Source organism: Erpetoichthys calabaricus, chromosome 12, assembly GCF_900747795.2.
Source record: "Erpetoichthys calabaricus chromosome 12, fErpCal1.3, whole genome shotgun sequence".
Lineage (NCBI taxonomy): Eukaryota > Metazoa > Chordata > Cladistia > Polypteriformes > Polypteridae > Erpetoichthys > Erpetoichthys calabaricus.
This window is the reverse complement of record NC_041405.2, coordinates 127,797,480-127,858,686: the sequence shown is the minus strand read 5'-3', so window position 1 is coordinate 127,858,686 and position 61,207 is coordinate 127,797,480. Positions and strand designations below refer to the sequence as shown.

Sequence of the window (61,207 nt, the reverse complement as noted above, 5' to 3'; positions counted from 1 at the left end):
TCAATAAACAAAAGGGAAAATTCATAACTATGCAACGGCGCTGGACAGGTTACAACAGCCAGGAATAAGTCACCAAAAGAATGAGCTGGCGTTACACCATCTATAGCAAGAAAACATAAAAACGGCAACGTCGCACAGTCGCAGGTATTTTTTTCCAATTAGTGGGGCAAAAGGTAAGAAGTCCTTAAAAGGCTAACCAGCCATCTCAAAGAGTCATGTAAGGAGCTGAGCATCCATCCGTTGTGACGCTCGGCGCCGACGCTAGAATATTATGAACGCATTGCTGAATCTAACAAGCAAGGATATGTTATGATGGCTTTAGAAACTTGGTAAAAGAATTTCCTCATCTGCAAAAATCAAAAACACGGTAATTAGCATGACACCCCCGCCAGTGTATTATTGATACACAACACATTCAAGCGTATAAACAAAGCAAAAAGCAAGATGATATAATACTCGTCATACAATGCATAGTAATCCTGAAGGGTTCGAGACATTCTCCTCTGCAGTTTACAACGTCTCTGTCCTGGCAGACAAGTAATGAATACTAAGTCACTTAGAGTTTAGCCTTTGTAACATAGCCTAGCATCTTATCATTTGCTCTACCCTGTGTTTTATTTAGAGTCAAAAAGTCTTGACAACAGAATAATTAAATTTTCTGGTATCCTTTAAATTGTAATAGGACGTGACGTCATAAAAAAGCGCCAGCGAATTGCTGAAGACGGATATAACGTAACAGGGCCCCGCCCCTTCGCCTGCGTGTCGCTCGGTGCCAATTGCGTTCACTCTCCGCGAACATGGCCGCGCCGGCTCGGCCCGCTGTCCGGGAGTGGGTTCGCATTGCTCTGCTTTGTCTCTGTTGGTACGCAGTAAGCTCCGGAGGAAATGTCGTCAACAAGGTCATTTTGAACGGTTTCCCTCACCCGGTTACCGTGTCTCTTTTCCACATCCTATCAATTGTGCTTTTCCTTCCTCCGCTGCTCCGGGCCTGGGGGGTCCCCCACAGCGAACTCTCGGGTCGTTACTATCGCTGCTACATTCTGCCGCTGGCCTTCGGCAAATACTTCGCTTCAGTGTCTGCGCACTTCAGCATCTGGAAAGTCCCGGTGTCCTACGCGCATACTGGTGAGTGAACGGTTTGTTCGTGTCGAAGGAAATGTGTTTTGATGTGATGTGAGGTGAGTTGGCTGGTATGGGGCCGGGGAGAAATCCGGATATGCATCCTTATTTGTCAGGAAGATGACCGTGTGAACGTGAAGTATGGCCTTGGTCAATGCGAAGCACGTACTCTGACACACCTTTTAATAGTGAGGACTACATGCCTATTCAGAGTCCGACAGACGCACCTGCCACGTAGATCCTACGAGTATCGCAGTTTACATCGCTGTGGCAGTACTCCCTGTTCACCGAACGTCAAGCAGTCAGAGTTGTAATTACTCTCTCATATTGCACACTCGCAATGTGTACCAGCATTTGTTTCAAAAGCCCGCTCAGGCAGAATTTCCATTGTGTAACTCGCAAAAGTCACAGGAAGGTTTCGAATTTTAGCCTCAAAGCCAAGTGTAACCAATTGCTGCGTTAACCCCATTCAGCTCCTTTTATAGGAGATTGTTTTTGGAGTCAAAATAACCTACTACTTAATTAAATATTCTGACCTCTTCCCTTTAAAAAACATTTTGGGACTGAGAAGGATTAGATCTCTTTAATGCTTAACCCTATTTTTGCCAGGGCATATTTTAACATTTTAAAGAAATTCAATTTGATTTCATTTCTTACCTCCGCCTCACTGTGTGATAGAGGTTTTAAGAAAGTCACCCAATCTGCCTTTGCTGTGCTATAATTTAAAGAAATAAGTATGACTTTTTGTTACACATCTTTATAATATCTGTCTCTGGATAAAGATGGTTAGAGTTAGACTGTTATTTTTAACGTTAAAAATAAAAACCATTTAAAGTATTAATGAACTGGAATGGGTTAGAAACCTTTTTGAAATACAAATTCCAAGTAGCTTCTGAATTTTCTCCTGTGTGAAAAGTCATGGCAGGAATAGAATTGTACTACAGGAATTAATTTATAAGTTGACAATCACAGAACTGAGGTTAGCTATCAAATTAAAAAGGATTTTCAGTTAACAACAAGGATAATTTTCACATAGAGTTGTACTCCTGGATAGTAGATTCTCATTATATGGCACCATTTGTTTAAATATACATTTGCCATGCGAAATTTGTTTTCTAAATTTAACTGTTTTGTAAAAATTAAAAAAAGATCTTGCCCAAGCTGGTGCTTTACAATAGAGACAAAGGGGCACATGATATGCATGTTGTACTGTTGTTTAGAAAAAAAGTATTCAGATATAAATTAATATATTACGTACAAAGGGGCACATGATATGCATGTTGTACTGTTGTTTAGAAAAAAAGTATTCAGATATAAATTAATAAGTACAATGTGGTTAAGGAAGTGTGTTTTATACAAGAGTAAATAGGGTGGCGTAGTAATGCAGATGTTAGTTCTGTCACTTTTCAGGTCTGGAGTGTTGTGTTTAATTCCTAGTACAGTGTCTGTGTTGTTTTCATGTTTTTTCACAGGTCTCTGTGTACTTTGGCTTCCTCATCCACCTCAAATGTGTGTTGAATTTCCATTAAAACATATGAGATTACTTGTATTGCATTATTCATATGTCAGGTGAATAGTTGAGTGCTTGTAATGTCTAAAACATGGTGGGCAGTGTGGTGTATTGAAGACGTTGGATTTTGGACTTCAAACCCTGTGGTTCTGGGTTTAAATCCCTCTAATGTGGCCATGAGAGAGTCACTTCAGCTGCCTGTGCTCCAACTGGTACATCAAAATGAAATGTAGCCAAGTGTATTCCAAATATTGCACATCGACTGAGATATAGGCATCACTCAGATAATACTGTAAGTCACAATAATAATGACAATACTATTGAATAAGCCACTGTTGGAAAATTCTCTCATTTCTTTCACTAAATTGGCCTGGCAAGAGTTAGTTTGGTGATATGCATGAGAGTGCCCTTCAAAGAACTTGTGCACCATCTGTGACTATTTCTGGCTTTTCCCCAGTGATGGGATGCTCTGTGGCTCTCCTTTAATGGATTAAGCAGATTTAAAAATACAGTAAATATTAATGAGTCTTTCAGTGATCATCTTACTTTTGCTTCAGCCCAATCATGGATAACAGCAGTGGTAAAAGTAAACTTCTTATCTGTTTGTCCATGACTTTTTACTTGATATCACTGTGCAATTAATTTTCATTTTGATTTGCTTAACACTAGAATCCCTGAAGCTTACAATTTGTTTCGTTGCCCCTGACCTCCTTACATTTTCCTGACAAACACCTACAAGCCCATAGGTCCTTATCACTGAGCTAAAAGCCTGCCTCTGTTTTGCAAATGTGAGGATTAGCAGAACGCAGCCTGTTACAACCACCACCCCATTCAGTCAGATGAAGGCATCACCTACCTGCAGTCCTCACAGTTCAAGCCAGTGTTTATCTAGCGATGCGTTTGTAGTAAATTATGTAGGCAATGAAATATTGTAATTTGAAATACATACATTTTATACATACGAGGTCTTCGAAGTACTCCCCCCACCGACCCACAACGTCCCGAGTCGAGGTCAGCAGTGCACCATCCCCACCATATACAGTGTTGACACTGCACTGCTTCCCCCTTCTAAAACGCCGGACGGTGGACCTGAATCTCCTCGAAGCCGTCCGAAAGTCGTTTTCCATGGCCTCCCCAAACTCTTCCCACGCCTGAGTTTTTGCCTCGGCAACCACCAAAGTTGCATTCCGCTTGGCCTGCCAGCACCTTGCCTCCAGAGTCCCACAGGACAAAAAGGACCTGTAGGACTCCTTCTTCAGCTTGACGGCATCCCTCACCGCCGGTGTCCACCAACGGGTTCGGGGATTGCCGCCACGACAGGCACCGACCACCTTACGGCCACAGCTCCAGTCAGCCGCCTCAACAATAGAGGCACGGAACATGGCCCATTCGGACTCAATGTCCCCCACCTTCCTCAGGATGTGGTCGAAGTTCTGCCGGAGGTGGGAGTTGAAGCTACTTCTGACAGGGGGCTCTGCCAGATGTTCCCAGCAGACCCTCACAATATGTTTGGGCCTACCAGGCCTGACCGGCAAAATCCCCCACCATCGAAGCCAACTCACCACCAGGTGGTGATCAGTTGACAGCTCCGCCTTTCTCTTCACCCGAGTGTCCAAGACATGTGGCCGCAAGTCCGATGACACAACCACAAAGTCGATCATCGAACTGAGGCCTAGGGTGTCCTGGTGCCAAGTGCACATATGAACACCCCTATGCTTGAACATGGTGTTCGTTCTGGACAATCCGTGACGAGCACAGAAGTCCAATAACAAAACACCACTCGGGTTCAGATCAGGGGGGCCATTCCTCCCCATCACGCCCTTCCAGGTCTCACTGTCATTGCCCACGTGTGCATTGAAGTCTCCCAGCAGTACAAGGGAGTCCCCAGAAGGTATGCCCTCTAGCACCCCCTCCAGGGACTCCAAAAAGGGTGGGTACTCCAAACTGCTGTTCGGTGCGTATGCTCAAACAACAGTTAGGACCCGTCCTCCCACCCGTAGGCGGAGGGAGGCTACCCTCTCGTCCACTGGGGTAAACCACAATGAACAGGCTCCAAGTCGGGGGGCAATAAGTATACCCACACCCGCTCGGCGCCTCTCACCGTGGGCAACACCAGAGTGGTAGAGAGTCCAGCCCCGCTCAAGGAGATTGGTTCCAGAGTCCAAGCTGTGCGTCTAGGTGAGTCTGACTATATCTAGCCGGAACCTCTCGACCTCGCGCACTAGCTCAAGCTCCTTCCCCTTCAGAGAGGTGACATTCCATGTCCCAAGAGCCAGCTTCTGTAGTCGAGGATCGGACCGCCAAGGTCCCCGCCTTCGGCCACTACCCAACTCGCACTGCACCCGACCTCCTTGGCCCCGCCCATAGGTGGTGAGCCCATGTGTCAACACTGTATATGGTGGGGATGGTGCACTGCTGACCTCGACTCGGGACGTTGTGGGTCGGTGGGGGGAGTACTTCGAAGACCTCCTCAATCCCACTAACATGCCTTCCAATGAGGAAGCACAGCCTGGGGACTCGGAGGTGGGCTCCCCGATCTCTGGGACTGAGGTCACCGAGGTGGTCAAAAAACTCCTTGGTGGCAGGGCCCCCGGGGGTGGATGAGATACGCCCGGAGTTCCTCAAGGCTCTGGATGTTGTAGGGCTGTCTTGGTTGACACGTCTCTGCAACATCGCATGGACATCAGGGGCAGTGCCTCTGGATTGGCAGACTGGGGTGGTGGTCCCCCTCTTTAAGAAAGGGGACTGGAGGGTGTGGTCCAACTACAGAGGGATCACACTCCTCAGCCTCCCTGGAAATGTCTATTCGGGGGTTGTGGAGAGGAGGGTTCGTCTGATAGTCGAGCCTCGGAGGAACAGTGTGGTTTTCATTCTGGTCGCGGAACAGTGGAGCAGCTCTACACCCTTAGCAGAGTCCTGGAGGGTGCTTGGGAGTTCGCCTAACCAGTCTACATGTGTTTTGTGGACTTGGAAAAGGCATTTGACCGTGTCCCTCGGGGAATCCTGTGGGGGGTACTCCGGGAGTATGGGGTACCGGACACCCTGATAAGGGCTGTTCGGTCCCTGTACAACCGGTGTCAGAGCTTGGTCCGCATTGCCGGCAGTAAGTCGAAACTGTTTCCAGTGAGAGTTGGACTCTGCCAGGGCTTCCCTTTGTCACCAATTCTGTTCATAACTTTTATGGACAGAATTTCTAGGTGCAGCCAGGGTGTTGAGGGGGTCTGGTTTGGTGGACTCAGGATTGGGTCACTGCTTTTTGCAGATGTTGTTGTCCTGTTTGCTTCATCAGGCCGTGATCTTCAGCTCTCTCTGGATCGGTTCGCAGCTGAGTGTGAAGCGGCTGGATGGGAATCAGCACCTCCAAATCCACGACCATGGTCCTCAGCCAGAAAAGGGTGGAGTGCCCTCTCAGGGTTGGTAGCGAGATCCTGTCCCAAGTGGAGGAGTTCAAGTATCTCGGGACCTTGTTCACGAGTGAGGGAAGAATGGAGCGTGAGATCGACAGGCAGATCGGTGCGGCATCCACAGTAATGCGGGCTGTGCATTGGCCTGTCGTGGTGAAAAAGGAGCTGAGCCGCAAGGTGAAGCGCTCAATTTACCAGCCGATCTATGTTCCTACCCTCACCTATGGTCATGAGCAATGGGTAGTGACCAAAAGAACGAGATCGCGAATACAAGCTGCTGAAATGAGTTTCCTCCGTAGGGTGTCTGGGCTTTCCCTTAAAGATAGGGTGAGAAGCTCAGTCATCTGGGAGGGGCTCAGAGTAGAGCCGCTGCTCCTCTGCATCGAGAGGAGTCAGATGAGGTGGCTCTGGCATCTGATCAGGATGTCTCCTGGATGCCTCCCTAGTGAGGTGTTCCGGGCACGTCTAACCGGGAGAAGGCCCAGGGGAAGACCCAGGACACGCTGGAGGGACTATGTCTCTCGGCTGGCCTGGGAACGCCTTGGGATTCCCCCGGAAGAGCTAGTAGTGGCCGGGGAGAGGGAAGTCTGGGTATCTCTGCTCAAGCTGCTGCCCCCACGACCCGACCTCGAATAAGCGGAAGAGAATGGATGGATGGACATTTTATGTGTATCCCATATCTATAACGATATGTGTAAAGAAATGCTGAACAAGAAAAAAAAATTGTAAGCTTCAGGAATTCTAGTGTTTAAAACATTGTTCATTATTTTGGTTAAAATGGAAATGCTCATCTTGTAATTCCATCCATCCTTTTTCCAACCCGCTGAATCCGAACACAGGGTCACAGGGGTCTGCTGGAGCCAATCCCAGCCAACACAGGGCACAAGGCAGGAAACAATCCCGGGCAGGGTGCCAACCCACCGCAGGACACACACAAACACACCCACACACCAAGCACACACTAGGGCCAATTTAGAATCGCCAATCCACCTAACCTGCATGTCTTTGGACTGTGAGAGAAAACCGGAGTGCCCAGAGGAAACCCACGCAGACATGGGGAGAACATGCAAACTTCACGCAGACAGGACCCGGGAAGCGAACCCAGGTCCCCAGGTCTCCCAACTCTGAGGCAGCAACGCTACACACTGCGCCACCGTGCCGCCCTCATCTTGTAATTGCTGGATCCTTTTGCTAACACATTAATGAATGTTTGGGAGAATTTATCACTTGGGTCACTCTCTGATGTCTTCCAGACATGCATTAAAACACCTGTTTTTTGATCTCTTGATTGGTATTGATGAATGGCATTCTTTCCTAAAATGGCTTTAATGGCTGCAGATTTCTACTGCAAACGGTGCATCGAAGCGAGATAATTACTCTCTTGCATTTATTTTAATTACACTCCATTCACACTAGCACAGCATGCTCGCTTAAACTTGCTGTTTCATTGATGATATAAAGTGTTTCTTAGCACAGAGGACCATAAATACATACTGTACAGCATGTTTTCATGTAGTAGATGAGAAGCTCTGCAGGCTCATTGAATTTCCATCCCATCCGTGTTGAAAAAGTGCTGAAGAAAACATGAGCTATGCTGGTCTGAATAATCTTGTCAAAACTTTTCGTTTATTCTTATGAAAGCAGTTGCAGTCTTTTTACTGTGCATTCTCCAAAAGACACAGAAACCTGCCGAATATACACACACATGCAAACTTTGGATGTTTAATCACCTGATTCTTTTGCCTTGTTTTTTTGTACTACTTCTTTTTGTGTGTTTGTAGTAAATGTTAATTTAACTAAAAACGAAACTTAGGCTAGTGAGTGTCCATATGTGTACAGAAAATAAATACTTGGGACTAAGCTGTCTATTCCATGTGCCCCTCATATACTTTTTTTCAGTGTCACTAAGTGCTTTTATAATACAAGGAATTACAGCCCAGACTGGAGTTGAAATCTTGATACCTCTTTAAAATGTGCCCTGATAATTGTATGGATTTAAATATGTCAGATGTTTTTTTCTGATCACTGATGTGTGTTTTTCCATAGAAGAGTGCACATTGCTTATGTGTCTTGAATGTGTATTGTCTGTATGACTCATTTTATTCTTCTGCTCAAAGACACACAGTTAAAGTTAAGTTTGCCCTGTTGTCCTGATGCTTCAAAACATTCAGATATATTATTGCACCCACATCTGTGCTTGACTGTTGACATGAGTACCTTAAAATAGAATGCAGTGTTAATTTTTCTCTAAAATTAACAGTACCCATGTCTGCTGAAAAGGTCTATTTTGACTTGTATGCCCATAGAATATTTCAGAACTGTTGAGGGTCATTGAGTTGCAGTGTGGCATATTTGTGGAAATTGCCTTATTCATTGCCTTATTAATGAGTGGTGGTTCTTGACTACTTGTTATAGCTTTTGGTCTTTCTCGTGGAACAGTCATGAACACTTGTCTTAGCTAAGACAAAAGAGCACTGCATATCAATAGATATCATTCAAGGTTTATTTGTAATGTTTTAAGAATATTGTGGCTCTGTTTTTTCTTTTTTTTGGGTTTGGTACTTTATTTGGCCTTATACAAATTCTTGCATTAGGAATTTGTTTGTTTTCACTTACCCCTTGGGGTTAGAGCGCCCCTGGAACAATTGGAGGTTAAGGGCCTTGTTCAAGGGCCCAGCAGAGTAGGATCTCTTTTGGCAGTAACAGGGATTCGATGCAGCAACCTTCTGGATACCAGCGCAGATCCTTTGCCTCAGACCCACCACTCCACCCCAAAATGTACCCTGGAGAATGCGAGCATTGATCCTGCTACATCTCGCATGCAATAAGCGAGTGCTCTACAATTTGACCTAATTCCCCACACAACTGTGGTTCTAGTTGGTTTTACATCCCTTTGCAAGCTGATGAACATTACTTTTTTGTAGTGGTTTTTAGCAGTTTTTGATTGTGAATGATGAGCCTGTAGTGCATATACCATGTTTCTCCGAAAATAAGCCCTAGCATGATTTTCAGGCTGCTCTGTAATATAAGCCCTACCCCAAAAATAAGCCCTAGTCAAGATCGTCAGCTGAAAAGTAAGGCGACTAAGGCCAGGTTTATACTTCACGCGATGCAATGCGTGTGCCCAAAACATCCATTAAATTCCGAGGACACCTTGCCACAATGTCTCTGAAAAGGATGTTTAATGATTGCAACCATCGATTTGTGGATGCGCCCAGTCTAGCAGCATCGGCGCAAGGTGAACACAAACACTCACATACACTGTCATTGTAGCTTCACCAAATCCCCAATCCTTCATGTCCTTGGATGGAAAACTGAGCCCACTGTGGAACCCCACCAGGAAAAACATGCAAACACCAGGCAGGGAACAAAAGGGACGTGACTCACTGCAAGACAGCAGCTCTACCTCTCTGCCACTGTGCCACCCCATATGTGTAACTATTAACAGTATTCATTATTTAAACAAAGTTGACGATTTATCTATAAAATGTAACATCCATATGTTAATGTATTTCAAGTATAAATCTAAGAATTCTAAATGTACAGAGAGCTGGAATATCATAAATGCAATGTGTTCTGTGGGGCGATTGCTGCTGTCAGTTCAGGAGGAAGCCCCAGAAGCGTGTAGCGATTTAACAACTGAGTCGGTTTTAAGATGACATTTACGACGGTCTGCTTTAATGATAAAGTAAACTTTGAGGCTAAAGCCAAAATTTTTACTTTAATCACGAAATAGACATTTTCGTTATGCCCTTATTTTTTTTTTTTCTCTGTGGCTCAAATATGCCGCCGTACATTCTGATGGTATTGTAAAGGTGCAAAAAAAAAAAAAAAAAAGACTGCACAGAAGATGGCATGCGAGACTTTTAAAATGTATTGTCATTACTTTTGGGAAATGCGATGCTTGAATATAAAAGCACCACGAATGCATTTGTATGTCGGCATTTTGCTTCACCACATCGAACCATTCATCAAACGCACAGTGATCCTGGAGGATCCTAAAATCGGCTGGAGTAGCAAGAAATTCAGGCTGGAATTCACGGTTTGAATGTGGAGAGTTATGATGATGATCCAGAAGAAGACATGACTGTACTTGGATAAATGTAAATTGTTGTACATGAATAAATATAAGACATCTCCTGAAAATAAGCCCTAGTGGATCTTTTGGAGCAAAAATTAATATAAGACCCTGTCTTATTTTTGGGGAAACACGGTAGAATATTCTGACAATTAAATTGCAATGGTTAAGGCAAAGTTAGTGCAGGATAGACATTTACCTAAAGTGTTTAAACAGTTGACCTATCTGTCCTTCCAGATGGGTTGAGCTGATGTTTTTGGGGATTGGGTGGTGTTTGGCACAATTTTTTCACAGCTAAGGACTGCATGTTTGACTAGACTGCATATCAAACAAATGTAAGAACCACTAAAATTTAATGTATTTTTTCTTTCAGGCTTCCCTTTATATATTAATTCATAATAAGATCTATAAAAAGGAAGCATCATCAGCAGCTGTCTTATCTTCAGTCTAGTACTGATGGCTGGGTACACAAGACTGTGTTAATGTACAAGCTATGAAAGATGCTTAAATTGTTATGTCAATACATTACTATTAACTTTATTTTAATTCATAGTGTGTTTGTAAAGCATGAAGCATTCATGACTCATGCACTGTTACATGAATCGTCCAACCATCAAACAAAAGTGAGACTTCAAAACATATCCCTTTACACAAACATAATTTTCTATGTGTGCAAAGTGACTTACTCAAAACAAAAACAGAACTAGATAAATAAAGTAAGCACCACAGAATAAAGGAAGAAACAAAGAAAAGTTTGCACAGCCATAATCTAACTCCGTGTTGAAAATATAGTATCTCACAAAAGTGAGCACACCCCTCACATTTTTGTAAATATTTTATTATATGTTTTCATGGGACAACACTGAAGATATGACACTTTAATACAAGTGATATAATTTGGACATTTTTCAGTTAGGGGTGTACTCACTTTTGTTGCCAGCGGTTTAGACATTAATGGCTGTGTTGAGTTATTTTGAGGGGACAGCAAATTTACACTGTTATACAAGCTGTACACTGACTACTTTACATTGTATCATAGTGTCATATCTTTCTTCAGTGTTGTCCCATGAAGAGATATAATAAAATATTTACAAAAATGTGAGGGGTGTGTACTCACTTTTGTGAGTTACTGGCATGGAAAATAGGATAAAGAACAAACTTGCCAAATGCAAAACTAAAACCTGCACATGAAGAAAAAAAGAAATGGGAACAATTAGTTCGAAAAATAACCTTTTTAAAGCCAAGTGTATTGCATCCTGGGATTTTGAAGAACTCCTAAAAAGCGTGAGTAGGTGATCTGGTCACCACACAAAGTAGAGTAGAAGCAGCAGTCCAGTCACAGGTCAGAATTTTGAAGGCAAAGCAAGGTATATCTGTTTATACCTGCATTAATGTGCATTATGATTAGTAACCGCATGACCACTATAAGAAAACAGTCTACGATAAAACGTTGGGGCACCACCCTGGTGACTCCATATAACTGAACTTTGAAAAGACAAAGAAAACCCACAATAGATAAATAGATACTTTATTAATCCCCAAGGGGAAATTCACCTACTCCAGCAGCAGCATACTGATAAAAACAATATTAATTAAAGAGTGATAAGTATGCAGGTATAACAGACAGTAACTTTGAATAATTTTAACGTTTACTCCCCTGGGTGGAATTGAAGTGTCGAATAGTGTGGGGGAGGAACGATCTCCTCAGTCTGTCAGTGGAGCAGGACAGTGACGGCAGTCTGTCGCTGAAGCTGCTCCTCTGCCTGGTGATGATACTGTTCAGTATCAGCACCTGTTGCTCTGCCACAGATGTAGGCATGGAGCTGGACAGTTTGACAATAGAGCCTGTTTTCCTCACCAGTTTGTCCAGGCATGAGGTGTCCCTCTTCTTTATGCTGCCTCCCCAGCAAACCACCGAGTAGAAGAGGGCGCTTGCCACAACCGTCTGATGGAACATCTGCAGCATCTTATTGCAGATGTTGAAGGATGTCAGCCTTCTAAGAAAGTATAGTCGGCTCTGTCCTTTCTTGCACAGAGCACCAGTATTGGCAGTCCAGTCCAATTGATCATCCAACTGCACTCCCAGGTATTTATAGGTCTGCACCCTCTGCACACGGTCACCGCTGATGATCACGGGGTCCATGAGGGGCCTGGGCCTCCTAAAATCTACCACCAGCTTCTTGGTTTTGCTGGTGTTCAGTTGTAGGTGGTTTGAGTCGCACCATTTAACAAAGTCATTGATTAGGTTCCTATACTCCTCCTCCTGCCCACTCCTGATGCAGCCCACGAGAGTGTCGTCAGCGAACCTTTGCATATGGCAGGACTCCAAGTTGTATTTTAAGTCCGATGTATATAGGCTGAACAGGACCGGAGAAAGTACAGTCCCCTGCGGCGCTCCTGTGCTGCTGACCACAATGTCAGACCTGCAGTTCCCGAGACACACATACTGTGGTCTGTCTGTAAGACAGTCCACGATCCATGCCACCAGGTATGAATCTACTCCCATCTCTGTCAGCTTGTCCCTAAGGAGCAGAGGTTGGATGGTGTTGTAATAATTGTGGAGAAAGCTGTCCAGACATGAGTTCACAATTGAACTGCCTCTAACTGGGCATATCTTATTGTCTTACTAATCTTACAGATGGCTGGGTGCCGGAAGTGGTGTCAGTGGGATTATAGCCATCAGTCTTCCGATCTGCAGAGGGTAGAAGTGGAAAGGCATTAGGGCATAGCTCTGACCCCTGGAGCAATGGGGAATTACAATCATTATTTTGTTCACTTCCTTTACTGAAGAAGCGAACATTTTACTGATGTCACCAAAACGATTTTTTATTCCACATGCTTCAATACGGCTGACCTAGTCTCCCAAACTGCCTTACAGCTACCCATCTATAACTTGTTGTAAACCTACCTCCACTACTGACATCTAGTGGTCATTATAAATGTGACAACACTTTAAAAAAACAGGTTTAAATGTGCTGGTCATACATTACATACATTATTCGCAGCTTTGCTCATTGGCTGATGGGTGCCCATGAGGTGACACTCCTCTGGTCATGGGTGACTTCAGTGCAACCACTGGTACTGACAGGGCTGGCTAGGGGGATTGTCTCGGTCCCCATGGGTCTGGTGACCGTGGTGAAAGTGGCTCCATGTTCTTTGACTTTGCAAAAGGTCAGGGGCTGCGAATTGCTGGATCATGGTTCCAGCGCCCAGAACCGCATCGTTGAACTTGGTATTCCAATACTGATGGTGTGGTGAAGGAGATAGATCACATCCTCGTGGGCAGATGCTGAAGGCTTTTGCAAAACTGCAGGGTCTACTGAAGTGCCCAGTTTGTGAATTCTGACCTACAGACTTATTGTTGCTACTCTTAGGATCCAGCTTAGGTCCAGTAGGTTTCCACCTACTAGGAAAATGAGCCTGGACTTGGCCAGACTCCAAGACCAGGCTGTTTCCAATGAGTTTGCACGCAGTTTGTATGAGGAACTTGCAGATTTGGCTACGACTACTGATCCTAATGTGATGTGGGAGACCTTCCGTGACAAGACCCTGAAGGTTTCTGAGGGTTGTGTTGGTGTTACCGGTGTTCCCAGAAGGAGGTGTTTCATCTTGCAGGGCACCCTGGGTTTTCATCAAGAGGAGTTGCAGCGTACGACTCAATGGCAACTCTGGTCTGTACCAGGAACTGAGAAGGACAGCTCTGAGGGCAGATAAAGAGGTGTTTGTTAGAGGAATCTGTGAGCAAGTGACACACCATCTATGGTCTAGCGACCCATGTCCTGCTTACAGAGGAATCGAAGCCTTACGCACATCTGAATCTGTTTCCCAGAGAGTCTCAATCACTGTGGCTGATGGAAGGGTCCTTACGGATGACCCTGCAGTTGTGACCTTCTGGGCTAGCTACTTTGAGCAATTGTTCAAAGCTGATACTCCGTCTAGGACGTTGGATATCTCTGGGTCCACGGTTCTTGAGGTTGATCCTCCAGTTAGCTGTGAACCACCCAATCTCACTGAGATTGCACAGGTGGTGAACCGGGGGTGGGGTGGGGGGGCTGCAGGGATCTGTGGTATCCGGGGTAAACTTCTTCAGGCTGGTGGTAAGGCTGTCGTCCTGGCATTGCAAGCAATCTTTGCTTCCATTTGGGAGACTGCATCATTCCAACTGACTGGAAAACCGGACTTGTCGTCCCTATCTGGAAAGGGAAGGGTGATCGCCTGGATTGCAGCAACTACAGGGGATAACAATGCTGTCTGTGCCGGGTAAGGTCCTTGCTAGGGTCATCCTCAATAGGATCCGTGATCACTTGCTCACCTACCAATGACCGTAACAGTCTGGTTTTACACCTAAGAAGTCTACCATCAACCACATCCTGGCACTGAGGGTTCTCATGGAGCGCAAACCCGAATAATGGCAGAGTTTCTTTACAGCCTTTGTTGATTTTCGTAAAGCATTCGACTCAGTTAATCGAGCTGCCCTGTGGGACATTTTGAGGGTTTGCGGGGATCCCCTTGAGATTGCTGGATATCATGGCCGGCGGCCTGTACACTGGTACTGTGAGTGCTGTGCAGAGGGGAGGCAGAACCTCTCATGTTTTTCCCAGTTGATTCTGGGGTTTGTCAGGGGTGTGTTCTTGCTCCTACTCTGTTCAATGCTTGTATGGACTGGGTGTTGGGCAAGGTTGTGGGGTCCAGCGGATTCACAGATCTTGACTTTTCTGATGATGCTGTGATCTTCGCGGAGTTAATGGGGGCTCTGGCTCTCGAGAGACTGAGAGAGGAGTCTGAGTGTCTGGGCTTGCGAGTGTCCCTAATAAAAACCAAGATCCAGGCCTTTAATGACCTCTTGGGCACAGCCATCAGCTGTGTGTCTGTTTGCGGACAAAGTGTCGACCTTGTTGAGTGATTTACTTACCTTGGCAGTGACTTTCATGTCTCTGGTGACTCTTGGGAGAGTATGTCGGGTTGGGGGTCATGAGGTCGCTGGAGAGGGGTGTGTGGCACTCCCGATATCTATGCAAAACGATGAAGGTCCAAGTCTTTAGAGTCCTGGTGCTTCCTGTCTTGCTATATGGTTGCGAGACATGCATGCTATCTAGTGACCTGAGACGAAGACTGGACTCCTTTGGTACTATGTTTCTCCAGAAAATCCTTGGGTACTGTTGGTTCGACATAGTGTCGAATGAGCGGTTGCTCATGGAGTCCCGAATGAGGCAGATTACCTGCATTGTTAGGGAGTGTCAGTTACGGTACTTTGGCCATGTGGTGTGTTTCCCAGAGGGTGATCTGGTTCGTAAGATCCTCATTGTTGGGGACCCGAGTCGCTGGACCAGGCCAAGGGGTTTCCCACTTAACACCTGGCTGCGGCAGATAGAGGGTCATTTCCAGAGGGTGGTACTGGACCGCGTGTCTGCCTGTTTGATGCCATCCCGTGTTGTTTTTGTCGTGTAGTGGGTGTGGCAATGCACTGTACCAGTGCAAGCTCCCCAACTTGACTTGTCATACAGTAGATCACACAAACCACATTTGGAGATAATCAGAAACAGTGATCACATTTAAACAAGCATGGAAAGGCAAATTTGTGTCGATCTGGATTTCCTTTGAGACATGGAATATTTGGATCATACTAAAACATTAAAGATATTTATAACTTTGTGGCATGCCACCTTTTCACTTATTTATTTATTTTTGTTCAGTCAGTTTCTATTTTAAGTTCATGTTAGTCACTGCAGTGCACTTTGCTACACAGGTGTATTTTATAAATTTCTTGTATTTTAATGGCTGGTGTAAATTGGTATATAGATATAATCTTATTGTGAAAAAAAGTTAAACGGGGTCTTTGAGAAAGGTAACCGTCATTGTGTAATGTATATAACATGTTTTGAATATTGATAAAGCAGGTCATATAAAAAGGTCTGGCCCATGCTCCTTGAGTTTTACACCCCTGTTTTAGTGAATTTCTGAAATATTGATGCTTGTATCTTTTATTCAAATAAAATAGACAATTCCTGGTAAAATCTATTGATGTTGAATTTTAATTACATTATGGTACTTAAAGAAGTAAAAAAAAAAAAAAAAAACTTTTAAAATAATGTTGCTTTCACTTGTATGTAATGAATATTTTTGTAAATCAGTATAGGCTGTTGTGTGATATAATCTTAAATGCTTTATCAAACTTGTAGCACCAAATGTCTTCACTTTAGTTCCATTGTGGCTAACTTTTTCATGCACATGTTGCAGTTAGCACATCTTTCATCTTCACACACTTCAGTTTACTTCCATACTGCAGGCATGTTTAGCAGTGGCCGCAGGTTCCTTTGTGATTTTTAAGCCTTTGATGTTCATCTCCCAGCTGGATTCCAACTAAGGTTGCTCTGATTTACAAAATGGACATTACCCAAGTGGTAATGCAGAAAAGCAGACTTTTAACACTCCTGTTATGTGCACAGCTAGCTCACAATATTTATGGGTCTTGAAATGATGCATCATGCACACTTCCAGGTATGCCAATACAAATTTCGGCAATTAAGCACTAGTTGACAAGCACCTGAAGAGCAGACTCCCATCCTTTATGGTTAATATAATTGCGGTAATCATAATTTGGGTGGGAAAAATGCATATGTGTTCCATTGAGCAAATTGAGCCTTTATTGCATAAGGTGTGCCAGAGAGTTGGATATGCCATCTTGTTTGCTTCTGCAACATTTGAGAGGTTAATGTACCTGAGCATCATTCTCTCCTGAATTGCTTGCATTCAACATAAAAACAACAGCGGCCAGTGGTCATACTAACCCCAAATGTCTTAAACAGCTCTATACTTGATGCAAGTGACTAATTTATAAAAAGCTGTGGAAGTGCACCTTCAGGTTGGAAATGGTGATCACTGATTACTTAATCTTGACATTCTTAAATATTATAGTCAGAGGCTTTCAGTAAAATGGTTCTCAACTACCACCTCCCAGATCTTCCATATGTTTTTCCTCTCCATACATTTAGCCTAAAGCATTTTAATAGAGCATTTTGTAGTAGGCGTATTATATAAGAAATTGCTTCATTTTAGCGCCGTCATTATTGGATGTTAACTATGGTGGTTAACCATCCATCCATCCATCCATCCATTACCCAACCCACAATATCCTAACACAGGGTCACGGGGTCTGCTGGAGCCAGTCCCAGCCAACACAGGGCGCAAAGCAGGAACAAACCTCAGGCAGGGTGCCAGCCCACCACAGGGCATACATACATACACACACACACCAAGCAAACACTAGGGACAATTTAGGATCACCGCTGCACCTAACCTGCATGTCTTTGGACCGTGGGAGGAAACCGGAGCACCCGGAGGAAAACCACGTTCCACCGTGCCGCCCGGTGGGTAACTAAGGCATAATAATTATTAGAAATTAGGCAGTATTAATCATGGTGTGTGCATATCCTGCTTCTTTAGCTTTTTTCACCCTATTGGGAGGGTAATGAAAGGTCAGGGAAGCCTGAAGTACATAGTTTCATATAGTAAAGTAGTAGAGTATTTGAAAATGTGAATGGAAATATGTCAAACAACCTTTTTCCCCCTTTCCTCTCATAAAACAAAATTTGTATTACAGCAGTTTTGTTTTTCAGGAAATGACAATAATCATTTTAATAATTGTTATAGTTAAAGTCAGTCTCATGTAAACAGCCTTCCAAGAACAAACTTTGCAAAGAGTGACTTAATTTTATTGCGTCAAAAATGCACATTGTCTATTGAAGACATACTTTAATATCATCCCATAACTACACCTGTGTAGCTATTCAAATTACCAATATCGCTTGTTTATTTTTCTTTTAATTAAAGTGTAGACATATGAAAATGCTATTGACAGGACTCTTCAACTGCTATTAATAATAGAGTTACAGCTTTATGGCCATAACAGACAAAGCTGATAACTAATGTATTGGAACACATGCATCAGATAGGATTCTCATGCCACGCAGTGTCTGAGTATCTGTGCACATCTTTTTGTAGTTGCCATAGTTCATAACTCTGCTTGGCACTTCTGTTTTCCAGTGGTTCCTCTTTAATGGAAATGTTTTTGTTTTTTCATTACAGTTAAAGCCACTATGCCAATATGGGTTGTGTTGCTGTCCAGAATCATCATGAAAGAAAAACAGACCATGAAGGTTAGCATGGGGGAGTGAGTGGGAGTGTCTGTCCAGTTCTGTGCAGTGCTTTAGTTTTCATCAACGATACTGATTTGCCATGTCTTTTTCTACTGATGTTTTTACTGGTAATTCTTTAGATGATTTTTTTAAACCTTGTGCACTACACAGGTATCACAATTTTATATAGCCCCATTTATATATTTTGTGACATTTGTGAATTACATTATTTCTTTTCATTAATGTTTTTAATTCTTTATACTGCACTCCTCATATTCTAGGTCTATTTGTCCCTGGTTCCTATTATTGGTGGAGTTCTGCTGGCTACTGTAACAGAGCTCTCCTTCGACATCCAGGGTCTTATCAGTGCTCTTGCTGCAACTTTGTGCTTCTCACTGCAAAATATCTTCTCTAAAAAGGTAAGATGGACTTGATATTTAACACAATTAAGAAAGCAACAGAGTATCTAGTGTGATAAGATTGGGGTGCTGTTGAGCATTTCAAATTAGAACATACCTAAGACAGACCAGGTTTCAAGACCAGGTTACAAAAATAGACTGGTTCATAGTCTTATCAGCAAAAATGCTTCTTCTGTAGCTCTGTTGTGTTCAGGCAGCTTTCCTCTTCTCTGGCCTCCTGTTCCTCTGTCTGAAGAATGAGCTGTGCTTTAAAGCCAGACCTAAAAGTACTTCTGGTGTACCTGTGTCCCCTGCTGAGGGCTACCTGTTCAGACTCAAACCCTCAGGTAAACATGCAAATCCAATCCAGGGCTGCCTTTTGAGGGGAATATATTGGCTCTACTCTCCCCTTCCAGCTGTACTTCCTTTTCACTGACCTTCCAACCGGTAAAGGCAGGTTTCATCAACTGTCCTAGATCGGTTACCAGACATAGCACAAACTCTAATCCTATTACACCAGGTACAAATAATTACAACATACGTAAGTAAGATCTGATTAGATTGTCCTAAAAATGTTTGAGTTCAACATTAAGGAAGTAAAATTGTTGAATATTGAGCTCTAGATAGATAGATAGATAGATACTTTATTAATCCCAATGGGAAATTCACATTCTTCAGCAGCAGCATACTGATACAATAAATAATATTAAATTAAAGAATGATAATAATACAGGTGAAAAAAACAGACAATAACTATGTATAATGTTAAATATTAACGTTTACCCCCCCTGGTGGAATTAAAGAGTCGCATAGTTTGGGGGAGGAACGATCTCCTCAATCTGTCTGTGGAGCAGGACAGTGACAGCAGTCTGTCGCTGAAGCTGCTCTTCTGTCTGGAGATGATACTATTAAGTGGATGCAGTGGATTCTCCATAATTGATAGGAGCCTTCTGAGCGCCCTTCGCTCTGCAACAGATGTTAAACTGTCCAGCTCCATGCCAACAATAGAGCCTGCCTTCCTCACCAGTTTGTCCAGGCGTGAGGCGTCTTTCCTCTTAATGCTGCCTCCCCAGCACACCACTGCGTAGAAGAGGGCGCTCGCCACAACTGTTTGATAGAACATCTGCAGCATCTTATTGCAGATGTTGAAGGAAGCCAGCCTTCTAAGGAAGTATAACCGGCTTTGTCCTTTCTTGCACAGCGCATCAGTATTGGCAGTCCAGTCTAATTTATCATCCAGCTGCACTCCCAGATATTTATAGGTCTGCACCATCTGCACACAGTCACCTTTGATGATCACTGGGTCTATGAGGGGTCTGGGCCTCCTAAAATCCACCACCAGCTCCTTGGTTTTGCTGGTGTTCAGGTGTAGGTGGTTTGAGTCGGACCATTTAACAAAGTCATTGATTAGGTCCCTATACTCCTCCTCCAGCCCATTCCTGATACAGCCCACGATAGCAGTGTCATCAGCGAAGTTTTGCACATGGCAGGACTCCGAGTTGTATTGGAAGTCCGATGTATATAGGCTGAACAGGACCGGAGAAAGTACAGTCCCTTGTGGCGCTCCTGTGTTGCTGACCACAATGTCAGACGTGCAGTTCCCAAGACGCACATACTGAGGTCTGTCTTTAAGATAGTCCACGATCCATGCCACTAGGTATGAATCTAATCCCATCTCTGTCAGCTTGTCCCTAAGGAGCAGAGGTTGGATTGTGTTGAAGGTGCTAGAGAAGTCTAGAAACATAATTCTTACAGCACCACTGCCTCTGTCCAAGTGAGAGAGGGATCGGTGTAGCATATAGATGATGGCATCTTCCGCTCCCACCTGCTCCTGATATGCAAACTGCAGAGGGTCAAGGGCGTGTTGAACCTGTGGCCTAAGGTGGTGAAGCAGCAGCCTCTCCATGGTCTTCATCACATGTGATGTCAGAGCAACAGGCCGAAAGTCATTCAGCTCACTAGGACGTGATACCTTTGGGACTGGGGTGATACAAGATGTTTTCCAAAGCCTCGGGACTCTCCCCTGTTCCAGGCTCAGGTTGAAGATGCGCTGTAGAGGACCCCCCAGCTCCGATGCACAGACCTTCAGCAGTCGTGGCGATACTCCATCTGGACCCGCTGCTTTGCTGGCACGAAGTCTCCTCAGCTCTCTGCTCACTTGCGCTGTTGTTATTATGGGTGGGGATGTTTTTCCTATGCTGGTATCAGCAGAAGGATGTGTGGAGGGTGCAGTACTCCGAGGTGAGAGTGAGAGTGGGTTAGGGTGGTCAAACCTGTTAAAAAAGTTGTTCATTTGGTTTGCTCTCTTCACGTCTCTCTCAATGGTGGTACCCCGCTTCGAGCTGCAGCCAGTGATGATCTTCATCCCATCCCACACTTCCTTCATGCTGTTATTCTGCAACTTCTGCTCCAGCTTTCTCCTGTACTGCTCCATCGCCGCCCTGAGTTGGACTCGGAGTTCCTTCTGCACGCGCTTGAGCTCATGCTGATCACCGTCTTTAAAAGCCCTTTTCTTCTGATTCAAAAGGCCCTTGATGTTACTTGTAATCCATGGCTTGTTGTTAGCATAGCAGCGTACTGTTCTTACAGGAACTACAATGTCCATACAGAAGTTGATGTAGTCAGTAGTGCAGTCAACAACTTCCTCAATGTTCTCATTATGAGATCCCTGCAGGATATCCCAGTCTGTAGTTCCAAAAAGTTCTCTGAGTATTCTCAGCCTCCAGGGTCCACTTCCTGAATGATCGTGTGGTTACAGGTAGGACTCTAACTTTTGGTTTATAGTGAGGCTGAAGCTGAACCAGGTTATGATCTCCTTTCCCAAGCGCAGGCAGCGGGGTGGCGCTGTATGCGTCTTTAACGTTTGCATACAGTAAATCAATAGTCTTATTTCCCCGGGTGTTACAGTCCACATACTGGGAGAATGCAGGTAATGTTTTGTCCAGCGTCACATGGTTAAAGTCTCCAGCGATTAGCACAAGCGCCTCAGGGTGCTGCGTTTGTAACTTAGCAACAGCGGAATGGATGATGTCACTCGCTGACTCCACGTCTGCCCGAGGAGGAATGTATACAATAACAACAATGACATGTCCAAACTCTCTGGGCAAATAGTAGGGACGTAAACTTACGGCCAACAGTTCGATATCCCTGCAGCAAGTGGAGATTTTGACGTTAACATGTCCAGAGTGACACCACCGTGTATTAACATAGAGAGCGAGTCCTCCTCCTTTGTGCTTACCACAGGTACTTGCATCTCTGTCCGCTCTAACTGTGCTAAACCCGGGTAGCTCCACGTTGGCATCTGGGATGGTGTTATTTAGCCACGTTTCGCAGAAACACAACAAACTGCATTCTCTGTAGGTCCTTACATTTTTCACCAGCGCAGCCAGTTCGTCGATCTTATTTGAGATTGAGTTTACATTCCCCAGAATCACAGAAGGCACCGAAGGCTTGAAACGCCACTTTCTCGCAAGTCGCTTCTTTTTTAGCTTAGTGCCGGCTCTGCTGCCACGATACCGCCTTCTTACCTCGTCGGGTAAATATGGAACCACACCGGCACTGGCATTTGTTCTCAGCGCCCAAAGTTGAGTACTTGAATAGGCGAGTCTCGGCGTGTTAACATCCATGCCCACGTTGTAAAAGTAAGTGTGTCCAGGGAAGGAATCCACATAAAATGAAGTGGTAGGAGTGATCAATAAATAAAAATAGAAAAATAAAAGTAGAAAAGTACACATACATATACAGTCATACACGGAGCTGCTGAAAAGGCTGCCACTCACGGCGGCGCCGGATGCATCAATAGTAGGCTAGAGTAAAGGTGTTTTACATGAGCACACTTTCAATACAATGCAAGGTCAGTTATTCTAAAATGTAAGCAAACCTTTATTTCTCTATCAATAATAAGTTTCATTCATTAACATCACAATTGTAAATATGGTCAATTTAGGAATGTATACAATAACAACAATGACATGTCCAAACTCTCTGGGCAAATAGTAGGGACGTAAACTTACGGCCAACAGTTCGATATCCCTGCAGCAAGTGGAGATTTTGACGTTAACATGTCCAGAGTGACACCACCGTGTATTAACATAGAGAGCGAGTCCTCCTCCTTTGTGCTTACCACAGGTACTTGCATCTCTGTCCGCTCTAACTGTGCTAAACCCGGGTAGCTCCACGTTGGCATCTGGGATGGTGTTATTTAGCCACGTTTCGCAGAAACACAACAAACTGCATTCTCTGTAGGTCCTTACATTTTTCACCAGCGCAGCCAGTTCGTCGATCTTATTTGAGATTGAGTTTACATTACCCAGAATCACAGAAGGCACCGAAGGCTTGAAACGCCACTTTCTCGCAAGTCGCTTCTTTTTTAGCTTAGTGCCGGCTCTGCTGCCACGATACCGCCTTCTTACCTCGTCGGGTAAATATGGAACCACACCGGCACTGGCATTTGTTCTCAGCGCCCAAAGTTGAGTACTTGAATAGGCGAGTCTCGGCGTGTTAAAATCCATGCCCACGTTGTAAAAGTAAGTGTGTCCAGGGAAGGAATCCACATAAAATGAAGTGGTAGGAGTGATCAATAAATAAAAATAGAAAAATAAAAGTAGAAAAGTACACATACATATACAGTCATACACGGAGCTGCTGAAAAGGCTGCCACTCACGGCGGCGCCGGATGCATCAATAGTAGGCTAGAGTAAAGGTGTTTTACATGAGCACACTTTCAATACAATGCAAGGTCAGTTATTCTAAAATGTAAGCAAACCTTTATTTCTCTATCAATAATAAGTTTCATTCATTAACATCACAATTGTAAATATGGTCAATTTAGTCAAAGATGTAGATAAAAGGACGTAATGGTGTTTGATTCTATTATCACATGTGACTGGTGTCTGTGCCAGCTTGCACACTGCACAGCTCCCTGCTTGTAGCAAAGAAAGTTATCAGCAGGATACATTTTTAACCTACTTACCCAATTCAGAGTAGCAGATAACTATTATCTATTCTGAGTAGCACTGGTTGCAAGATGAGAACCAACTCTAGATGGAGTGATAATCTACCTAATCTTGGTACACACAGAAGGGCTGGAGCTGAGTTTGTTTTTTTTTTGTCAATGCCTATCCAACAGTTTTGTGTTTCACTTTCACAAACTCTGGGTGAGCCTTGCAGTAAATTAACTCCCAAGAAGTGCAGCTGTAGGTTCAAAGAACATTCCTTGAAATTCTGTATAACACTAAAACAAAGAAGCATTTATAACTTTATAACTGTTTGTCTCAAAAATAGTACACATTCAGAGTAATATTCCACAACTTCCACTCCAGTTTTCAGTGGTGTAAATGGGTGTTTGGCATTCTGTAGCACTTTTAAGTTGAAAACCCTAAAACTGGTAATATATTAACCAGCAAAACTAATAATTAATGTTATTTACATAGTGCCTTTCCCATGCTCAAGGTAAACAGCAGGTATATGTAACATTGGATACAGATGTTTCTAGAATAGAACATTAAAACACATACAGGATATACAAAGAAACTAAATAGAATAAACCAGAGTAAAATATTAAATTCAATACTAAAAGTAAGCCTAACAAATAACATAATTTGTAATATAGCACACACATTATACTGAGCATCTGGGCAGATAGGAAGACTGAAAAAGGAGGCAGAATGTTAGGTGAAGTTAAAAGCCTTCCTGAACCGATGAGTTTTAAGTTGTTTTTTAAAAGAATGAATCGAGTCAGCTGATCTAATTAATTTAGGGAGGTCATTCCAAAGTCTGGGTTCTGTACTCCTAAAGGTCCTATCATCCATAGAGTGCAGGTTAGTATGGGGTACAATAAGATTGCCAGAATCAGAGGACCTAAGTTGGTGATCAGGAGCATAGTGATGGAGAAAGTCACTGATTTAGTCTGGTGGGAGGCCATTTAAATCTTTTTTGGTTAATAATATAATTTTATATTCAATTCTGTAAGACACAGGGAGCCAGTGAGGGCAAAGCAGGATGGGTGTTATATGCTCGCTGTTGCTGGTTCGTGTTAGGAATCTTGCAGCAGAGATTTGAATCAACTAGAGCTGTGATATAAGATCAGATGGGGCACCTGCCAGTAGAGAGTTACAGTAATCGATGTAAGATGTGATAAATGCATCGATAAGTTTCTCAGGAAAGGAATGAGTGAACACGGGGTATATTACTGAGGTGAAAGTAGGAAAGTTTCTTAATGTGGTTTATGTGTAAGGAATCAAAAATGACACCAAGATTCCTTACATTAGGAGAAGGTCTGATGAGATTAACATCAAGAGTGAGGAGTTAATTTTCTTAAGTTTCACTTTAGTGATAATTTGCAGGAGTTCAGTTTTCTTGCAATTTAATTTTAAAGAGTTCTGCTAAGTCCAGGTTTTAATTTCACTGAGGCAAGTTTTCAGCTGAGAAAGCCCTGATGAAGTTTCACCTTTAACATTGAAATAGAGTTGAGTATCATCAGCATAAAAATGATAACCCAGTCCATGGCTACAAATGATATGGCCAAGTGGAAGCATATTGATACAGAAGAGCAAAGGGCCAAGGACAGAGCCCTGTGTGACTGGCGCTGAGCTGGATCTGCTGTTGTCATGACTAACAAACTCTTGCCTGTTAGTCAGATAGGACTTAAACCACTGGAGGGCAATGCCACTGATACCCAACATGTTCTCCATTCTGAACAGTAGAATGTCATTTCTGACAGTGTCAAATGCTGCACTAAGATCTAAAACAATTAATATGCTGGTTTGTCCAGAGTCTGCTGCCATAAGCAAATCATTAGTTACCCGAAGCAGACCAGTTTTATAGTTGTACAGCTTCCTGAATCCAGACTGAAAGGCTTCCATCAGATTATTAGAAGTTAAGTAATTGGTGATCTAGGAGGCTACAACACACTCAAGAACTTTTGAGAGAAAAGGAAAGCAAGAAATAGGCCAAAAATTGTTAATATTGGCAGCATCAAGGCCAGACTTCAACAGTGGGGTTACAGAAGTGATTTTAAAAGTGGCTGGCACAAAGCCAGTGTCAAGGGATGTATTTATTATTGTTGTAAAAGTCGGAATTGTGGCATGAAGGCAGGATTTAAGAAGTGTGGTGGGGATGGGGTTGAGTACAGAGATAGCGGCCTCATCTTACAAAGCAGGTCATTTACAAATGCAGATATGACTGGTGAAAATATAGAAAAAGCTGGATGGAGTGAGAATACAGGGAAAGATGTAAATGGAAGATGAATTTGTTAGTTGAATTATTTAGATCTTTAATTTTATTGCAGAAAAAGTGTAGGATTTTTTCACAGACTTTGGTAGAAGAGGTAATTTGGCCAGATGCAGGTTGAAGTAACTAAGTACAGAGAACAATACCCTTGGGTTATCCTGGTCACTTTCTATTTAGGGTTCTCTATGGAACTAGCAAGGAAAGAAGGACAGATATTTTTAAGGTTTCTGAAAGACATTTGACATTTACAGGTATGAGGGAGAGGTAATGAGACAGTGAAAAGACTGTCTGAGAATCACAAATCACTTCCATAAGTTTTGCCAATAGAGAAGTCAGATCTGCAGATCAAGTCCAATATATAACCACCATAATGAGTAGGAAAATTAACATGTTGCACCAAGTCAAAACAGTCTAGTAAGGATAGGAGTTCATTTCGCAGCTTACATGTAGTAATGTCAGTATGGAAGAAGAATGACTGTCTGTGAAAGGGAATGTAAATGGGTTAATAATTCAGTCCGCTAGTTAATAAGTGGCATTAAACATGTATCTGTAATCCGTTAAGTCTGAAAACTCCTTCTAGGGGTATGTGTTTATTGTTTTAGAAGTGTTCACTTAGAAATTGCTTTACCATTTTGTGTCAACTGTTTTTCTATTTGTCATTGGAAACATTCAAAACCTGAATTAGAATCCCAGCTCAGTTGTATTCTCTGTGGACTTGGACTTTTTACATTACTCATGCACTGATACAGGGTTTGCTCTGGTTTTCTATCAGGTGCCAGAGATTAGCACCTTAATTTAGTGGTTACAAAATTGCCCAATGTGCACATCGGCGAGAGTGTGCCTAGCAATGGACAACCATCCTATCTGGAACTAGTTCTCACCCTTCTGCATTTGAAAGTTATTCTTTGTACTTGGAGTGTGACTAAGTCACTTCATTCTTAAGTGTCTTTTCTTAGACTTGGAGGTTTTCTTTTCTACTTTTTATTGTATGTGTTAAGTTACTGGAATCTAGTAAGTGAAAACATAACTGCCTATGCTTTATATTATTAAATGTGTTTTTGCAATTGGTGTAATAGATATTATGTGATAAAACTCCTAAAATGTCAGTGGGTAAGTCTTTCGCAAACATTTACTTTCAACCCTGTCAGGGCGGAGTGGTGGCTCTGAGGCTTAAGGATCTGCGCTGGCATCCCAAAGGTTGCTGGTTCAAATCCCCGTCACTACCAAAAGAGATGCTACTCTGCTGGGCCCTTGAGCAAGACCCTTAACCTTCAATTGCTCCAGGGGAGCTGTACAATGGCTGACCCTGCACTCTGACCCCAAGGGGTATGCGAAAAAGATGCATTTCACCGTGTGTTCTCCTGTATAACTATGTATGTGACAAATAAATAAAGAATTATTAATGATTTAGTTAAATATGCAATACAATTTTTTTCCTAAAAAGCTATTAAAATCTCCACCTTAGAGACATGATTAATTGTGGCTTCACATTGATAAAGCTGTTTAGCTAGTTTAACAGCTCACCTTTGTGTGTTATTTTCATATTTGAGAGGAACCCTCTGTCTTTTTTTCACCAGGTGCTGCGAGACACTCGGATACATCACTTACGCTTGCTTAATGTGCTTGGATTTCATGCTGTCCTCTTTACACTTCCAACCTGGGTGCTCGTTGACCTGTCTTCTTTCCTGGTGGATGGTGATGTGGTGAGTGTAAGGAACCAAGATGCTGATCCAAGTTTTTCTGATTAAATGGGCTATCATCCACTGGTTTAACTTTTAGTTTTAGTTCCAAGAGTGAGTTTATGGTTAAAGACGTTATCAGATAGTAGGGAATTAAGGCATTATGTATGTGATGGTTAAGATCAGATTTCAAATGTTATGAGATTTATCTTCATCAGATTAGTGCAAGTCTTAAACTTTTCCAAAATGTTTGGTAGAAATATCAGTCTTCATTGGATAGTTTTCACTTTATTTTGGGTGTGACTAAATATCAGCCCATTATGATTTAGTCTGTAGTTTTTGGTCCCCACTGATGCCCTGAATTAGTTTAGGCAGTTTCAACACTGAATATGTAAATTGGTTAGTTAGGCTCATCCATTCAACTGAAGGGACTAAATGGCCTGTGTAAATACTTATTTACTCCTGAAACATCTTATCTTGGTTGTTTTGTACCAAACAGATTTTAAAAAAATGTTTATATATTTATTTTTAATATGTGGAATGGGCATATTGGCACAATGATTGGACTAGTGCTTCACAGAATTTTAATCTTGCCCTCAGACATCATCTTTGTGGAATCTGCATTTTCTTTTCATGTCTGCATGCTGTCTAAAAGGGTCTTGAGAAGTGTCAAGAAAACCTCTCATCTTTATTTGGTGATAAGTTTATATAGGCACACAACAATTGGAGGGTTCCTACAATAATCAGATCAGACGTCATAACATTTTTCATTTTATGTACTTTATTTTTAGATACTTCTGCATATGACACTAAATTAGGTAGATGTATATATATAGTATCTTAAAACAGGGGTTCTCAATCTTTTGTTTTGGAATACTACACTCAAAAATTGAAATGTTCTGAAGTACCACCATTTAATGTTGGTCTTAAATTGTTAAATGCTGAATTGTTCTTAGGAAAAGCTAAAGGTGACACTGCTGTATGCTGCCAAAAATATTGTAATGGGGAATTGGGGTTTTAACAAGGTATTATTTATATATATATATATATATATATATATATATATATATATATATATATATATAATAATAGTATTTGAATGTCTGTGAAAGAAGACGAAAGGAAAAAGGAAAATATAAAAATAACATTAGGCAATATTAAGTAACAAAGAATAAAGTAAGGTCTGATGGCCAGGAGGACAGAAAAAGCAAAACAAAAAAAAAAAAAAACAACTTGAGGAGCTGGTGGAAAAAAAACAATCTGCAGGGGTTTTGAGGTCACGAGACCCCTTAGCTCCCACTGGGCATACTACTTAACATAAATGATCTAAATCAATCGTCATGGTTTTCAGGCTTCATGTGTAAGAATTAGATGATGATGGTCATGTGGACATCTGGCCTTCAATCCATCAATGTAGAGACTGCATGGTGCCTTGAACAGGTGGTGGTGGCGCAGATCGCAGCCACATAAAACCAGAAAAAGAACATCAGTTAAAGTAGGGGTTAGTACAGAATGCTGAGCCATGATAAAAACAATAATTAAATGCATATACAGTGCCCTGTGTTGGCTGGGATTGGCTCCAGCAGACCCCCGTGACCCTGTGTTCGGATTCAGCGGGTTGGAAAATGGATGGATGGATGGATGAATATCAGGGTTACACTTAAATGAAGCTATGAGAAAGCCATGTTAAAATAATGGGTTTTTAGCAGTTTTTGAAAGTGCTCCGCCGTATTAGCCTGGTGAATTTCTATCGGCAAGCTATTCCAGATTTTAGGTGCAATAACAGCAGAAGGCCGCCTCACCACTTTTTTTAAGTTTAGCTCTTGGAAATATAAGCAGACATGGTTTGGAGTGTAAGGTGAGAGGTATTCCGAAATATAGAATGGATTATTTAAAGTTTTGTAAACCATAAGGATTATTTTAAAGTCAATTGTTAAGTGGCGCAGGTAACCAATATAGTAACATCAAAACTGAAGAAATGTACTTGGATTTTCTTTTTCTAGTTAAGATTCTAGCAGCTGCATTCTGCACTAGTTGCAATCAATTGATGTCTTTTTTGGGTAGTTCTGAGAGGAGTGCATTACAGTAATCTAGTCGACTAAAAACAAAAGTGTGAACTAATTTTTCAGCATCTACAACAACAACATCATTTATTTATATAGCATATTTTCATACATATAATGTAGCTCAAAGTGCTTTACATGATGAAGAAAAGAAAAAAAAGACAAAGTAAGAATTAAAATAAGACAACACTAATTAACATAGAATAAGAGTAAGGTCCGATGGCCAGAGAGGACAGAAAAAACATAAAAACTCCAGACTGGAGAAAGAAAATAAAATCTGCAGGGGTTCCAGACCATGAGACCGCCCAGCCCCCCTCTGGGCATTCTACCTAACATAAATGATCAGTCCTCTTTGTATTTAGGGTTCTCATGTAATCTAGCAAAGCATCTGTCGAGCATCTAGCAAAGTTATAAGGGCTCTAACTTAGGCAATATTTCTTAAGTGAAAAAATGATGTCCTAGTAATCTGATTAATACCTTATTTAAAATTTAGGTCAGAGTCAATAATCACCCCTAAATTCTTTACCTCTGTTTTGACTTTTAAGCCTAATGAATCAAGTTTATTTCTAATACCCTCATTATATCAATTTTTGCCACTCACTAAAATGTCTGTTTTCTCTTTACTCATTCACTCAGAAACACAAGTAAAGCATTGGGTCAGTGAGTCAAGAGAGTCAGGGTCATCAGGTGCTAATGATAAATACAGTTGTGTGTTGTCAACATAGCTGTGGTATTTCATGTTATGCCTTGAGATAATCTGACCTAATGGAGTCATGTAGATCGAAAAGAGCAATAGACCCAGGATAGATCCTTGTGGAACACCATATAGAATATCCTGTTTCTTTGAAGTATAATTACCACAACTAACAAAAGAATTTTCGGTAACACTTTACATTAAGTGTCCATAATTACACTGTAACTGCTATGTTTGACCTATATATGTATAGTGTAACTATGAGTTATTACTCCGTACTTTCTATGTAATATACAAAGTAACACTATAGTTAATTACTCAGTTGTTATTGTTATTCCACAGTGTATATAATCACAATGTAACAATTTATCACTGATCCAAAAACAAACGTACTTACATAGTTACATTGTATCTATACTTTCAAAATGTAATAAAAACATCAGGGTATGTAACTACAACTATGTAACAGATATTCCATGGTCTAGGCAGTTGTAATGGAGAATTGAATTGAATTATTATACCCATCCCTAACATAACACTGCCAAAATGGCATCATTCAATCAAGGTACACAGGGTTGCAGAGCCATTCCAAGCATCACCGGGCACAAGGCAGGAAACAGCCCAGGATGGGGTGTCATCCCATTGCAGGGCCCACTGACGAACATACCAGCACTCACGCTTTCACACACATGGCCACGTAATCAAACCTACATGTCCATGGGATGTGGCAGTAAAACCCATGAAGAAGACATAGGGAGACATGGGTAGAACGAACAAATTTTACACAAATATCTCCAGACAGAATTCCATCTCAAGATAATGGTGCTGTGAAGCAAAAGTGTTAACCATTTTGCAAAGGTGTTTTCACCATTTAAAAAATCTTGAAATATCCTCAAAAACCTATGCAGTTATTACTGCAATTCTCCATTACAATTGCCCAGACCATGGAACATCTGTTACATAGTTGTAGTTTCATACCCTGATGTTTTTATTACATTTTGAATGTATAGATACAATGTAACTATGTAAGTACACTTGTTTTTGGATCAGTGATAAATTGTTACATTGTAATTATATAAACTGTGGAATAACAATGACAACTGAGTAATTAACTATAGTGTTACTTTGTATTACACAGTAAGTATGGAGTAATAACTCATAGTTACACTGTACTTGTACAGGTAATTACATAGTAGTTACAGTGTAATTATGGACACTTAATGTAAAGTGTTACCGAATTTTCTACCTGTTAATTAAGACTCAAACCAATTTAAGACATTGCCAGAGAGGCCCACCCACTGACAAAGGTGAATTATAAGAATACAGTAATCCCTCCTCGATTGCGGGGGTTGCGTTCCGGAACCACCCGCGAAAGGTGAAAATCCGCGAAGTAGAAACCATATGTTTATATGGTTATTTTTATATTGTCATGCTTGGGTCACAGATTTGCACAGAAACACAGGAGGTTGTAGAGAGACAGGAACGTTATTCAAACACTGCAAACAAACATTTGTCCTCTTTTTCAAAAGTTTAAACTGTGCTCCATGACAAGACAGAGATGACAGTTCCGTCTCACAATTAAAAGAATGCAAACATATCTTCCTCTTTAAAGGAGTGTGCGTCAGAGAGAGAGAGGCAAACAATCAATAAATCAATAGGGCTGTTTGGCTTTTAAGTATGCGAAGCACCGCTGGACAAAGCAGCTGCAAGGAAGAGAGCAATGTGAAGGTAGTCTTTCAGCATTCATTTCAGCGTCCGTATCCTCTAGGCCAGTGTGCGAACAGCCCCTCTGCGAACAGCCCCTCCGTCAGGAGCAGAGAATGTCAGAGAGAGTGAGAGAGACAGAGAAAAACAAACAATCAAAAATCAATACGTGCTGTTTGATCTTTTAAATATGCAAAGCACCGTGCGGAAAGCATATCGCTTGACAAAGCAGCTGCACAGAATGTGAAGATAATCTTTCAGCATTTTTAGATGAGTGTCCGTATCGTCTAGGGGTGTGAACAGCCCCCGTGCTCACAATATATTTGAGGAGTTTTATTTAATACGTAATACACGCTCTGGTTGGGTAGCTTCTCAGCCATCTGCCAATAGCGTCCCTTTTATGAAATCAACTGGGCAAACCAACTGAAGAAGCATGTACCAGGAATTAAAAGACCCATTGTTCACAGAAATCCGCGAACCAGCAAAAAGTCAGTGATATATATTTAAATATGCTTACATATAAAATCCACGATAGAGTGAAGCTTCAAAAGTCGAAGCGCGATATAGCGAGGGATTACTGTATTGTGATCAATGGTATCAAATGTGGCACTAAGATCTATGAGGATGAGAACCGATAAATGGCCTCTGTCTGCATTTGCCCGCAAGTTTCTGTACTGTGATTTGTTCTAAAACCTGACTGAAACTTGTCAAGAACAGAATTTTTATTTAAGTGATCATTTAGTTGCATAATGACTGCCTTTTCTAGGGTTTTACAGTGATCTCCCGCCTGTCACAAAAGTTACTTTTCAGACCCATCAGTGATATAGAAAGACCATATAAATAAACATTTTTTTTTATAGTTTAAGCCTTATTATACCCCTCCCACACACTTTAAACACGTAAACTTGTAATGGCGAGCAATGTCTGCGTAACACTTTCCTTCCCGAAGCATATCCTGGAGTTTTACCTTTTCCTGAGTACAATACAATACAATACAATACAATACAATTTATTTTTGTATAGCCCAAAATCACACAAGAAGTGCCGTAGTGGGCTTTAACAGACCTTGCCTCTTGACAGCCCCCCAGCCTTGACTCTCTAAGACGACAAGGAAAAACTCCCAAAAAAATAAACCTTTTAGGAAAAAAATGGAAGAAACCTTGGGATGATCAAGGTCTTCCTCTGGCACTTAGGCTCACTACTACCAGAAGGCTTAGAAGATGCTGGACGCTTGGGAGCCATCATAGGGCTTAAAACAAAACGAAAAGTTCACAAAAGTTTGCTCACAACAATCGGACCGCAAGCAAGGTATGCGATATGCAGAGAACTGAAATGCATCGAGGACACACGCTCGCTGTTCTTGCAAGATTACACCATGTTAGCAGCAGCCAATCAGATCCCAAGAGAATGAAAATCCCACTGTGATTGGTTGAGTCTCCTCTTTCAGCTATAAACGGGCCTTGTAAGAAATCATCTGGGTACTGTAACGCGAAACTTTGTCTACCGTAGTGTACAATGTACATATATTTAATGATTTTCTGTACTGTATTGCTTAAATGTTCATTATTTTATATACATATTGACGTTTTACTGCATTTTAGTTTATTTACAGTTGTTATCCATCCATCCATCCTCTTCCGCTTATACGAGGTCGGGTCGCGGGGGCAGCAGCTTGAGCAGAGATACCCAGACTTCCCTCTCCCCGGCCACTTCTTCTAGCTCTTCCTGGAGAATCCTGAGGCGTTCCCAGGCCAGCCAGGAGACATAGTCCCTCCAGCGTGTCCTGGGTCTTCCGGGCACGTCCAACCGGGAGGAGGCCCCGGGGAACACCTCACCAGGGAGGCGTCCAGGAGGCATCCTGATCAGATGCCCGAGCCACCTCATCTGACTCCTCTCGATGCGGAGGAGCACCGGCTCTACTCTGAGCCCCTCCCGGATGACTGAGCTTCTCACCCTATCTTTAAGGGAGAGCCCAGACGCCCTGCGGAGGAAACTCATTTCAGCCGTTTGTATTCGCGATCTCGTTCTTTCGGTCACTACCCATAGCTCATGACCATAGGTGAGGGTAGGAACATAGATCGACTGGTAAATTGAGAGCTTTGCCTTACAGCTCAGCTCCTTTTTCCCCACGACAGACCGATGCAGAGGCTGCATCACTGCGGACGCCGCACCAATCCGCCTGTCGATCTCACGCTCCATTCTTCCCTCACTCGTGAACAAGACCTCGAGATACTTGAACTCTTCCACTTGAGGCAGGATCTCGCTACCAACCCTGAGAGGGCACTCCACCCTTTTCCGGCTGAGGACCATGGTCTCGGATTTGGAGGAGCTGATTCCCATCCCAGCCGTTTCACACTCAGCTGCGAACCGATCCAGAGAGAGCTGAAGATCACGGCCTGATGAAGCAAACAGGACAACATCATCTGCAAAAAGCAGTGACCCAATCCTGAGTCCACCAAACCGGACCCCCCTCAACACCCTGGCTGCACCTAGAAATTCTGTCCATAAAAGTTATGAACAGAATCGGTGACAAAGGGCAGCCCTGGCGGAGTCCAACTCTCAATGGAAACGGGTTCGACTTACTGCCGGCAATGCGGACCAAGCTCTGACACTGGTTGTACAGGGACCGAACAGCCCTTATCAGGGGGTCCGGTACCCCATACTCCCGGAGCACCCCCCACAGGATTCCCCGAGGGACACAGTCGAATGCCTTTTCCAAGTCCACAAAACACATGTAGACTGTTGTTATAGTTGTTATAGTTATTATAAATTATAATATGTATTGTTCTAACAAATTCTTGTCTAGCATGTGTAGTGACAAATGAAAAGCGTATGTACATTTCGTTATGAATTGCGACTCTGTCTACGTATTCCTGTACGTAGCAGTACGTTTTATGATTTACTAGTGTATTTCTTAAATGTTATGTATACATTAGTTATTATAAATTCTTCTAACAAACTTTTGTCTAGCACACATAGTGACTGCTGAAAACCGTATGCGTTATGAATTGGCTGCAAAGTACACTACAGATAGGATGTACTGTACTTATTGAATTTTTACTCCATTTTTATTTATATACACTACAGGTATATATATGTTATAATTACAGTAATACATTCTTGTTATTAATAGTTTAGCATAGAAAAATGGTTATTTCAATGTAAACAGTTGTCAAAAGCCCATAAACGATCACTATAAAACTGCAGATTTCCACGATAGAAAATTAGATATGTTCCACAGAAAAATCTGCGATATAGCAGGGGCACGATAGCAGAACCGCGATATAGCGGGGGATCACTCTTTACTTAAGAAAGGCAAGTTAGAAATAAGTCTAAAATTTTCAAAAACAGAGGAGTCTAGATTATTTTTCTTGAGCAGGGGTTTATCAGCAGCAGTCTTAAGACAGTCAGGGAAGATCCCCATTTCTAATGATGAGCTGACTATATCAAGAACATTATCAATTCGCACACTGGATACTTCTTTGAAAAAACTTGTTGGAATTGGGTCAAGGGTGCAGGTGGAGGGTCTCAGTTGAGATATTATTCTATATAAATCTGGTAAATCTATCCTGGTGAAAGAATTCAGTTCGCTAAAAATGGAATACCAGGGTTTAATGGAACCTGTACTGGGGGTAATGTACTATATTATTTCTAATAATATTAATTTTGTGATTACAAAATATAGCAAAAGCAGCACAAGTTTCACTTGACGTTTCTGGAGGTATTCCATTGATTGAGTAAGCGAATAGTAGAGTTTTAGTTTTTACTAATTTCTTCTAAATTGATTAAATATTAATGTATGAACAATGGAATGGTTTGATATGAAATAGCCTTAAATTCAATACTTTTAACTTACAAAAATTATACAGCTCAGAGATTGAATTTCATGCATAATGGTTGTGGGGGGGGGGGGGGGGGGGTGTATGGGGAAATCCCTGCAGAGTAACAAAAAACAGGGGCATTACATTGATCTTTGAAGGATTTTAGCAGGGTGTTTATAAAGAATGATATAATCATTGTGAGATACCTGATTGGCTTTACCATGTGCACCTTTTAAATGTATTAATTTAGAAAAAACAATGTGGCTTAAAACTGTTACTTAAAAAATTCCTCATATTACATGACTTAGTAAATATCAAAATAAATCAGAATATCTTCATTTACACAAACTCTTTAAAGCTGGTTTAATAAGAACTCTCTTTTCTAATCAGGTTTGACAAAAAATGTCTGTCAGAATTGTGACGTTTGCAGTTATTACATTACATGAATGTATGGACATTAGCTGGTTCCTCATACAACAGGCTGAGCAGCACATCCCTTATGACGGTCTAGGACAGATTTAATATCTGGCCTAGCAAAAGACTATTAATTTTAATGTAAATGCATGTATGTTTTTACATAAGGGATGAAAAAAGCTTATGTTGCAATTACAAAATAATGATTTAAGACTAGAAAATACATTTTATAAAAAAAAAGTTTAAAGTTTTAGTGTGTGCAGTGAAAGTTAAATTAATATAAGTTTAGCATGGTTATGCTTATTATATAATGAATAATGTTTATAGAGTCTTTCACAGAGATTCATATATGGTCATACTGGGAATGTTGTGTACAATATTAGACTCTAGATCAAAAGGTTGACCGTGTTAGAGATGGTCCATAGGAAAGCTGTTACAGATTTGGAGAGTTTGAGATATAAAGAAAGATTGCTAGAGTTGTTTCATTTCTGCTTAGGGAAACTGAGACTAAGAAAAGAAATGAAGTTTTCCTCATGAGTTTTTAAAACATCATGAAGTAAACTGATACCAGCTGTTTGTTTTAAAAGTAGTATTTGAGCTTAAACACACTGAAGTTGGTTGAGTACATTTCATTACGTATTGCAAGACACCTTTCACGAAGAAAAATTAAATATTTAGATCTAATTTGAGAACATTTTGGGAACTTCTTATTTCTTCATTTGATTTCCCCCCAAACACCCCCTGGACAAATACGTGGTTGAAAATTAATTTTAATGAGGTTCTTTATAAATGTAACTTCCAGCAAGCAGATGATCTGATATATAAGTTAGTTAACACTAGAATTACCAGAGTCTACGAAAAAACTCGTAGATCCGGCCCACCTTAAAACTGTTCTCACCTCTCTTTTGTCTTCTAAATGTGCCGATTAAGAGGAGCAGCAAGCAGCCGGCTATTCCATCCCCCACCGTCGCAGAACGTTCACTAAGTTTTCCCAGCTCATGCCTTGTTTGATTATCTGGGAGTGAATGAACTGCTGGAGTTTTAGAATGGAAATAATAGATCGCTATTTGGAATACATGCATTTCATGCGTGTTCCGTTTCTACAGTAATCTGTGTACACACATTGCTAAAACAGAAACTTTTTCATATTTTAGTAATGTTACAAAATGTAGGCATAAACTATAGAATCTGTGAAGCCTGAAGTCCAAACATCAAATAAACACTTTCACAAAAGGTTCAAGAATGATACAACAGCTTCCGTGGCTTAACGCTACGGTTTGCAGACTTGGAGCACAGTTACCCTACCGTGCTACCGAGACGTGAGTTCGATTCCCAGCTTTGAAGAAAGTGTTTTTTTTTTTCCTCAAACGGACATTGAATTTATAAATTGGTATGCACTGTAAATCGTTAACTTTAAAATGTCAATCGCAGTTATTTCTGTTGATTAATTCATGCTTTTTTACTTAGAGTCAGAACAGGAGCTTTTTCAGCTTATTCAGCTTCTGATCTGACTCAAACAGTGCCAGTATAACTTCACACCCGATCTGACGCTGTTCGTTTTCAAATAATATTGCATTACTTCGACGATGTTTTCTGATTGGTACTATTCGCGTCATAAAATGATTTCTTCAAAACGTCTTTCTTTTTTTAAAATGTGCGTTGTAGCACTCAGCAACTGGCCACCTGCATGTTCTTGCGCACACTGAATAAGACAGCGCTATATGCAATCATCAGATTCAAATGTTAACAGTTATATAGCACGGAATGGAAATCAACAGTTCTTAGCATTGCACCACGCAAGCTGTCATATCAACCTCCTACTGTAACTTGCTTTCTTTTTTCTTCGGTTATAGTCTTGAATAAAAGTGCACTTGTTTTGTTATACTTTTACATCAACATATGTTCCTGTGTTTGAGCTACATGGGCAAGCTCAAAAAATACACGTATAATGCCACGAAAAGTGCAGGCAGACACTTCAGTTCGCAAGCATTGGTACGACAATGCAGTCACAAGTACACTGCAGAGCTATAGTGCGTCTTTATGTGAAAACAGCATCAGATGGGGAGTGTCTAATGATTGCATATAGCGCTGAAGTTACTGCTCTTTACTATGCTTTCCTCTGCATGTCCTGGAGTACAAAAGAAACGGCATACAGCAACATGTGGGGACTGGCAATATTGGGGGGGGGAAACACCGCGGTCGTATGTATCGTGATACACTGCAGAACTATAGCGCGTCTTTATGTGAAAACAGCAGTGTCAGGTGGGGGGGCGGTAGGGAAGGATCTTGAACGCGACTGAGACAATGAAAAGTGAATTTTAAAAAAAAATAAAGCTAACCTTTACAAATATCATAAATTACACCGGCTGTTACAGACTGAAATCAAATGTATCTTTTTATTCTAAAATAGTGAAAATAAGAACACTTCTCAAAATGGAGTTGTGCAGGATCGAACTCATGACCTTCGGACTCCCAACCAGCGACTGATACTGTTGCGCCACGGAAGCAGTGATAGCTAATGCGTGTCAATGTCATACACTAAGGCGGCTTTTTTTGGCGGTGGCTTTTTTTTTTTTTTGTACCTTTGTGAAAGTGTTTCTTTGATATTTGGACTTCAGGCTTCATACATTATATAGTTTACTAGGGGGCTCCGCCCCCTGCTCGCTTCGCTTGCCAACCCCTGGTGTTGGGAATGACAAAGAGCGTGATGTATGAATGAGATATAGAATAGTGTGAAGGCGTAGATGATGCAAATAGAAAGCAAACAATAAAGTGTGTGGCACAGTGTAAAGGTTTATTGGAAAATTTCTTTGTACACGCCGTTTAAGTGTAAAAGGTAATTCCAGGTCAGAACTTGTAAGGTCAATGAAGATGGTTATTGTCGCGATCAGAGTCAAGTTTGTCAGAGCTTAGAAAGAGTTGTGTCTCTCCAGGAAGTAATGCAATGACTTGGGTATTTATGTTTTCCACATTAATATTTTTTTGGACATAATATAGTGCGTTTGTGTTAAAAGGGGCATTTGGTCTAATGAGATTGCTGTTCCAAATCTGTCTGTAACTAAGTCGTCGCAGATAAAGGCTTGAGGAATTGTAATAATATCTGGGTGAAGTCTATCTGTATTGGTGAGTGTACCATCTCCCAGTTGTAATAACCAATTGTTATGATCTGGATCTGGACATCGCATGTTTTGTACTAACTGTATCTTTTGAAAGCAATGCCAATTGTCTGCGTATTTTAAGGTGCACTGAACAATAGCTGAGCGCATGGAATGTGGAACAATAGCTAAGCACTGTCTAAAATCTCCTCCTAATAAAAGTACCTTTCCTCCAAAGGGAATATTATTATTCATAAATGTTTGTAGAAGTTTATGAATGGTGTTGAGTAAGTGAGTGGATGCCATTGTACATTCATCAATAATTAACAGTTTTGCAAGACGGATGTCATGTGCAGTGCCACTGTTAATGTTCATAGTGGATACCGATTTGTAGGATCTAATGCAGTTCATAAAGATTTCACTTTCAGGTACATCGTTAGTTAGAAGCTTCTGTAGATATTCAGGATATGAATGTAAAGGAGGCAGTCTAATTTGACCCTTTTGATAACAACGTGTAAATTCATTACTTGTATTGCCAGTTGTTTCTTCAGGGAAGTTAAGTGAATGACAATGATTGCAAATGACATTCATTAATCCCAATTAATTTTCCTGAATAGTGGACTCATTATTGAACGCGTTGTCAGCTAACTGGCGCAAGCGTTTAGCAGGTGTCTGTCGTTGATGTTTGTGACATGTATCTTTTGCTTGTGCCGTTTGAGAGTCGCGTCGTTGTATGTACATTATTTGGGACGTGTTGTTTTGGAGGTGTAATCGATTTGCCTGTGCTGTGTGAGAAGCCCGTTGTAGTTTACGGCGTGTATTGTTTGTATTGAGCCTTGCCCGTTTTTGTATGTCGGTCAGTTGAGCTTTCTCTTTTTGGAGCCTTGCGTGCTTGTTTTCCGGCAGTCCAGATGCGTGGTGTAGACGTCTGCGTTTATTTATTTTGTCCCTTCGCTGCCGTTTCTGTATGTCTGAGACGGGAGGTGTTTCCTTTTGAACCCGTGCCTGTTTCGATGCAGTACTGTGAGACGCGCGCTGCATGCGTCCACGTTCAGTGTGTCTGTCCATTTGGGTTCGTTTCTGTAAACTGTGTAGTTGAGCTTTGCGTTTTTGGAGCCGAGACGTTTTTTCTTCCAGAGTTTCAGAAGCGCGTTGGAGCCGACGTGTATTGTTTTTTTTTCATGCGGGTTCGTGTGTTTGGTCCCGTTACTCGAGCCGTATCGTTTTGTACCCCGTGATCGTGAATTCATGAATTGTTTGTTCTTCAGCGTTAGAAATATGGATAAGTAATAAGGAGGATCGCACTCCACTGTTAATATGGAGCCTTTTCTGCAGTTGAATGGTTAATAGTGCCTCATTGTAATGAGATCCACCTATGCTGCATAGTGTGAATTGTGTTTGGTCCCGTTATCCGAACCGTATTGTTTTGTACCCGTGATCGTGAATTCATGAATTGTTTGTTCTTGAGCGTGATAAATATGTATAAGTAATAAGGAGGATCGCACTCACTGTTATATGGAGCCTTTTCTGCGGTTGAAGGGTTAATAGTGCCTTATTGTAATGAGATCCACCTATGCTGCATAGTGTGAACGTGTTGAATGACGTATGTTTAATACGGACGGTTCATTTAGAAATGGGGCTTTGTGTGTCATTTGTTATGTATGTTACTGTGGTCGAGGGTCTGAATCGTCGTATTTGTGTACGTTTCGTGTGCTATGGCCGTAGTCTGTCCCAGTTCGTGTCCAATGGGCTTTGTGTGGTGCTCGCGGCTTCTTTTTTTTTGTGTGCTAGGGGCTTGTTGAATCCTCCTCTTTCTGTGTACCGTTTCGTGTGCAACGGCGTCTGACTCCTTTTTTCTGTGGTCTGACTCCTTTTTTGTGTGCGCGATGCCTCATTTCTTATTTTACGTTGCATTCCATCTGGTTCCCGTTGCTTGCGGGGGGGGTGGGGGGTATTTGTGGGGCGCCTGCGCAGTACGTCTTTTGCGGCCACGGCCCATTGCCGGATGTCCCCTGCGTCCATCCGGTTTACCATTCTCGGTTAGTAATGTGGATGCCTACATTTTGTCATTTGCTACTAGAATATTGTAAAACGTTTCTGTTTTAAACAATTGTGTTTACACAGATTACTGTAGAGATGCAAACACATATGAAATGCGTGTGTTCCAAATAACAATCTATTATTTCTACTCTAAAACTCCACTTCACTTCCAGATAATCAATCAAGGCATGAGCTGGGAAAAGCTTGTTTTACGTTCTAAGTCGTATGGGGGGATGGAATAGCCGGCTGCTGGCAGCTTGTCTTTATCAGTACATTTAGATGACAAAAGACGCTGGCGGAGAGGTGAGAACCGGTTTTAAGAAAGCGATTTAAGGTGGGCTGGATCTACAAGTTTTTTTCGTAGGCTCTGGTAATTCTAGTGTTAAAGAGCTTTTCGGACCTCCAGGTTTTCACACATTTACATCTCTCTATTATAATAAAGAAAATCCTGGGACGAGACAAGACTTTTTAGCCTGGGAGAGATACTTTCACGTCCAGCTCTTTGAGACTTTGTGCCAAGAGATTTAACCACGCCTAGGGCTGGAAATAAAAGACAAACAGTAGATGACAAAGTAGAACGTCATAAAGAATTCAAAAACGTTGGCACGATACACATGCAGAGCAGTTTAAAGATAATGAAAGTACTAAAATTCGAAAGTCTCAAAAAAAAAAAAAAAAAAAAAAAGATAGTTAAAGATCACATTTACCGCAAACAAACAGAAATTATTACTCCGTGAAATAATGGAACAGCGAAAAGAGATCGAATATATTGTTTGGATTTAAACTTTTAAGTCGGAGACTTGTAGATCGTCTAATTTGTGTTGCCATCAGGTAAAAGTAGTGTTCCTTCCCAATAAAGAGGCATATCCGTGAGAGTTAAAAGATCTTGAGAAAGCTACTCATGCTTTTATCTTTTCTCGCCTTGATTACTGCAACTCGCTGTATTTTGTGGGATTAGCAAATCCCTGATACACAGATAGATAGATAGATAGATACTTTATTAATCCCAAGGGGAAATTCACCACAGGTTACAGTTGGTCCAGAATGCTGCCGCTCGATTCCTGGTTGGGGCAAGAAAGTATGGTTCTGTTTATCCAATATTAGCTTCTTTACACTGGCTGTCTGTCAGTTTTTGAATTGATTTTAAAATCTTGTTGCTAGTTTTTAAATCTTTACATGGGCTTGCTCCTGCCTATTTATCCGAATTGTGTGTTTTACATCAGCCATCTAGAGTGCTTAGATCTTCTGGTCAGTTGTCTCTTGTTGTCCCTCGTTCCAAGTGTAAAACTAAGGGGGACAGACAGGGCTTGTGCAGCTGCTGCTCCTCGCCTCTGGAACTCTTTATCTCATTACATAAAGGAGTCGTCTACAATTGGACTGTTCAAAACAAGATTAAAGACTCATTTCTATTCACTTGCATTCTATGACCTTCAGTAATACTGATGGTTTCCTCATTGTGATTATGTAACATTACTTCTATTTATTATTTATTTTATTTGTTCATTCATTGTATTTTTATTAATTTGTTAATTGTATGTTTTTTCTTTTATTCTATTATTGTAAAGCACGTTGGCCACAGCATTCCTATGTTGTTTTAAATGTGCCATTTAAATAAATTTGAAATTGACATTGACATTTGTTGTTTGGTGAAAGTGAAATCCACATACGCGAACGGCAGAGACACGTGGGGTTGGCGAGCAGGGGGCGAAGCCCCCTAGTGTTCTTAAATGCAAACTCCAAGCATTCCCCTGCCTAACCAATTAACATCTTTCTTTTATGTGCTCATAGCTGCAGTTTGTCTATTTTTATATATAAATATGGAATATCTCAGTATATTAAATCAATATTTCAGTTGGTAGACACTTCAGTAGGCTACTAATTTTGAGTGTTGCTTTTGCAGAACTGGTTTTATTCTAAGATACCAGTAGTCCACCTGCTGCCATTTTAAATACTTCATCAATCTTACATACGTCTCCTTATTTTCCACTTTTCAGGGTGGCACTTCTAACTGGTACTTTACGCTGATTCTGCTTGTAATCAGTGGCTTTTGCAACTTTGCCCAGAATGTGATTGCTTTCAGCGTATTAAACCTGATCAGTCCTCTTAGCTACTCAGTAGCTAATGCCACAAAACGTATAATGGTCATCACTGTGTCTCTGCTGATGTTGAAGAATCCAGTGACTTCTACTAATGTGTTGGGCATGATGACAGCCATTCTAGGTGTTTTCCTGTACAATAAGGTAAGACAATGATGAATAAATCAAATATGCATTTTTTAAATGTGGATTGTTTTTGCTGTGCATACACATTTGTTTTACTAAAATGTTGATAAATAAACCACTTCCAAAAAATGTTGTGAACTAAAATGGGATATGCTCAAACATGTCCAAGCATTTTGTATTGCAGACCCATCTCCCGACCAATTCACTGGTCACAGGTCCATCCCATTTTCAGAATATCCATTGTATAAAGCTGTACTTCTTCTGACAACAGTGAAAAGTTAGTTGAAAGATGTATAATTAAAGATCAGAAGTTTAAAAAAAAAAAAAGCAAGTCAAAACATTAACAGAAAGAGAATATGCCACGAATATATTCAAATGCAAGGTGCTTCAACAACTATAAAGTTAATGCACATGGACAAACATCCCAAACATCTAGGGTCTACAATTCAAGTGCATCTTTGTGTCTGAGCACATTCCATTTCCATTCACAAGAGCATTTTATGGAAGTGGTTAACTTTACAGTATTTTAGTAAAAACTCATGTTTTTGGGATGTTGTCAAGTCATCCGAGCATTTGCTCACAAGTGGATTATGTGTCACGAGTGATGCAGGATTTTTTTTAATGGACGGTTTTGATATTGCTTCTTGTCCATGATTAGCCAACATAGCTACTCCATTTTGCATAATGAGATAAAAAAAATGTCTTTAGCCATCTCTAAAAACTTAATGGGGTAAGTGACATCTGGGAAAAAAAAAAAAAGTATTTTCAGATGGAGTAACATTTTCCAGTTCTTGAAAGTGTACAAGACTTCACAGTTGTAGATGAACACTATGTAATTATTTGGTTTAAATGTTGCTAATTGCAGTTCAGCAACATATTTTCATTTGGTCACTTTCAAACGCAAATATATTTGTGAAGTAATGTACTGTTGTTTTTCATGATCACCAATAGGAAATTAGTAGAGAATTGTCTTGGGGGCGATGGAGTGAGGCAAAAGAAGTCTTTCCATGATAAGTGTGTAAGCTCCTAAAAGTGTCCAGTCTTAGAATTTTAGTTTAAAAATGCCTAACTATAGAACTCATGTCCAGTGTTGTTATAGTTGTGGTAGAGGTGATTCTAACGTTTTTGAGAATGTTGTGGGACATGAAATGCAAGCCTTTATCACTTTACAAATTTTTATTTTGCATTAAATCTAAAATACACATTTATGCTACATTACACTTCTTGTGTGTTATGAGTAATAAACATTTTTCCTATTTTTATATTTATAGTTTCTCACTATGTTTACAGATTTTTGATCAAGGATCAGCATAAATATGTCACTGCTACGTCTGTATATTTTCCTGTAGCCTGTTCAGTTAGTCATTTATGTATGTGGTGGATTGCCAAGGTCTTCTTTGTAAATGGTATATTTCTCATAAGAGCCATTAAAGAGAATACATTTTTGTACCTTTTATTATATTATTGTTATTCAGTATTTTTCATGTTTTATAGAAACAGATCAGCTGATTAATCTCAGCTGGCATTTCCTAATTCTCTAGAGCAGCTTGTTATCTCCATATGCCTGGCAGGTGTTGCATAATTTTGTTGTGTTTTAATTTAACTCTGAAGACCTCATAAATAACTTTTATAAAGAAATGTTGTAGTACAAGTAATAAAGTTATACTTCATCTATTATAACCAAAGTGCACTTGCATGATTGGAAATAGTAAATAACTTACTAAGAACTAAATTAACCAAAAGTCACATAAACACAAGCGTAAAAAAGTTAGTGCTAATTCATCACCTTTTCAAAAATTGTACTGATCTTGCTTAACTGGAAGCAATGGCTACATGCTGTTAATATATACACACACACAGACACATGAAGGCTATTGTAAAACCACCGATAACAAAAACAATGTTTAGTGTGGCTTCAATAGTGAGTTACTTAAAGTGGCTGCTCTGAGAAATGGCTTTGTCCCCAATTACATCTCTTCACTTGTGGTTGGTGAATTCAAGAATGACATGACAATTTGATAGGTAAAGAAGTATTTTATTCTTAACAGTGTGACAGACTGACTTCTTTTTCCCTTTTTTTTTTCTTTCTTTATGAAGGCTAAGTATGATGCTAACCAGGAAGCAAAGAAGACATTACTTCCCGTTTCAAAGGATGACCTGGTATCATTTGAGGCCAGTGGTAACAGTTCAGTACTGGACAAACTTCAGGCCAATGGAACAGTGACTTTCCCTTATGGCAGGAACAACGTACTGACAGATCATTTCCAGTATGGCAGGCAGTCTGGCAGTGCAGGGTACATGTCCAGCCAGTATGACGTGTAAAATTGCACTATGCTAGAGCATCTGACTCTCATCAAAATCCTGACCCCAATTTCTCAGTTATTTTTTTTGTTAAATTGCCTTCTTTAAAGGAGATAGAAGACTTTGAAAGATAACAAGCTACTTGCCACTTTGGGGAAATGGGAGACAAAAAAAATCAAAGTTTTCAACATCAAGAAAGTTTTGCGTTTTCATTCAGAAGCAGCGACGCTGATCATCCTGTTTGTACATTTTAGCACCGTGACCAGTCTGGTCAGGTATATTGATAAATGATTATTTATTAATGCCTTGCACAAACTCTTTGAGCCAAAACACAAAGGATCATTAGACATTATTCATTTTTCTTCTTGGTCAAATATTTCACTCGAGCTGCTAGGCTTCATCGAAAGTGAAATGAAAAACATCTAAATGCTCCTGCAATAGTTTTATTTGTGGACTTCCTCTGGGCATAAGTAAAATGTATTTATGTGTGTGTGTGTGCGTGTGAGCATACGAGCAGTTTTGTTTATTGTGGGAAATATAGAATATCCCACCTGAGCTTTGCTACGAGATGGCAGTCAGAGTAGTATTCCAAAAATCCAATAACTTTCTTTTCCCAGACTGTTAACAAGATGGCAAGATTTAAAGGTACTGGAAAATGGGCAGTTTTTGGGTTTGAGAGAGTCTGTATTTGAAGTAGTAGATCTTGAAAAGATGGGTGCGAACCTGTCTTAGTCTTAGATTTACACTCATTTTGAGTGTTGCAAATAAGTACTTTTTTAATCTGTCATAACAGAATGTAATATGGAATCTTGGGGGATGTTGTGGCTGTAAATGCTGTGATGCTTGTTTGGTTTCAGTTCATTATTGATTATTGTGCTTTTTATTTTTTGTATTTTTTTTGGCTTTCCCAGAAAAAAAAAGTAAACTGTTGGTTTACTAGTTATGTAAAGAAAGGACTACAGCTTTACAAACACATGCACATTTGCCAAGTGGCTCAGAAATGTGTTTTTTTTTTCTTTTTTTTTTTAATAAAACTAATGTATCATGGAAAATAGAATTTTAGACTTGAATTATTTATATTTTTTGTAGGTAGTTTTGGTCATCTTGGCAATTCATAATTTTAATGAACAATAGCACAAAATTTTGTAAAATCTGGCAGTTTTTTTAGTTTGAATTTTATTATTACTTTTTTTTTTTTTTTTTTACTTTTTTTGCAAAGGATGTTTTATTTTGTTGTTCTCATAGCAAAATTGTCATTTGGTCGAAAAAGTATCTTGAAACACCGTCTTACCCACAGCCCCCGCCCCACCTCCACCCCCACCCCCGATGATTGTTTTTTATTTTCCATAAAACAGGAACTCCTATCATTTATGTGTTAAGAGTTTTGATGTCTGCATGACACATTTATTTGTTTAGGTTAAATTAGATGGATTGTCCTCATTGGTGAAGAAATTCTGAACAAATACCAGAACCATTGTGGCTTTTATGGCCTTCATGGTGTTCTGTAAGTTAGCTTTTTTAATCGAGCAAGAATTTTAAACTTTAGTTCAGTGCTGCCAATGAAAGATGGCATTATTCTTTCATGTAGGAAATTATTGAATGTGTATTTCTTGGTAACAAAATAAATCCTGCTGTAATTATTTCATTTTATAAATCAGTTAAAATCTATATTACAATTTATAAGACAAAAGCACGCGTTTTAAGGTGACACATCTGTCTTTTAGATAATTTCCTTCATTGGCATTTGTTTAGGTTGTGGACCTTCATTTATCCTTGGGTGTCTTTATCTTCTTCTGGACCTTATTGTTTGTGATTTATTAAGTTTGATGCTGCTTTATTCTTCATTTTTAATTTATTACTTTTTTTTTTGAGTAAAATGTCAATCAGTTGTTAGTAATTGGAAATCTCTGACTTAAAAATAAAGGGGTGTAACAGTATTTTTTTTGTAGAAAGGTTTTGTAATTTACAGAAATGGTTTGGTGAAAATACTGTATTTTTTCTTTTTTCCACATGATTTATCCGTTTTCAAAATATTAAACATTGGAGTATTAGTCAACAAGAATCTGCAATGTATGTGTTATAATTTTGAACAGAGTAAATATTCAGCAGTTTAAAAAATCCAGGTTCTAAAGAAGGGGGGAGAGCTGGATGGCAGGTTTCATAATTAATTCTTGTACTTTTTTTGGTTCTTTATGTGTGATCATTGTCTGGGTACATTTTGCTATTAATATTTTTTTGATTGTTGATGGCATTGTTTCTTTTACACCATTTAATTAACTATTCTCTTACATCATGAGAATTTGTATCGAAAATTGTTAATGCAATATGTGTATGTATAATATACGTGTGTATATATGTATGTACACTGTAAATATCTTAACAAATGTTCATATTGGAATGACCCTACTGTTTAAAGAAATGTAATGTCTTGAGCACTTAGTACAAACGAGTCAAAAAAATATCTATATCCAAAAAAATAAAACCACCCTGTCGATGTCTGCTGTTTAGGGGACGCAGCACCCTAAATCGTGCCTAAACATTACACAGATTAAATTGAGGGATGAAGGCAAAATTTTACCTTGTAATTCTATGTCTTTGGTCCTGAAGGCATTTGTTAGTTGATTTTGGTTTCTGTAAAGTTACCCATTCTCAGAGAGATTCTTTAAAACCAGGTTTAGATGCCTGCTGTCCGCTACCATCGGACATAATGTAGAGTTTCAGATATGCTTGTAAGGGACTTGTGATGGTCTGGCATCCTTATTCAGTTTTGTCTTGTGCCTGATGTTGCCAGGACAGGTGCTGACCCTCATGATGCCAAACTGGATCAAGCAGGTCCAGCAAATAAATGGACAGATTTAAAAAATGTAATCCCTCCACTGACATCTTTATTTCCTTTCTGTGTTATCAGAAAGGTGGAGATAGTTAAAAGGTGTTGTTTGCATGAAGAAATTGACACCATCATATTTCCAATATTGCATGGTGAGAGTTAATTTAGAATATGTGAGGTTAAAGTTTGAAAAGAACAAAATGGTTGATTAAGTGAAAACTGAACTGAAAAATCTGCTGGCACTCAGGCTCTGCGGGGCTGTCTAAACTTGAGCATCTTGCTTGGGTTTAAATTGAAATATGAAAAGTTTCAAGAGTCATTCATTTCTACAGAAATGAGAACCTTGATAGCTTTAAATTAACTTAATTTGTAGCTGTATGAATAATAGAAACAAATTGTTAATCAAATGGGCATGTGTCTCTGTATATTATAAATGAACCCTTCTTGAAAATGATTCATTAAACATACATTGATATTAAGATGCAGTACTAATAGCGTTACTTATAATGCTGTAGAACGGGGTTCCTGATACTTGGGTTTTCCCCCAACAAACATGGTTTGGGTTAATCTAGGTTACCAAATTGGCCTGTGTCGGTATGGGGATAAGTGGGCCCATTGGTAAAGGGCCGCCAGAAAAAGCTGTTGGTGCCTCGTGGCCTTGAATCGAATTAAACATGTTTGAGAATGTTAAATTGTTGTTCGATGTTAAATTGCTGGTGAGAACAAATGAATATTAAAATACTTAAAACCAGAAGTGCGATTCACGCTGCAATATCAGCATTAGCCACAGAGTGGCAGCAAAACAATGTTTGAATTTGAGTGTAAAGCTGAAAGTCCCATGTTATCGAAATTTTATCAGAAAGGGAATTTATGTGGAACCGACACAGGTGTCTTCACTTACTCTTTATAATGGTATGAGTTTTATCGGCGTTTTGTTTGCTCTTTTACGTGGTTTTATAATGTAAACTCACTGTCGAGGAAGGTTTGGAGGTTCTGCCAGCACTATAACGTCATATAATTTATCCTATGTGCCGTTATGAAGTATACCATTAAGGTTAATAATGCGAAGTTGCTTCACAGCCTAAGAGGATATAGCACTCATTTAAAAAAAGAAAAGAAATTTGAACCTAAATTGCATGATTTTGGGCTTGTGTGAAAAGTGACATACGAACGGCTATACACAAAACCTAACATGACAGCGTTCTACATTCCCAAACTAAAAGGGAGACGTCCTTTTCTGGACTAGCAGCAATGGCCTAATGCTCGCTCACTCGTTTTTTGGGTTTTTCAGTATAAGATTAATAGGCAAGTGATAACAAATCCATAAAGACCTAGTGTGTAAACCATAAACACAAAGCGGACATCCAGAGTGAGGTTAACATGTTCTTAAAGGCCCTCAGAAGGGTGCTGCACAAAGGTCTGTGCAGTTCCATGTGAACAAAACATACAAATCTGGACGAGAACAGGCGATTAAGCCCAACAAAACTCGCCAGTCCTATCCTCTTAACCCCTCCAAAATAACGTCAAATCCAGTTTTGAAGGTCTCTAAAGTTCTGCTGTCTGTCAGACTACTTGGTAGCTTATTCCAGGTCTCTGTGGTTAAAAAAAAAAAAAAAAAAAAAACCCATCCTGATGTTAGTGGGAAATGTACCTTTAACAAATGTCGCCGTGTTCTTGCTGAACTCATTTACTAATTCCCTCGTAATTTGAATGATTTAAGTCGCCACCTCTTAATCATCAGAGTTAATCACAGTTTACAGTATGCCATTTGTGACGTCATGCCCTACCATGTAAGGATATGTCATGGCGTTTTACATGGTAGCGACAATGCACTTTGTAAAAAGGTGAGGCCAAAGAATTTAGGAGCATTTATTCATGTGTAGCCTACAGATGTTTTATAAAAATATGTACGGTCAAATTTACCGTAATGCTGTGTTCGTTTCATACATCATAATGCTGGATTCGAAACGTTGTTAAAAGGAATGCTGTTTCGCTCCGCTGTGATGCGTATACTGGGGTAACTGGCACGCTGTGCGGATGTGGTCTCCAGTGTGGAAAAGTAAATATTTACATTTTCACCAAACTAAAAATATTTTGTGTCGTGTCATTCTGACCAGGCATTACTTTTAATACATAAAGCGCTACATGGGTCGGAGCGTATCCTGGCAGTCTTTGACGCAACGCTGGCTAATACACTGACGTCAGTAGAGCGTTTGAAAGCTTAGGTGGGTTTTAACAACTTTGTTTTTTCAGTACTTAAAGTCTGTGGTGTTCATGTTTTAGTTAATTTAATTTTTCTTAAAGAATGTTTAACTTTATTAAGCGCACGTTTTGGGCTAAAGGGAGTAAGTCGTTTTGTAATGAACGAGTACGAGCGACGTGGTGTGCTTGGCAATCTGAAACCGAGGAGCTCCTGTTTTAAGGTAAGGTGCAGGAGACGTTGTCATCCTCGCTGGGTAACGGTTTTCATTGTACGTATAAAGATCCTCCTTTCTGTTCAGTTTTATAGACTGGGAAACGGGAAAGAAAACGATCGTGGTTATGAAGTGGATTCAGGAAGTATTCAGACCCCTTCACTTTCTGCACACTTTATTGTGTTTGAGATATAATCGCAAATGGATATCTTTGACATTTTTGCTCATCAGTCTACACACGGTTGACCCATAGTGACACAGAGAAAACGTTTTCAGAAAGGTTTGCAAATGTATTCAAAATGAGTTCCGCGATGCTGCAGGAGTTATAGCCTACGGCTCAACGTGTTTCTACCATTGATCAAGCACTCCGGAAAATGGGTCGATGTATAAATAACCGACATGACAGCCTTTCACGAGTGTCCATTTAATGAAGTGCGCTTCAGCTTGCTCATTCAATGTCAGCGGATTCAGGAAGGCATGACGGAAGTTATCAAAGTGAATCAGAAAAACGGATTGCTTGTGTCGGGTATCTTTCCGTCCATCCGTACACGCTTTGTCTATCAGCGTTACGTTTTTAAATTCGAAAACGTCTCATGCCTTGAGGAAAATGGCATTAACAACATCCTAATCGTGCCGCGAACTAGTTAATTCCACACAATTATTTCTTATTGATCGTAAATGTAGCATTCACTCCGTAGTTGTGCCTTAAGCGCTTTTTTTTAATATAGTTTATCGAGCTGACATTATGATGTCCCATTTCCAACTGGGCCGTTTATCATCAGTGATTTGATGAGCTAGAACTCAAGCTAATGCGCACAAATCCCAAGAGCTTTGTCGAGAGGTGCGCACACTGAACTGAAGTGCTATTCATTAAGTGGAGGAATGTCAATGGCTGTCTTTTCTTTTTGTTTCACAACGATCTGTTTACTGGGGCGTTTGATCAATGAGAGGGCACGAGGAGTGTCGAGCGCACTTTAGGAGCTTTTGTCTCCGAGCTGTGAGGCGGTGGCGCTAACCGCAGAGCTGACGTGCAGCAGTTAACAAAAATCGCTCACAATGCCGGCAGTTTTCTGAATCATAAATAAGTACATTTTGGAATCGGCCACATGCAGATTTAAAACTGAGACTAAATGTGATTATTCTTTACAGATGAAGTGTTTTATTCAGTGTGGTACTCTGTTGAGTGTATTGTAACGACCCGGGGGTGCGAGTGCCGATTATGGCGAGTTGCCCTTAAAGGACCGTTGGCATCTTCAGGCTGTTTCAGTTATTCTGCAGTGCCAAGCGCTCCTGGTCTGTTTATCCATTTGCCCCTTCCTGCTCGCCACCCAGCTCCACCTCAGCTGCGGTCAGAGGCAACCCGTTTATCACACTATTCCTCTGGTTTTCTGCGAGCAGACCCAAGCCCAGGGTGCAACCCGCGGCTTGCCGGCGACGACAGATCCTAGCCGATGGGCTGCAGCAGCTAAGAAACACGTCCGATCCAAGTGCTGGGTCCGTGCCCCCCATTTATCTGTTGCTCACGGGCTGCTTTATAGCCCGCTTCTCCAGGAGTTCCCGCCTCCTCGGACCTGAGGCGCACGCCTCTCTGAGGTGCGGACCCTGAGCCCGCTACTGTATTGAGCATTTGTTCTGTTTTGTGTGTTGTGTTTACCCCATTTTTTTGACACCCATTGGACGCCCTATTTACCTGGAAGGGTGACTCTCTCCGAATTACATTTCCCGAGATTTATTCGATTTTTTCCCCTACAAAGGACTTTTTTGGTGGAGTGTTTTCTTGTTAGGGAGTATGGCTGGTTTTAAAACAACAGGTCCTGCTAAAGCCCATTGAGGCATAAACTTGTGTGACTACATTTCAGTCGCCTGGGAAAGCTACCAGAGCTCAAAAAAATAACAATGCTTGAACCAACTTATCAGGAAAGTCTTCTCGATCACAGGACAAACACAGTATCCTATCCTATCCTATCCATCCATCTATCCATCTATCTATCTATCTATCTATCTATCTATCTATCTATCTATCTATCTATCTATCTATCTATCTATCTATCTATCTATCTATCTATCTATCTATCTATCTATCTATCCTTGTTTTTAATGTTTCTGCTGCTGTGTGTATCTGAATTTCCCCTTGGGATTAATTAATTTAATAAAATTCAAAAAAGCTTAGCAGTCACGAAGTGTTATTCAACAAACGGAATGACCGAGTTTGTAAATGTTATGGAAATATTGCCTCGTGTTTTACCTGTCTTTTCTCAAGCACGCTTAATATCAAGGCCCACTGTTGTAAAATTACTACATTACCTTTAGCTCTCCTGAAAATATACCTGTAAATGTTTTTTTTTTTTTTAAATGACCACATTTACATAGTCATTGAGTCATATTGTTTAGCCTTGCAATGCTATTGGATAGTAAATATGTATATGTGCCTGGCCATTTGGTCATGAACTCATTCAACCTGCAACCGCTCCTTGAAGCTCATCCCTTTGTTTTACTGGACTGGATATAACAAAATTCAAGTAAGTAAAAAGCCTGAAATATTTTTTATGTGTTTATTACAATGTCTAGGAGCACGTAGATACTGCGTTACTGTGGAATATTTTAATCAAATTAGATTTTGAGTTTATTATGTCCATGTTGTAATTCTACAACATTGGGTGAGGTTGGTAGTCAAAGTAGGATATGCACCTTACATATTGCATGGGGACTTTACACTTCATATTCACATATGCAAATAAAAAAAAACTAGAATAGAATAATAGATATGCAATGTCTATGGTGATTCCAAAGTTCTGCATGTAATTTCTTTGTTATAATTTGGAGTTTTGACCTGTCTGGCTGGAGTTTTGGACTTTTGAATTACATAAAGGAATGCGTTACTTCTAGTTGCATGAAGCTCTTTCTGTAGCAGTATTTAAAACTCTATCTTATTTTAAAAAATTTTGATCCTGGGATTTTTTCTGGACTTGTTTGTTTGCCCAAACAGCTACTTGTTGCATTAGGCAGAAACAAGTTGTGAATATTCAGGAATGGTTGGGGGTGGGGTGGGTTGGCTCCTGCATTGCTCAGGGACAGGTGATAATGTTCTTGAATTGGGGGATGTAAGTGGTCTGGGGGTTGCATGCTGTTTTGTCTTGGTAGAGTAATATATATTGCTCTACTTTCCCCTATTGTATTATTAATATGTAGCCTTAGAATGCCTAATCTCACAGACTTACCACTGTTTATAAGGTACTATTGTATATAACTTATCCCCACCTTCCCTTCTATATCTATAATCTCAGGCAATTAGATGCAGTAAAAGACAAGCAGAAGTTAAGTTACAGTTTAAACAATGTATTAGTATTATTGATAATATTCATAAATAATAACAAAATGCAAAGTACATTTGAATATTGGCAACCATACAACCTGATTAAATGGTGATATGTAGTTCAGGCGGCACAGACTTGTAGTTACTTAAATGTCTCTAGTTAAGGCATCATTGGTGCTCAGCTTTCAGCCACATGTCTGTTCAAAATGGCTACTGAGCTGTTTTCTTTATTGTGTGGTCTTCATCATCAGGTTAGCAAGAGAGATGCTTCTTCATCATATGTTGGTTGGTAAGAAAGAGAGTGTGAGGTTAAACACATACATTTATAGATGTGCTGTCCAAACCCCTCGAGCCAATAGGACATCATGGTACTTAATGGCCTCTAAGACAAGCCAATTCCAAACAGCCATACTTCAGACCAATGGGGGAAATAGAACATCTTAACACCTGCCCCCAAACCATATGTTAAAGTACACCTTAGCCCATTTGCGGGGGTAGAAATGACTTTCGCAAAGAAACACTTGCCACACTGGTTTAAAACATCCATCCCCCAAATCCTGTCATAAAATTCAAAGAGGCTCAGCTGTAAAAAGGGGGGGCAAACACGAATGCCTCTCACCAAAGTAACACTAAATTACATTGCTTTGCCTAAAAATCAAATAAAGACATACAAAAATATTCATCAAATTATATGTAAAATCTCACATCACAACACATGCAATCCTTTTAGAATGGTAAGTAGTGATCATAATAGGTTAGCCAGACAGTACTGTGTGTCCTCAATGTAATGTGTAAATAAGATTAGGATTATTTACATTGAAATTATATACCCTGTGTACTATACTCTATACTTACTATTTTTTCCATTTCAGAATGCCACTAGCAAAGAAAGGTCTTGTATACAGTGTGCAGGATGTGATTGCTGCCGTCCAAAATGGAGAGAGTGACTTCGAGATGGAATCAGATGACATTGATGCAAGTGATGAAGAGGCAGATGAAGATGCCAGTGAAGTGGACAAAGAAAATCAACATCCCACTGACTGATGCTGCTGTTTCCCTTCACACACCACTGGAGTACTTCCAGAGGTTTGTCTCAGAAGACATGATTCTGACTCTGGCAAAAAACACGAATGAGTACAGCTTTCAAAAGACTGGAACATCTATAAACACCAACACAAAGGAAATTGAGCAGGTGATTGGCATGTACTTGAAGATGGGCCTAGTGCAAATGTCTGGAGTCCGAAAGTATTGGGAGGCAGACACGCGGTACACCCCGGTTTCCGATGTGATGTCAACAGAGATTGAAATCTGTTGCGTGACATCATTACATTTCACAAACAACTTGACAGTGTCGGAGGCAGGAAAAAAAGATAAACTCTGGAAACTGAGACCATGGCTTGATTCATTCAGAGAGAATGCCTGCAGGTGGTACCAGAAGAGCACAACTCTGTGGATGAGATGATGATTCCTTTCAAGGGGAAATTCAGCTGCATCAAGCAATATATGCGAGGCAAGCCCCACCCATGGGGGGTTCAAACTGTGGGTAAGAACTGGCATCTCTGGCATGCTTTGTGACTTCGATGTGTACCAAGGCAGTGTTGATGGGATACGAGCCAAATCTGAACTTGGATTGTCAGGTGATGTTGTGATGAAGCTTGCCTCCACACTCCCAAAAGGTCAGAACTACAAGATCTTCGCAGACAACTACTTCACCTCTGTCCCATTGGTAGCTAAGCTCCTTGATTGTGGAATTCATTATTAACAGCCAGGCAAGTACGCCTACCCAACTGTAACCTTGAAGATGGAAGAGCTTGAAGAAAAAGGGGAGAGGAAGCTTTGATGCCAGAGTGGAGGGGAACCACAACACCTGTGCTGTCAAATGGTATGACAACAGGGCGGTTACACTTGTGTCAACCTTTGCTGGCCTAGAGCCTGTGCAAAAAATTCAACGCTGGGACAAAGCCACCAGAACCTACATTGAAGTTGAAAGGCCTTACATTGTGGGTATCTACAATAAATTCATGGGAGGTGTGGATTTGTTGGACTCATTTGCAGCCAAATATAAGTTCCCTATAAAATCACGCCGCTGGTATATATACATCTTCTGGCATACCATTATCCTTGCTGTGATCAACGCCTGGCTCCTTTACAAGCGGTACTGCAAAGCTCTCAGCATTCCTAAGAAGGAGATTTTGAACAGCAGACAGTTTCAGGCGCAACTCGCGTCTTCTCTTATATTGATGAATGCTGCTGCCAACACACTAAAGAGAGGGCGACCATCGTCAGGCAATAAGAGCCCAGAAACATCAAGGAGCCCTTTGAATGCGCAGAAGAGGCCATTCTCAGGTGATGGGAGTCCAGCAAATAGGATTTCAGCCAAGAGGTCATCTGTGCATCCTCCACTGGATGTGCACAAGGACATTATTGCACATTTCTCCATGAAAACAAAGAGAGGACGCTGCAGACACTGTGGTAAAGGATATACCAACACACTGTGCAGCAAGTGCAATGTCTCTGCTTTTCAGATGACAAGAACTGTTTTTGGGACTATCACTGCAAATGAATAGTCATTGGTTATAGACAGTTTTCATTAAGTTGACTAAATACAATTTTATCCTGTTTTCTAAATTATGATTATCAATAAATCATAATTGATAAAAATGCAAATGTTGTTCAATTATTATTCATAATATATAGTCTTATGGTGGTACATGAGCAGTAAAACTTGCAGTTAAACCCTTAGGTGTTTATATTTGTTTAGAGAGTGTGAGTACAAAATGTGGAAGTTCTGCTCCCAACTAGGCCCAAAGTTGCAATATTACAACATATCCCTAAAAACTAACTAAAACAAAAAAATGTAAAAAAACTCTTTCATTTCTGCATCAGAGGCCTCCTACAACAACATCTGGAAGGAGAAAAAAATGTGCTAATTTTTTTTAACAATTGGGTTTTATTTAACAGTTCGAGGAATTGGAGCCCGAAGCCTATTCGTACACCAGAGGGCGCCAGTTCAACTCTTTCTTTTGAGAGGGGGTTAGCCAAAATAAAATGCAGTGCAATTCGTTAATTACATTATATATAATATACTGTATACACGCGTTGCGTTTCATTTATGCACTGTTTTATTTCTGTAATTTAACTATCAAGCAATATGTCCGATTACTTTTCACTATAGCACGCAATTTCGTGTTAGTGCAATGCAAACGCCCATCGCTTTTTAATTCGTGTAGATCGCGTGTCATAACTAAAAGCAAAGTAGACGTGTTGCATTTTGCGGCGTGACTTCTCCGAGTGTGTTGTATTTCGATTCAAGGCCGTGATTTAATTGAGCCCGAAAGTGAATGTAATGAAAAGGAGGGGCAAAGGGGCGTCAACAGCACATGAAGGACTAATCGTTTTTTGGCCACTGACGAGTATTGCTGACACCTTTCTATTGTTCTGTATTAAAACAGGTAATCACCCGCCGTTAAAAACGCTCACTGATACCAATCAGCGTGTAAATCAATGCGGAGAACGTGCAAACTCCATGCAGACTGACAGCTTTGTGTCAAACATCTGCACTCATCTTATGGAACTCCGATCTGATTCAAATCACGTGTATATGTAACTATAACGTCTGTTCCCTTCTTGTCACTTAATCTCGTATTAAACCTGTCACTACAGCAGCAGCAGGCAAAACCTCTGTGAAGTCTTTCTTTCTTTCTTTGTAGAGTTGTTCAAAAATGCATAATTTAACTAGAATGTAGATATGTTGAGAAAGCAGATTTTTTTAAACATCGTGGGTCATGTATTCAAATGCTTTACCCCAAAAACACTTCGTTAGGCAATGCCTATCTGTACCGCAACAAGAACATATTCAGAAATTATAAAGAAAAAGTATTAAATCAGACTGAGTAATTACAGAAGTCACAAAAAATCTGAGATTTACATCACTTGAAGGACAAAAACATGATTCCCTGCGCCATTGTCGCTATAATGAATTGCGTTTTTAATGTGTTTTATTCTAACTATCTATTTATGTATTTATTATTTCTAGATGTGCTCCTGGGAATCTTTCATGCGGCAATACTAAGGCCATCACTCACTAGAAGCGTTTTATTTGTCTGTAGAACTATAATAGCATAACAACATGCTGAAAAACACAGAAAAAAAGCTAGCAAAATAAAATAAAGAATACACGTATAATCTAATCCATTTACAAAACAAGTGATGAGCAGCGTTGGTCCTGCAGGATTTTGTTCCAATCCAGTTTCTTACTGGGGAGTTAAGTGTCGCTGCTGAAGCACTTTTATTGCTGAAAGTGCCATTTTCTGCTTCATTTTAGTTGTCTTGCTAATTAAAATTTCCCCACCCTTAAGTGCTTATTTTAGTCTTAAACAGCAGCATTCACCGTTTTTAATCTCTCCTTTTTAGGAATAAGATGAAGATGACAAAGGAACCAGAAGCTCTCCGTCTAGCTTGTTTCCATTTCCACCTGTGTGTTTTCTTAGTGAACTGTCTGGTTTAATAAAATATTAGGAAGGAAACTGAAGCGAGGAACGTGAAGGACTGAAAATCACTCCTCTGTTTTTGGCTTCAAATCATTTGGATACTATTCTTAAATAGGAAAAAAAACTGATACTGTATAAGAATGACCTTATCGCAGAGTTAAAACCCTAACAAGCCACGAAATTAAATGAGAGCTTTTATTGGAAGGGATTGTTTTATAAATAAACAAATGAGTTGGAACAAAAACCTGCAGCCACTGTGGCCTTCCAGGACTAACACTGCTCACCACTAATTTTAAAGACTTCTTTATCATTTAAACTGTGAAAAATTGTAATTTAGTAAGCCTAAGGAAATCACATAGGACCAACTCATTTTAAATTGTTCTCTACAGTAAAGCTGATGTCACATTCCATGACTTCTGTTGTTGGATATGTCAGGCTTACTGATTAGAGGTGCACTTCTTGTCAACTGAGTATCACGTGTCTTTATTTTATTATTTCATGATATTCAGCCTGACACAGCCAGTGTTGTACAAAGGATTAACAAATATGGCGAGTTGACTTGCAATCTTGTCACTTTTATTTATTTATTTTTAATTCTCTTGTGGTTTGTATAACGCAAGACATCAGCCAGATAAGCTTCTCTTTTGTTTGTTGGGTTCAAAACACCAGTGTTCCTTGTTCCTCCTCACTGCATTCCGTTCTAGATAAGCATTCCTTGTTTGTCAGCTCTAATGCCCAAAGTCCACCCCAATGACTAAAGACAAAATCAAATTAATAAGGGACGAGAGCTGAGCTCACTGTACCTGTTAACCTGTCCGTCATACAGCGCTGGCTCAGTCAGTGAGCTCGTTATCAGCTGTCTCAAAAAGCGGGCACTGCCAGTGTGCTGGACAGTTGGCACAGCGTCACTAAATGTGAAATGTCCAGGGATTACCAGTAGTCGGCAAGTCTGACATTCCCAACAATTAGAAGTCATGCAGTGTGACATCGGCTTAAGATGATCATCAGTCACTATGTGACATGGCCTTAAGGTGCTCCACTGACTTGAGGGGCGGACCAGTATTGGCAGGACAGTGGTCTGTGAAAATGTAACTGTTTACACCAGGGGTCCTCATTCACAGTCCTGGAGGGCCGTAATGCCATGGCTTATTAGTGCTCTAACTCTGCTATGTCAGGTCATTCTTGATTTTCTTCCCCTTTCTAAGGATATCATCCAAATGATTTGAAGGCTAAAATGGATGAGTAATTCTCAGTCCTTCACTTTTTTCTCTTCACTTTCCTTCCAAGTATTTAGTTAAATCCAATAGTGCGTGATAAATACACACAGATGTACAAGCGAAATGGAGAAATGCATTAAATTAGGAGCAATTAAATACCAAGAATGACTAAAATAAGCAATAAGGGTTCAAAATCTTAATGAACGAGGCAACTAAACTGAAGCAGAAGTGTTACTTGAGCAATAAGGACTTCTTATTAAACAATTGGGTTGAAACAAAAACCTGCAGCTACTGCCGCCCTCCAGGACCGTGACTGAGGACCCCTGGTTTACACTCTCACAAATCCTGGTTGTTCAGTGGGTTGTGTGGTTCCTTGTTGAACCCTTGGTTGACAAAGCACCAGTTCATTCTGGGATGACTTCTCTGTGTATTAAGTTGGTTCTTTGTGCTTTGAAAAACTTTCTAATACTGTATGTAGAAGACAACTGAAATCTTTCATGTATAATAGGCCACCTAGCAAGACACTGACAGACTAAGAAAACCTGAACTTTGTCTGTGTTATTGTGTGCAGCCAGCACGAGTGCTTTTAGAAATCAAGAGCCATTGATATTCCACAAATCTGTTATTATCTGTTCATGGTTGTTCACTGTGGCGGCACGGTGGCGCAGTGGGTAGCGCTGCTGCCTCGCAGTTGGAAGACCTGGGGACCCGAGTTCGCTTCCCGGGTCCTCCCTGTGTGGAGTTTGCATGTTCTCCCCGTGTCTGCGTGGGTTTCCTCCGGGCACTCCGGTTTCCTCCCACGGTCCATAGACATGCTGGTTAGGTGGATTGGCGATTCTAAATTGGCCCTAGTGTGTGCTTGGTGTGTGGGTGTGTTTGTGTGTGTCCTGTGGTGGGTTGGCACCCTGCCCAGGATTGGTTCCTGCCTTGTGCCCTGTGTTGGCTGGGATTGGCTCCAGCAGACCCCCCGTGACCCTGTGTTCGGATTCAGCGGGTTGGAAAATGGATGGATGGATGGTTGTTCACTGTATGGTGCCTG

At 40.7% G+C, this 61,207-nt stretch overlaps 1 protein-coding gene across 1 annotated transcript; it reads left to right on the top strand.

The window, feature by feature from the left end:
* The first annotated feature begins 739 nt into the window (after positions 1–739).
* On the top strand, positions 740–49,213 carry slc35e1 (solute carrier family 35 member E1). Its single transcript, XM_028816141.2, has 6 exons — positions 740–1,125; positions 18,197–18,267; positions 18,528–18,665; positions 27,452–27,577; positions 43,379–43,624; positions 45,704–49,213. The coding sequence occupies exons 1-6, from the start codon at positions 798–800 to the stop codon at positions 45,926–45,928; spliced, it is 1,134 nt and encodes a 377-aa protein (XP_028671974.1). The 5' UTR covers positions 740–797; the 3' UTR covers positions 45,929–49,213.
* Positions 49,214–61,207: the final 11,994 nt, after the last annotated feature.

What these genes read in the sequence shown, in the direction of transcription:
- slc35e1 (XM_028816141.2), top strand. Translation starts at nt 798, where the DNA reads ATGGCCGCGCCGGCTCGGCCCGCTGTCCGGGAGTGGGTTCGCATTGCT. An exon ending in TCCTGGTGGATGGTGATGTG is followed by an intron (nt 27,578 to 43,378) that starts GTGAGTGTAAGG and finishes TCCACTTTTCAG; the next exon opens with GGTGGCACTTCTAACTGGTA. An exon ending in GTGTTTTCCTGTACAATAAG is followed by an intron (nt 43,625 to 45,703) that starts GTAAGACAATGA and finishes TTCTTTATGAAG; the next exon opens with GCTAAGTATGATGCTAACCA.